This window comes from Nelumbo lutea, chromosome 4 (genome assembly GCF_056320005.1).
Source record: "Nelumbo lutea isolate HS-2025 chromosome 4, American lotus-T2T, whole genome shotgun sequence".
Classification (NCBI taxonomy): domain Eukaryota; kingdom Viridiplantae; phylum Streptophyta; class Magnoliopsida; order Proteales; family Nelumbonaceae; genus Nelumbo; species Nelumbo lutea.
In genome coordinates this window covers 29,549,883-29,621,971 of record NC_142687.1, presented here as the reverse complement: position 1 = coordinate 29,621,971, position 72,089 = coordinate 29,549,883, and the positions used below count along the sequence as shown (strand labels likewise).

Below are 72,089 nucleotides of genomic sequence, written 5' to 3'. Positions count from 1 at the left end.
GAGCGGAAGGAGGTAGGGTACCTTTGGTTTATAAATCATTCAAAAGCAAAAGAAAAGATAATAATAATGATTATAAGAGCTCAATTTATAGGGAAAGAAGAAGCGATAGGAGGAATCGAGGCTGATCTAATCCGATGATCAACAATGGAGGGCATGACTGTGGGCAAGGGGATTTGTCATTGAAGTTGCAGCAGTGGTAACGTCGTTGGAGGAAATAGGGGATGGTGGAAAGAGAGAAAGAAAGAGAGGGAATAATTATGAGAGAGAGGGAGAGAGAATGAAAGAGAGGAAATTGATATGAAAGAGGAGAGACTGATAGAGAGAGAGATTGGAGAGGAGGGAGATCTGTAGTTGTTGTTATACCTCTATTTAGTGTTGTTGTCGAGAAGAAGAAGAAGAAGGGAGAGTTCGTTTTTCACTAGAATGACATTGTCAGATGTCGGTTGCCCTATATACATCATCGATGATCTGATTTGGCTAGAGTTTAGATGAGACGGGGGTTTGGGATTTTCGTTCATTTGGATATGAATTTTTTTTTTTTTTTTTGTCTTTTAGTGACTGGTCCAACCAATGAACGACTGTTAACAGAGGATAACTCCATTGGTTCCCGTTAGATTGTTTGATAAGCCATTATTGGTAACGTGTTCAACACGTATTGGTGGGTTCACACTTTCTGTGAATGTAAACCCACGGGTTTCACAAAATGTGAACTGGAGACCCATTGGAATCTGGATTCAGTGGACCCTTGAGTTTACGGGAAGAGTGCACCCTCCAATAGGAGGCATGCACGTCACCCACTTCAAACTCATCTTAACGTTAACGGGCTTTCAGGCATTAGTCAATTGAATCCGGTTGAACCGGACAAAAACAAGACAAAAAATGCAAAAAAAATCATTCTTTTGAATTATTTGGGATTTGGGAGTTCATTTCCCTCCCATTTTCTCCTCCAAGCCCTAACCCAGAAGCAAACCATCGGCGATTTCATTGTACCGCCGATGCCCGTGAGCGTGAAGTAGACCGGTGGTCATTAGTCATCAGAACGAAGGTCCACCAAGGAAATGGGTACTCTTGCTAATTAGATCCAGTCTCAGAGTTTTGTACTGCATTGGCTGGCTTACCATCATGATCTTGTACAACAGAAACAGCCTCAAGCAAAGTTTCATTTATTCGGGGTTGCCTTCATGAATGCAATATCTGGGTAAACTCTATGAAAGATCATGATTCATGTCTGTTACACTGAGTTATCATCTTTGCCATGGCTTTGTTGTGTGCTGGTGGCAACAGCCACTTGTTCCTTCATGGTTTGATTATCTTCTTCAATGTCTACAGTCCAATACTTACCGGCCGGCGTGGATCACATAAATGAAATTATCTTTTTTATTGGTACTTTTGTGGCATCACTTCTTGGGTTACTTGTAGTACAGAGGGCCATAGTGAAATATGGTAGGGCCTCCATTGTATTCTCAGTCTGTACAGTTATGGCTATAAGTACTGTTCTGATTACTAGCTTTGGAGCCTTTGGATTTCATGGAGTATAAATCCATTGTTTGATTTTGTTGGGGATTTGAATGAAGCTGCCTCCCCCCCCCCCCCTCCCTACTCTCTCTCTTCTCTGTCTCTAGATTCTACTCTTGTTCCTATGCCCTGTTCCTATTTTCTCAATAAGTTATAAATATGTTAGCTCTATGAGGTTTCTTTGTATTTACACTACCATAATGAATTTGTGTGTAAGTTAAATGCCTACAATGCAACTTGTAACGCACTAATGCTTCAAAAAAAAATAATAATAATAATACCCCTTATTTATAAGATTTGGCTAATCATAAAACATATCTTCTCTGTACATATCGGGTATATCAGACTGAATGGTCATGGCCCAATGCCGATATAATCGGCCTCCTACGAAGATTCAAAATCATTTGTGAGGGTGTTACCCATGTTCAAGAAAAAATGCCAATTGATAAAATACAACTGGAAACTTCATTCTGCACTTGCAGACATGGTGTAATGGAAAACCATGGGTTTGACCATGATACCCGAAAAACTTACATCCAATTGATAACTAGTAAAGTAGTATTCATTAAAATGAGAGCATTCAATTGATAACTAGATATGAGTTTCTCCGGAAAATGAGCGCATATCCTGCATGACAGTCCACAAATGATGAGGCAATGATCTGACATGACCAATGGCCAAGTGAAAATCGGGACCAATACAAAGTATTCATTCATCCTGTCATATGCTGCACAACAATGTCTATAGGACCTGTGCAAAAAACGGTTCTACCAAGTTTTGAATGTTAACTGTTAAATTCAACTTGGGCTCAAATTTTACAGGTGGCCTATCCAGAAAACAAGCTTCCATCTGAGCAGTTTTGTCTGCCTCTTGGCGTTCAGACAACACCACGCATGGGACAATAAAATTAACCCAAGGAACAGAATGATTCTGAAGTGAGCAACAATAGCATATGTAGATTAAACATCTAATGAATAACATTGATGTGTCAAACACACACAGACGAGAATCCAAAATAAATTACTTGGATCCGATTTTACAAATGAGCAACAATGCCGGGTTAACAAAATTACAAAATTCCGAATGTTTTTAACCCATCTAATCTTGTTATTTATGATTTCCAACTAAAATGAAGTCAACAAGGAAATTTTCCAAAAAAAAAAGATCAAAGACACTGAACATTTCTTTAGGAACATTAAGGCTAATCTATCACCAAGATCTTCCAGCTTAAGCAACCGGGGGGCAGAGAACATGATCTTGTGAGGCACCAATTGCAGCAGGTGGCATGAATTGCCACATGGCAATTCTAGGGTACCCAATGAATGGCACTAGCTTGTTTCCAGTAGCTTGGCCTTGTTTCCAGTACCCAGTATTTTGAACAGGCCAGCAGACAGAACTCTGCAATTGGAAAAGCAATGGTGTTAAACTTCCATAGAGAATGTGGAGCAACATCTAATGGAACTTCCTCCAAAAACTAAACTTCAGTAATGAAAATAGGTAAGGAAACACAAAATATAGCTCAGACTACTAACCTTCAACTCTTTGCACTTCTGTAAACAAACTAATGCATTGCTTGGTTTAATGTGGTAAAGCATACCTACCAAAATTAAGCACGGCCAAAGCAGTACTGATCTTCATGACAGGGAACTAGCACGTCTTGGGAAACCACCAATTTCTTGTAAGGAGCTAGCTTGAATTTCATAATCAAGAGTCAAGACTCAAGAGACCTGTGGCTTATATCAGTCACAATAGTTTTAGAAAATCATTTAAAAAAATCAAGCAACATGACACTGATGTAACTTCAAGTGCATTCACAGTGGGGGTGGGGGAAGTAATGTCCGTGATGTACCACTTTGGATAGAAGCTCTTCATGGACGTCGGTTGGTGTTGGTCGCCGACGATCTGGTAACAGGGTAGGGTTCGAATGATACGGTGGAGTACCTGTTCCCCTAGTGGACCTTCGTTCTGATGGCTGATGACCGTCGATGTCGGAATAACGAGATGAGAGAATTCGAAGAAGAAGAAGAAGACAAGCATACTTATCACCAATTGATTTCTTGCTACCGGTGTACTTCACACTCACGAACGTCAGCTGTACAGTGAAATCGCCGATAGTTTGATTCTAGGTTAGGGCTAGGCAAAAATGGGAGGGAGTTGAAATGATCTCCCAAATAATTCAAAAGAATTTTTCTATCCGGTTCAATCGGATTCAATTGACTAACGCCCAAAACCTTGTTAACGTTAAGATGAGTTTGAAGTGAGTAACGTGCATGCCTCCTATTGGAGGGTGCACGCTTCCCGTGAACCCAAGGGTCCACTGAATCCGGACTCGACCCATTGCAACTTTGAGCAAATGGCCTTGTAGTTGGATTTAGGTATAGTGGTGGGATGGGATTTACCAAAATTAATTATTCCCAACTATCCTAGGCAATGCCAAGAGCCGGGCCCTGCCCTGACCTCAACCCAACCTTGACCCATGACCAGATCTCCTTCATTTATTTTTCTTGTACTAAGTTAATTAGTAACATTGAAATGGGTATGATAAAGTCAATTAGTCTCATGTCCATGGAGTTCACATCAGCCCCTCACAAGGGGGCACCCCACGATGTTCCACAATACATCTCAGTTAGACATATTCATGGGTCGAGTAGTCTAATGGCCCGGCCTAATCCAATCTAAATGAGGCTTGGACAAGATTTTAGGCCCATGGATTCATGCTCAGGCCTAAAACATTGAGCTTGACCTTTTTCTGGATCGGGCTCGGGCTTTTTTAAAAAAGTCGGGCCCGAGCCTGAGTCCGACTTGATAATGTATTATATAATAAAAATATATTTTATAATATATATATATATATATATATATATATATTGTAATACTTTTTTTTATTATTCTTCATTTTCAAGTAATAGTGAGATCTTTCATTATTTTTTCAAGTTTTAAGGTTTTTTAATATAAATAAAATAGTCTTTAATTGAATAAAAAAGAAAAAAAAACTTTTTTCCAAATTTCTAGTCGGGCTCGGGCTCGAGCTTTGTGCTTTATATGAGGGCCGGGCTCGGGCCTAAACATATTTTGTTAATGTAAATGCAAAGTTTGGCCTGGCCCGACTCGTGAACAAGTCTATCATGTATTAGGAACATCTCTAAATGATAAGTACAAGAAATGATGAGGTATCATCGGGAGATGTTCCCAATACACGACTGGGATGTGATGTGGGACATTGTGGGGCACCCCCGTAGGGGCTGATGTGAACTCCCATGTGTTTTGTTCCATGGACATTTTGTGATAAGCGTTTATCAAAATACTACAATGTCATCGCCAAATCAACATTTTCCTCATCATGTTCATCCGTACGCATTGATATTCAAAAAAAGTGGGTTTTTAATTTATGTGCGCACTAATCGTTAGGGGAAATTTCATTTTAACGCTTCCTCCAATAGTTGAGCATTTATTCACTGTTACGCTGATATGGCGCCTAGTTGCCAATAAACGGTTTATTATGTACTTTTCTTGGTTTTGAAGACAAATCAAGTACAAACGTTTATTTAAACGGAAGCTATACCAAATACATACCTCATCTTTATGAGTCTTTACACATATCTATAATCAAACACTTGCCCAATTTTCTAGTATTTGTTTAGGCTTGGTTTGGAAGGAGTATAAATACAAATATGTAGAATGAAAAATCTTTTATTTTGTATGTATTTGCACAGTACATATTTATATTTGTATCTTTTTCAAACAGAGCCTTAGGCTATGTTTGGTTACAGTGCAATTTTATTTGCACTAGTATAAATGCATGGGAGTGCAAATGAAAAAAAATACAAAGTTTTATTTAATTTCGTTTTGAGTTTTACTTTATTCGGATTCATGTCTTAATTTACTTTATTTGTATGCATCAAACAAAATAAGCTAAATTTTGAAACAAAAATATTGCATCAGTGCAAATTTTGCATCAGTGCAAATTTATTTGCATTGCAATCAAATACATCCTTGATAAAAAACAATTTCTGTACTCAGAATCAAGATTTTGAACTTCATTTTGAAGAGAGTATAGATTTCAACCTTCAAAACAACCAAAACAAGAGTATGGACTCAAGACAAAAAAAGTTATTTGAAAAAAAAAATATAAAATGTCCTCCTACCATGAATTTATATTACATGCAAACTAGCATATGCATTTGACAGTTTGTTTGGCTAAGTGGCCCTTTTAAAATTAATTCAGCCGCAAAAGGATAAGTATATTTTTGTTGATATGTAATTTTATTTTTAAATTTTATTTTGGCATGTAAGTTGCTTCACAATTAAAGAAAATTTCAGTACCCTCCTAAACAGTCAAATCATTCAATAATTTTAGCCATATTTATTTATTTTTTATTTTTTATCAAAATGAATCATTCATTCAATTCAAACGATCGGACCATTTGACCCAATAACCATTGTTCGATTCAATTTTAAAAACCTTGTTATTTACCTTCATCCTATCATACATTGAAAATATCTCTTGTATTTTATATCATCGGTATTATCTATATGTGGCTAAAGGACCATAAAAAGATTTCTCATCATGCGGTGAAAGCATACGGGAACAATTGACCTATCACCGGTGAACATCCACACTGTTCCATACACATGAAGCCCATTAAACCACATTAAACCACCTTTACAGGCTTGAGCTTTATGCATAATCATAGAAGCCACATGGTATCTTAAATATTATTATTAATAATAATATTTAAAAAGGCAAAAGAATGAAAAAGACAAAAGAAAAAAAATCAAGGGATGTGAAAGTCACGAACTTTCCTTTCAACTTTAATTACCATGTTTAATAGTTTGACGCCACCTGCACGCTAAAGATAGTCAAGTCAATTAAATGCTTTCCATGACAAACGACTCTCAATCCTACAGTAGAGTCTTCATATTCTGCACGACTGTTTGACGCAGTAAAAGGGAACTCACTGGACTGATTTCTTCTAGTTTCTAGCTGACCTTGTTTCGATGCCCTTTACCGCGCAAATAAGCACCTTCCACCGTGTCCTTGTGCCCTGACTGCCCTCGGAGTGTCATTACCAGTGTCATAGGTAGGGGTAGCTTGGGCATTCGAGCTCGGTTCACTAAAACTGTGTTAAGTTTGAGTTCGAGCTTAGCTCAGTTTAAAGTTCGGAAGTTTGAGTTCAGTTCAGCTCCAGTTTAACTATAAGCCCCGTCTTTTTTTTCTAAAAAAAAAGTATATATATAAAAATATATTTTTTATATTACATATAAAAATTAAGAATTATAAAAATTATTTATTATTATATATATAAAAAATAAAAATATACACAAATAATGTTTTTATTTTACAAACAAAAAAATAAGAATTATAAAAATTATTTATCATTATACATAAAAAAAGTATTATATATAAAGTATTATTATATAATAAAAATTATTTATTATATATTTATATATTTACAAGCCTATATATTAGGCTCAAGTTCGGCTCGAACGGAGCTCAAATAGCTTATGAGAAGCTTGCCTCATGGTCACCCCTAGTCATAGGTGGGTTATGTATGTATTTCAAGGTTTTTAAAACCAAACTGAACAACAAATCGGTCAGGGGTTCGGTTCCCAGGTCGAACGATTTGATCGTTCAAATCAAAAGGACAACCCATTTTGACAAAAAAAATAAAAAAATAAAAACGACCAAAACCGTTGGACGGTTCAAACGATTCGATCGTTCGAGTCAGCGATTTGTTGACCAAATCAATGGTTTTTGGCAAAATAATGATTCCGGGGTAAAACGGAGCAGTTCTCGAATTTTTTGTTCCGACCGACCGATCCAATCCGGTTTTGGAAACCATGATGTATTCTGTATTAGGGATTGCCAATGGCATTATTATAAATACTTAGTATGCTTTTTCACCATTTTGATGTTTTCTTTTGTCACTCCCCCAAAAGCTTAATTTACTCTTTGAGGGGAGGTAGGTAGTTGAGTGGTGCCAATACCGTGTAAAGGTTAAGCACGAAGTCCCCTCAACACAAACTTGTGTATTTGTGGTTGCTAACATTTAATGCAATACAAGTGCCTTTTGACTTATTTGTGTGTTTTCTTGTTGCCTTTTGTGTATTGTTGCTTGCATTCGTAGGCTTACTCGACCCCATCGAATGTAGCACAAAGTTTCATCGTCTATCCCGTGATAGTTGGTATCAGAGCACTTCAACACATTGTGACCCTTGCGTAATAACACTAGTGGTGGCGCAATGAAGCACAACAAGGAACTCACTGACGAGATATAGAATGCCCTTGCCCATGCCTAGGAAATCGATGAGGCACTAGGTGATGAAGTCATCACAGAGAAAGCCCCAAAGGGCTACACGTCCAAACCAAGCAAGCGTGAAAAGTCAGTCGACAAACTTGCTGCCTTTGGCACGTGCATTCTTCGTTGTGAGGTAACCATTGGGGAGATGTGTAATCGAATAGAAGACATCCACCTCAACGTTAAAATCATCGAGATCTCCATGGTGGAGCTAGAGGCCTGGTTGAACAACATCTTGAGTGAGGTCCAAGGCATCCTAAATGGCACCCTCAAGGAAATCCTTGGCACAACATCCTGACAAGAAGGAAGCTCATCCCAATCCAACATCCAAGACCAGGTTAATGAGATGAGAGCTAAATGGTCAACAATGGAAGGGAGCCATGCCCACACCCACAACTGTTTAAGTACAATTAGAAGATATCAAGAGAGAGTGGGTGGTTATGAAAATAGTCATGGCCGCCCCTATTGACCTCCATGCACAACTGAATGACATGAGAGAAGACATGACACTCCTAAAGAGATTAATGGCCAACACTCCTAGCCCCTCGACGACACTAGCCCCTGCTCGTATAAAGACTCGAGAGCCCACATCTTATGTCGGCTCCTGAGATGCTCGAAAACTTGACAACTTCTTGTGAAAAATGGAGCAATATTGCCTTGCCGTTGACATTGATGATTAGACATGTTCATGGGCCGGGTAGCTCGGCCCAACCTGATCTAAGTCGAGCTTGGACAAGATTTCAAGCCCACGGGCTCAGGCTCGGTCCTACAATATCAAATCCAACTTTTTTTTTGGGCCGAGCTTGGGCTTTCTCAAAAAAAGCCCGACCTGAGCCTGAGCTTGAGCCTAACTTGATAATGTATTATATTAAAAAAATATATTTTATATAATAAAAAAGCATATATATATAATATTTGCTTCTCTTTTTTCAAGTAATAATGAGACTTTTCATCATTTTTTTAGGTTTTGAGGTCTTTTAGTATAAATAAAACAACTTTTAATTGAATTAAAAAGGAAAAATCTTTTTTGTTTCCAAATTTTTAGTCGAGCCCAGGCTTCGAGCTTCATAGTTGGGCCGGGCTCAGGCCTAAACATTTTCTTTTAATGTAAAGGCAAAGCCCAGCCTGGCCCGGCTCGTGAACAGGTCTATTGATGATGATATAACTCAGGTTTGTACTGTAACCATGTATTTGACTGACATTGCTATGATATGGTGGCGTAGGTGATGCTAAGACATTGAATGAGGCACGTGCACCATTGATACATGGGCTGATTTCAAGCAAGAAGTAAAGTGGAAATTCTACCTGGAGAACGTGGAGTACTTAGCCCAGTAAAAGTTGAATGCACTCAAGCATAGGGACTCACTCCACGAATATGTCAAAGAGTTTTCATCCCTCACCCTGGAGATCACAGACATGTCTGACAAAGATCTACTGTTCAATTTCATGGATGGACTGAAGCTATGGACCAAACTGGAGCTTCATCGCCGCAATGTGCAAGACCTTGTTACGACAATGGTAGTAGCAGAGCAACTCACTGAGACGACCTTGTTAAACGAAGAAGCCCCTAATCCAGTTTGCCCACGTGCCTCAAATTTGAGTGGGGGACCAAATCACCCATGCTTTCTGTATGACAACTCCAACTTCAACAAGCTAGAAAAACAAGACCATGGGAAGAAGCCACAAAGAAAACATAATCATCAACACCAACCACTGGACCTCCCACGTTTCTGTTTTATTTGTGGGGAGAAGCATTGGGTTTGGGACTACTCGACAAAAAAGAAGATCAATGCCCTTGTCGCCAAGCTTAGTGATGATGAGCAAAGTGACGAGGAAAAGTTCATGCAGTCTCCAAGAGTAGGCGCCCTACAACTCTTTAATGCCATGGTGAAGAAAGATGCCAATCCCAAAAGGCCTAAGAAAGCCCAAAGGGGGCTAAAGAATGTAGACATTCTCCTCGGTAGGAAGCCAACTCAGGTCCTTGTTGATATAGGGGCCTCCCACAACTTTATTTCGGTCACTGAGGCCAGGTGACTCAACCTGAACATTGCTAAGGAGACAAGGTGGCTCAAGGCCATGAACTTTGGTGCCAAGGCGATTAACAACATGGCCCGTGTGGTTGATCTCTAAGTTAGGCCTTGGACAGGCAAGATTTATTTATCGGTGGTACCCCTGGATGACTTTCAAGTTGTTTTGGGAATGCACTTCTTGACACAGGCAGAAGTAGCACTCATGCCTCACATCAACTCATTGTGCACCTTAGACAATCACTCCCCTTGCATGGTATCGGTCATGACTCCCTCTAGGGTCCACAGAAAGCAAGTTTCAACATTACAACTTTTCCATGATGAGGCTCTCTTTGAAGCCAATAAGGAAGAAGCATTGAAGTTCTCCACACCCTCAGTTGTGGAGCCACTTCTAAAGCCAACAACGATGCCAGTATGAAGCAACAAGCCATCAAACTGTCCTCAACACTCAAGCAGCAATGTTCGTGCCCGCCAACGATCATCAAGTAAAGCAGAAGACCCAAGGCCGTCTCCAACTTCGACCTCACTTACTACCACAACCATAGGGGAGAGTGAGTGCCACCCAAGACATTTAGGGACCGCTTTCGTGCCATTCCTCAGGCCAAAGCATGTAGTAGTCCTGTGAGTAGTCACCCTTGAAGAAAACTTCATGGGAACTAATGCCCTAATAATCAAAAGCATCATTTTGACCATGACATGGCCCAAACCTTCCCTATAACCAAGTTGAACCATCCATTGTGACACCTTGATGCCGCCAGGAAAGGACTTAGCCATAGAATTCCCAAGCCCAATAAGCCACATCAACCATACCACCCATGTACATTCCTAGTCCTTGGACGACAACATGTTCATAGAATAGCTAAAGAATCCTCCTTCTACAATTGCAACTCCAAGGGACCAGCCAAAGCCGATCTCCGAGAACGTAGATCAAATTGAGTGGGGAGACTGTCACAAGTGACTCCTCCACTGCGCCTACAAGCACCTTTGGAGTGTCACCATGTACGTCATGGGTGGGCTATGTATGTATTTTGTATGGGGGGGATGGCCAATGACATTATTGTAAATACTTGGTATAATTTTCACTATTTTGATGTTTCCTTTTATCACTCCTCCAGAAGATTAACTTACTCTTTTAGATGAGGTAGGTACTTGAGTGGTACCAATATCGTGTAAAGGTTGAGACCGGATCTGCTCCTCACACATGCCTCACACGCACATCCTACAACGCATTCAGAACATCTCTCATACATATAAGTTATTATTCATGGGAGATGTTTCTAATGCACGGTGGATGTGCCTGTGAGGTGCCCATATGTGAGGAGTAGATCCCGTTCCACAAAGGTTAAGCACGGGGTCCCCTCGACACAAACTTGTATGCTTATACTTATCAATATTTAATGTAATAAAAAGTGCCTTTTGACTAATTTGTATGTCTTCTTATTGTCTTTTGTGTATTGTTGCTTGCATTCGTAGGCTTAGAGGTTGTTTGTTATCGATGGCGTTTATAAGATAAATGTTTTGTACAATTTTGTCTTGAAAAAGGAGACAAAATCTGCTTTAAACGTTTTGTACGATTTTTTTACACCTCAACGCCAATAGGCGCCGCTAAACGCCATTATGCACCATACAAATAGTGAAAAATCGGTATTGAAAATGAATAATATCAAATTTGGTGTTTTTTTAATAAACGGTTTACACAATTTTTGAGAGCATATAAATGACTCAACCAAATAACTTTTTAGGTGTTCTTCTATTAACCGCATATCCAATGATGAGCTGACACTGTTTCTTCAAAAAGCTACATCAATACCAAATACCATCTTATTCGAACCTATTGAGTGCCGCATTGTCACGGTGGTAGTTCTACAATGGAAGAAACCCGTGCGGCATCCAGGCCAAGGTAGGCCAGGACAAGCCTTTGTGTGCTCGGAGGGTAGGAGTTGCCTGATGAGATCGCTCCACCAAGGTCAGTAGCACTAGATCATGACCTCAAGTTGCATGGCCGAGGCACTCGGTTGGCTCTGGCCGGTCCATGGGAGGCGCCACTTACGTGGTAAAGGGGGAAGGCCATGATGTGAGGCGACTGTGTGCCGAAGAGAGGTGACTGGGCACTGATGTAAAGGGTCTCTTGTATGCCGATGATGATGGGCACCTGTGTGCCATGTTGAGAGGCAAACACTTGGGCGGGAACACACCTATGCGCTAAGGGCAACGGGATAGCTCAATCAGCTTGGGCAAGGGGCTGGCGTGGTGAAGGGTCATGCATAAGCAAGGCCCGCCTGCCAAGCCTTCCTTGAATGTCGGTAGCGCAGTGGCGATCCGTGCACTGTCCCCATGAGCATGTGTGCGCTCATGAGGAACTCAAGTAGCCATGCTAACCATTAACCAGGGCCACCCCGCATGGGATGTTGGTTTAGGAGTGCCAAGGTTAGTTACCCAAGGAGGTCGACCACCCCTCCTCAAAGAGTATGTTAAGCTTTTGGTGGTTTGCCTGAATATAACGTCAATTCTCCCAAAAATCTTACAGGTGAAAATGACGGTGATGTCCCTTAACGTAAGCCTGCCAAGCGTAAGCAAGGCTAAGCCTGTGTCAGACCGTAACAGTCTCCCCCCACTCAACCCATTGTCGTCCTCGATAGTGATCCTTTTGTGAATGGACGTCTGTGTCCCACACCATCCACTTGTCTACCAGTTCCTAGGCTCGCCTAGCCAACCCGAGTCTTGCCTATGTTGGTGTCCATTTATGGGGACGTAACCATTTCACCATGCCGGCCTACCTGGACTTCACCCCCTGTGTTGAGGTTACTCAAACCGCGCAATGGCTATGCCGTTGAATTGTGTGAGAAGGGCCCTCGAAGAAATTGGATGTGTGTGCTTCGCGGAGGTCCACCCCATGTCTCATCTTTATCTCAAGGCTCGACCGTCTTCTTGGTAGCTTTTCGGTGGTGCTACCGAACACATTGATAGGTCTACTCCTGCTGTTGGCGATGTGTCCTGGGTACCCTTTCACCATGCTGGCATGCAGACTTCACCTCGCCGTGTGCGGGTTACTCAAACCTAGTCCATGGCTTATGCTCTCTTGGCCCTCGGAAGTACACTTCACCACGCCGGTTCGGGCTACCTCTTCGCTCTGAGGGGGCCTCAATGTGTTGCTGCCTCAAGGAGATTTGACCACAATGAACGCGAGTGGTGGCAACTTTTACCCTGATGTTGCCGAACATGCACTCGCCTTGTGATGAGCTGTTGCTACTGCGAATGTTCCGACTTATTGTTGAACTGAGCATGTCCTCCTGATACCTTATCGATGCAGGGCCGCCATGCTCCAACGGCTAGTGTACCCACATTCCTATCATTTTAATATGTGGCTTCAACCGATGACCCATGATGCAAAACTGCCACCTTAGTGATATAATCCTTGACCAATCGTCAACACCAACCAATTTTGGACTGTTGTCCATACCTTAGTAGTGCCTTAGATAAACCTACGAAACAATGGCTCATCCGTCATGAAACCAAGATGTAGGCGCATCACCCAACAACTCACTAAAATGAACAGCAACTGATGTCCATGAGGGAGCATGGCACTCCCCCACTCAAACTGCCACAATATGCCTTCCACAAAAAGGCTCACGCATCTGCCCCCGCATGAGCACATCAACCAATGTGTCTGCCCTCACAAGGGTGCTGATTTTGGGGTCATTGGAATGGGGACACGAATGAATGGCCTCTTGGCAGGCCTGATTTGAATTCTAGCTTGAACCCGAGTGGAAATGCCTAGGAACCACACCCCATGATGTGCTGCTTGTCGGGATGACCGCTTCAACTGGCTCTGGGCTAATCTTCTTTGACAACTGCGACAACACTTGCTAGCTCGCTCTAATACCAACTGTCACGGGGGTAGTTCTACAGCGAAAGAAACCCATGTGGCGTCCAGGCCAAGGTAGGCCAGGACAAGCCTTTGTGTGCTCGGAGGCTAGGTGTTGCGTGATGAGATGGCTCCACCAAGGTCAGTAGCATTGGATCATAACCTCAAGTCGCATGGCCGGGGCACTCAGTTGGCTCTGGCCGGTCCATGGGAGGCGCCACTTACGTGCTAAAGGGGGAAGGCCATTATGTGAGGCGACTGTGCGCCAAAGAGAGGTGACTGGGCACCGATGTAAAGGGTCTCTTGTATGTCGATGATGATGGGCACCTGTGTGCCATGTTGAGAGGAAAACGCTTAGGCCAGAACACACCCGAGCACTAAGGGCAACGGGATAGCTCAATCAGCTTGGGCAAGGGACTGGCGTGGTGAAGGGTCATGCATAAGCGAGGCCCGCCTGCCAAGCCTCCCTTGAGTGTCGGTAGCGTAGTGCTGGTCCATGCACTGTCTCCATGAGCATGTGTGCGCCCATGAGGAACCCTGGTAGTCATGCTAGCCATTAACTAGGGCTACCCCGTAAGGGATGTTGGTTTTGGAGTGCCAAGGTTAGGCACCCAAGGAGGTCGACCACCCCTCCTCAAAGAGTACGTTAAGCTTTTGGTGGTCTGCCTGAAGATAATATCAATTCTCCCAAAAATTTTATAGACGAAAATGATGATAATGTCTCTTAACATAAACCTGCCAAGCATAGGCAAGACTAAGTCTGTGTACTGTAACACCACGGTGCCTCCTCAAATAGAATTGTGAGAATGAGTTCAGGCTAATCATCACAAGGACAGTCGGTTTGTGCCAAGAGTTTTTCCACATCCTAAGCTATGTCTGTTTACACTCGAATCGAATCAGATGCGACCAATTTTTCGCTAGCTCTTGTCATATTTAAAAATTAAAATACACCAGACCTTTTGATTTGATTACTCACAACGATACCATTTAAATATGTTTGGGTGGAATATCTATGTGGGCTAGCTGGGCCCAAATCCAATCGCGAGACTAATCCAAGCTAACACGCACAATGGAGGTCGACAACGACTCCAGGACCAAGTATTAGTGCATGCATTATACAGCAAACACTTTGAAGAGTCTTGAGACTCTTGACCAGATACACTGAGAAGGAGCGGTTTTGTGATTCCCATTGGAAAACGAAAAGCCTGTCCAGTCCAGCAGAACACAACAGAGCTTATTTCTCTTAAAATTTGTTCTCTGGTTTTGCCTTCCGACCCAGCAATGTCTCGACTCTCTCTCGTCGTCGTTTCCCTCATCCTTCTCGGCCTCCAAACAAACAGTGATACCGTAAATTCATCGTCGGTGGTTTGCAGATCATTTTACATGTGCGGTAGCGTTAACATCAGCTACCCTTTCTGGTACCAAAATGATAGTCTAAGCATAAGCGACACCGACTACTGTGGATATCCTGGCTTCGGCCTCTCCTGCTCAATTGCCGCCGGTGGAATCTATAAAACCATCCTCCGTCTGCCCAAAGATACCTACCATGTCACCAACATCAATTATGCCCTTCAAACTCTCACCCTGGTCGACGCTGACGTTACGATCAATGAATCATGTCCAAAAGTACGGCACAACATCACCCTCAACACCGTACCTGAATTACACTACTCCAAATATGCTTTAAACCTCTCCTGTTTCTATAATTGCTCTTCGATCCCTTCTGATTTCTATTTATACTATAGTGGTAATAGGCTCTCCTGCCTTGCAAACCATGCGAATCAGCAGTCGTTCGTTTTCCAGGAGGGAAAAGTTCCGAGGGGGTTTGATTGGTACAAGAATTGTGAGGAGCACGTTGTGACCACGGTTACCTCGCCGAATTCGGTTTTGATTAATAGGATTAATCGGTTGCTGCTAGCTGGGTTTGAGTTGTACTGGGGAAGATTAAAAGATTGTTTTGTATGCGAAAACTCTGGTGGGCGTTGTTTATACAAAAAGAAGGAGCTGCTCTGCTTTTGCAAGAATGGAACCCAAAGGACGGAAAGCTGTTCCGGTTACGGTATGTTTAATTCCTCTCTACCCCTTCTTTTTCTTTCTTTGAATTATTGCGAAAATTTCCGTCATAATTCCATGATCAGTGCTGGTTAGAAGTTCAGTCCACTTTGGTTGGCTCCTTCAAATGGTGGATAACGCGCATCAACGTAGGCCATATTTAAGAAAACCTTAAACTTTGATGATAACATGGAATATCCATCATGGAAATTAAAGGAGCATTCCCTCAGAAAAAAGTGAAATTAGGTCCTACCTCTCAAATCTAATAATATTGCTAGTTGCTACTGCTCCTGCTGTTATGTTAATTTATGTGGAGTATTATTATTATTATTATTAATTTATGTGGATGGATTGTTTTTGTTTTGACATGCATTTACTGAATCATTCTTTAAGTTTGAAAATATGTTTGCGTATGTTGATAAATAATCCTAGGTTGCTCTCAAAGAATGAATCATTGACTGAATCATTCTTTAGTGTCCCTGTACTTGTCTACTGTCCGAAGATCAGAAGAAAAGCCTCATGGCTTATTCAGGACGTTTGTGGCTTTCGCAGCGAGCAGGCGACTAATGCGATTGAGCCATGACAATTGTTGTTCTAATTTCTAGAGCAACTTCTTTACTTCTAACTAGCATGAGCCTATTTGTGCTATAACAGTTGGGAGAATAGTTCTTAGCCCTTAAGACAGATGTAATTGATTAATCGCGGTTCAGTTTTATGGTTTTTATTTTACACTCAAAATTAAGAAAAAAAAGGGAGATGAGAGATGAGAGAGACAGAGACAGAGCGTAGGAGGTGGCGGTCCTGGTGGAGTTGAGGCGGCTAAGCTGACTTGGTGCTTGCCGGCGAGGCAGCGACCGGTTTTGCTGTATGGCTGCGTGCTTGTTTCCTTGATGGTTGGCGCGATGGAGATGGAGATGACATGCAAGAGAGAGAGAGAAAGAGGCACAGGAAAGCACCGAAGCAAGAGGAAAATTGGCCACTATGTGAGATTTGAGATGCCATCGGTCGGAGGACGACTGGCGTCGGAGGAAAATTTGGGGATTGGGAAAGACGAAGAGAGTCAAGAGGCAAGAGAAAGTGAGAAAGCCAAGGGTTAGTGACTATTGCCTATTACCTTTACTGGTCCCAGTGTACAGGGGGATGAATCTTGACCATGGATTGATGCCAAATCCACAGGTAGGATGTGGTTTATAGGGGCTACTAGTAGACTATGGGGGGTTGTAATTCAGAATTCTGCATTGGTCTGTAGTGTATTTAACCCTTTGCTTTTTTGGTTAACTAGCGGTGACCCTGCGATGCACGGGATGATGTATTTTTACCTTTTTTATGTGTAGAATAATAGAAAAAATTTCTTTTCTCTTTTAGTTATTAAGCTTCAAAATTTTCTTTTTATATAATTTATATATTATGAGAAGCACATAAATCAATTGATGGTGTAATTATTAAAAGTACTATATTAATTAAAAATGCTATTAATTAATAAATTTAGTATTTTAATAATTACTTTTAATTAATTAATAAAACTGTAATTATTAAAAATACTATATTAATTAAAAGTATAGTTAATATTGTTAATTAATAAAATACTGTAGTTGTTAATGTTGTTTTTTAATAAATTATAACTTACATTATATTAATCAATAAATACATTAATTAATATTATTTTTGAATAAATATTGATAATTATTTAAAAATGCTATTAATTAATAAATACAATTAGACTGTTAATTATTAAAAAGATTTTAATTATTATTAATACTGTAGATTTTAAAATACAATAATTATTGTAATATGTGTGGGTTGGAAGTACTATTTTTAAGCGGTGTCTTTTTTCTGTTTGGAAACGTTGCTGCCAGGTAAGATGTTTCCTGGAGTAACAACAACACTTTCTGTTTGGTACCAATGCTCTATGTTTGTTTTTAGCACTAGTACCCATTATAGGAAGTCCATGTCATTGACACATCACATCATTGTTGGCAGCAACAAGCTGCAATATGAGAAAATGCCAAATTCGGCATTGCTCCAAACCACACTTTCTCGATTGCATAGCTTGGAGCACCGATTTTTATGGAAAACGGTTCCAAACAAATAGACATTTCTTGGAGCACTGTTTTTTTATTTTTTTTTGATGTGGCGTTGATATATCACCATTTTTTGGAGCAAAGACATCAATGCCAAATAGACGCATTATTACTACCCGCCTCTCTCTCTTAAATGTCTTTTTTCTCTATTTAATAGTGTGCAATATATATATATATATATATATATATATATATATATATATATATATATATATATATATATAAGGAAGAAAATTTGGTCAATAGGGTTGTGGTTGTCATTGATCACCAATCCCACTTGTGGTTAATAAAATAGATCACTGATTTTTTTTGGTAATTAAATAGATCATTGATTAACTTAAGAAACACTTTTTCACTTACCCCATACACATGGTTTCCTGAAAAATGAATGGGCCGTAATTAGTTTTTTCATAATTGGATAGATGGTAAAGGCTGTGTTTGATTTAATAGAAAACAAAAGAGAACCAGAAATATGGGGAAAGATTTTAAGAAAATTTGGTTTTCTATCAAAATCAAAATGTTTCTATCTCGATAAAACACAGTTGGTCATGGAAAGTATTACAGTATAAAATTACTATACTGTCACCGTCAGACAAGCTTTAAAGATTTGTTGGCGACTTTCCGGCGTTTTCGTTGCACTGGGCCTGGAGCGCATTTCAATCCCATTCTGTCCTCATGCATGCGACCGTACTGTTTATATGAAATGAACTATCAACCACACACCCTCGCCCTTTTTATTTGCAAATTTGCATGTGTCCCGCTTTACGATCTCAGGTTTTTTTATTACCTTATGTTAGGGGTGACCATGGCCAAGCTGAATCGGGTTTGGCTCAGGTTTTGTACTAATGATAAGGGCTTAAGCTTAGGTTTGGGCCCGGCTTGGCCTGGATTGCAAGTTCAAGCCTAACCTTTATACAGGCCCGGACTGGGCTTACGGGCTTTCAAGCAAGTGATTCATAGGAAAAAGTTGCCTTAATAGCTTTCGGTGTTGTGTTCGGTTGCGCTTCCATTTACTCGAGTAAAGACAGACGGGAGAGAACTAACGTTTTTGGCGTGTGGCCACCCTCCACAGGAAAATTCTTTTTTCCCTAAAGACCCATTATAGTGATGCGAGAACACTGGAAAGTTGCTCAATTACACAACCTAGACATGTGTTAAGCAATTAAACCCATTACAAAGCTTCTAGAGCACTTCAGTCATTTGGAGAACACCGTAAAAGGCTATAGAAAACTTCCGCTTTGGCTAGTAAATTTACATATAGACAGGACAATGGGCATGACATTAGGGTTATAGACCAACGTTATGGAAAATTAAAGACTTGTTGGTGACCGACTTATAGGATCTTCGTTGCCTGGGCCTGGTGTGCATTTCCCAAACCCATTCTACCCTCATGAGTTGCAGCCACTACAGAATGGGATTGGCCACTTCCTTTGATATTCTTTTTTATTTTTATTTTTTTTTATTTTTCCATTATTTGTTTTTCCTTAGTTCCTAGCCGGAAGATGACCTAGACCTTAGTCGTGTAATGAGCTGAACCAAACTGCAAGATAGAGGACCAAAGAATTCGGGGTGGTTAACTCGGCGAGGTCGTTCTAATGCTTAAGTCAGTACTGTATTATGATTGCGAGCTGGACACTTGAGTGTTAGAATGCTAGTGAGCAAATAATTGTGCATACCTGAGTCTTGGGGGTTGAGGCCCTTATATAACTGAGATGCTGTAGGTCTCTCGAAACGTTCCCAGAATCTTTGGCCCGTGAAGTTAGGATTCGTTCTGTTTTGGTAGGAGAGTAACATGTCAATTAATGAGATTTATCGTTTCCCTCTGATTCGGACGGGGAGAAGATAAGGCATATGGTTATGTGATGTGATCTTGGGAGATTTAGAGATAACTGGCGACCTTCTAAGTTCGGTTACATGACATCTTGGCGTGTGTGGGTACCGAGGTGCTCTGGTGCCGAAGTGCTCTGACGTACCACCTAAACTCCTTGTACCACCTAAACTTTGTAATGGTCTCTCAACTAACACGAGAAACTTTGTAATGGTCTTCGACCGATTCACTCTGACGTACCACCTAAACTTCTTGTGTGTGACTCCTTTCCGAGCTGTGGTGAGGCGTACTGTTGGGTCAAGTTTCGGTATTTGTAAGCACGTTTCATTGAAACGTTTGATGTAGCTCCGAATTGACTCACCTTCCCTCTGTACCACGTTCAGAAGGCTCTCTTGTAACTTCGGGCACTTCTTACTAGTGATGAAGTGGGCTGTGAACTTGTCTATGAACTGTCTCCAACTTCTGATGGAGCCTAGCGCGAGGTTACTGTACCAAGCCCGAGCTAACCCTTTGAAGGTGGTGGAAAAAGCCACACACATACACGCTTCATCTGCCCTGACGAGATGCATTTGAGACTGGAACGTATCTACATGATCACTGGGGTCGTAGGATCCATCGTACTTGTCCAACGGAGGTACCTTGAAATCTTTCTGCATTGGGATTGCTAGTAGCTCGGGTGACAGGGGGGATTGCCGGCTCAACAAAGCTGGAGCCACTTGTGTAGCCATTGACTTTACTTCTTTCCTTTCCTTACTTTGTTCCAACGGTTGGTTGTTCTTCGCTGGCAGGCTGTTCCTGACCTAGGAACGGCGAGTCTTGCGACGTTGCTGCTATTGCTTCTTTACTGGCTCAGTATTAGTGTTGCTGACTTCTGCATGGTCAGACACCTCAATTTTGGTCCACTCTCACTCCCCAACACTATCATGAGGTGGATCGGGGCTCCTTCTTGCTGCTTCTTCTTAGTCTCGAGACTGGTGTTGGCTCTTGCGGGGTTTCGAGGGGTCTCGTCTTGAGCCCACACCTTGGGCCCCAAGCTGACGATCATTGCGTCGTGATCCATTGTTCTCCTACTGCGAAAGTTGCTGCTAGTTGTTCCTCTTGGGCTAGCTGACTTCGGGCTTGTCCTTTGGATTCCCCCTTTGAGAAACTGGGGAGTGTGCTGTCCGTTTGTCCTGCCCCAAGGTGGGGTCTGACCTTTGGGAGGGATCGGTACCTGCGAGGTCCCCTCACCCCGATGGGGAGATTGGCGGACATCTTGACGGACCCTGTGCTGATTTTGGCTCTAGTTCTATCTTTGAAACTAACCTGTGTGCTGAGGTGGAATATGCTATTGGCTTGGTTGTAGTGGTGGAAACTACTATTGGTATTGTTGGTAGAAATAATACTATTGGAACTATTAGAATTGGTGGATCTGCTGCATCTAGATCTGCATCATCCTGACGCTCTGAACGATGTCGTCGAACTGAGAATGCCCGACCCCAGGAGGGATCACAGAAGGCTCTAAAAAGGTGGTGTTCATCTAGGGCAATGGGACATTTATCTGTTGGGTTGTCTGAGGCACTGACGGAGAGGGGATCCTTGAAGCAGTCAGGGGAATGGTAAACTGCCCGATAGTCACTGAGGGGCCTTGAGGGAGTGACATTTGATGATCTTGCCCCCTAGTGGCATTCATGTCAATGCCCTTACCGGTGTTGCTGGAAGATACCTTGAAAAAGAGTGTGGCAGTTGATGAAATGTAGTGTTGACTTTTCGATCGATACCCACAGACGACGCCAATTGATAGTGTGTGATATGGAAACTCCTAGCTGGAAGATGACCTGGATCTTAGTCGTGTGGCTAGTTGGACCAACTGCAAGATAGAGGATCAGACAACCCGGGGTGGCTAACCCGGCGAGGTCGCTCCAATGCTTAAGTTAGTACTGTATTATGGTTGCGAGCCGAATACTTGAGTGCTAGAATGCTAGTGAGCAAATAATTGCATGTACCTGAGTCTTGGGGGTTGATGCCCTTATATAGATGAGATGTCGTAGGTCTCTTGAAAGGTTCCCAGAATCTTTGGCCCATGACGTTAGGATCCATTCCGCTTTGGTTGGAGAGTAACGTGTCAATTAATGAGGGTTATCGTTTCCCTCCGGTTCGGACGAGGAGAAGATAAAGTCTACGGTTACGCAACGTGATCCTGGGAGGTTCTGAGATAATTGGTGACCTTCTAAGTTTGGTTATGTAACACCTCGACGTGTGTGGATACCAAGGTGCTCTAGTGCTGAAGTGCTCTGATGCCTAGGGGACCAAGCTCTCGAGGCCCTACGATCTAATACCGATCCACCACACACTGATCTGTCGTTTGACTAGCAGGCCACATCCACATGTCCTTACTCATTAGATCGGGCCAAATCACTTCTCATTAATGCTAAATGCTAATGTTATTTTGCTTGTGGTCTGGCGCTCTGATGGCCCAAGGGTAAGGCTAAGGGCTAAGGCAGCACTATGTTCTCGCTCGCTTTCTATGGGTGGGTCGAGATTGAGCCAATTCCTCTCCTCTAAAAGAAACGGAAGTGAAACACATTAAATAAATGAGCCCCGGAGCTAAGAGTCAAAGATGCTGTTATTTGGTAAAGCGTTCAACTCAGTGATAGAATAGTTGAAATTGGGGGCTAGTGCAGTTGAACATAAATATCATAAGCTTGCTACGTACCAAACACCTTTGTTATATATAAAATATATATTAATTACTAGGCCCATCACCATACATGAACAGGCCTTGATTTTTAACTTAATCGGAGTATGAGCACATTGTGTAGCATAACAGTAATTAGGTTACTCTGTTCGAATGACTCAATCTTCCTCGCACAAAGACCCCGTTGCTGGTGGGATAGTAGGTCCACCGTCCTTTTTCTTCACTTGTTATTTCTCCCATAATTGCGTCTTTTACAAGTTAAAACCCATTTGGACTTCAGTTGGTAGGTAACGTCTCTCTTTTCACTTCCCCTGTTTTCCATTTTAATATTTTCCTTTGTGAACCACTTCCCCTGTTCTACATTTTATTTCTAACTACTTCGGGATCACTGATTTTGTTTCAAATTTTATACTTTTAGAGGTGAACCACCATATATGAAATCTTTGAATAGTGCAGATGTATAGTCTTTGCTTTACTTTGCCAACTTAATTTACTTTTGTCAAAGAATTTCATGTACTGAGAGTGAGAGGTTACCTCAGTGCTCTAGGCTTTCGAGAGATTCCTCTGCCTCACTCCATCTCTTGTTCCCTCTTAAGAGATAGTTTGTTGCTTTAGCCTCACAATCCATACTTGATCTTTCACTCTCAACTTCGCCCAATGCAGCCTCACGTATTCCTCCCATCTTCCCTGCTAGCGCTCTTCCTGTTTACAGCTATCGTCTTCCTCTCCATTGAGGTTCCATCAGCTTTATGCGGTGGTGATCCACAACACTTAAACTGCAATCGCACTTTCGACTGTGGAAACGTCCAAGGAGTCGGCTACCCTTTCTGGGGAAATGGTCGACCCAGTTATTGTGGCCCTCCGGAATTCAGGCTGGTATGCGGAAACAACAACCTAACTTCCATTGAGATCATGTCACAAAGTTACCGCGTTTTGCAGATCGCCCGAGTGGATGTGTTGGACGACGGCATTTGTAAAACGCAACCTGTAAACACCAGCCTCAATTTCACCCCTTTCACTTCTATTCCGAGTGATCTGTACATGAATTTGTTCTACGGGTGCTCGTTAGGGTCAGGGGGGCAGGGGTATCCGTATGATAAAATTCCGGCCAAAGTCAGTTGCCCCTACAATGGAGATCCAACTGAGGTTCTCTATATCATCGATCAGGTTCCAATACACGACGACTACAGTAGTTCTAGTGGAGTATTTGGTTGGAGTTGCAAAGCAGGAGTATCTCTCCCAGTTCCTCCAATACCCATGGAGATGCTTGTAAACAATATAGAGTCGAACCTCAGCCAAGTTATAAGGCAAGGTTTCCAGTTGGGGTGGAATCTAAGCGACGCTTCCTGCACAGAATGTTGGCAATCCGGTGGACAGTGCGGATATAACTCCACTTTGAATCGTGCAACTTGCTTTTGCCGCCATGGATCCTCCGCAAAATCTTGTTCAGGTACCACTTTCCTTCAATCACTTATTGCAGCGGTAGGCATGCTTAATTAATATTTAATTAATTTGATTAAAATTAGGGTCGTTTATAGTTAGAATTGGAATTGGAATCCGAATGGTGTATTTTCATAATCTATTTGGTTCAGATATGAATGGAAATGAAAATTGAAATCAGTAGGAATGAGTTTTCATTCCCAAATCACAATAAAAGGAGAGAAGAAATGACCATTCCCTCATTGTTCAGAATAAAGTAATTGCAGTGACCAATTCCAAACATCCTCGGGGGTTTCAATCTAGCTATTAATTTGTAGAATTGTAGTTGGTAAGACAAGATGACAAGACACGGCTTGGCTTCATCTGGAATCTGAACCGAGGAACGTGTGGATGGCAAATTAGTTATTTGGATGGGTGATATGGATATTAGGAGAAATGTCAATGTTAGTAAGACTTTGTGGTATATATGTTGAGATGTGCATATCAATCCCAAATTTTTCCTCATGCAGTCGTTTTCATGAAGGAAGGACTACTTCAGAGTTCAGTCTTGAGGTATTATGATTATTATCTATTTTCACCCCTCTTCCCACTACATTAGGTTTTGAGATAATTGGTGATCTTCTAAGTTTGGTTATCTGACACCTCGACGTGTGTGGATACCAAGGTGCTCTAATTCCGAGGTGTTGATCAAGCTCTCGAGGTCCTGGAATCTAATATCGATGCACCACACACTGATCTATCATCTGACTTGGCAGGCCACATCCACATATCCTTACTCATTAGTTCGAGCCAAATCACTTCTCATTAATGCTAAATGCTATGAATTGGGTTTCATATCAATTCCAGTGTTTTCTCATCCCTTCTCTGAGTCATTGTCTCATTCACCTTGCAGAACTTCTTTTCTTTGTCACTCTTCATTTCAAATAGAATGCTTAGGCCCAACAGGGATGGAAATCCAGTTTCCAATGTAGGAGCTCGTCTTCAGCCACTCTTATCGAACGTTCAAAGTATACTACCAATATGGGGCGTATCCATGGATATGGATACACCACAGCTAGGTATGCATTCCATTCCACAAGTCGTGCTTCCATATCGGGCTGTATCACGGTGAATACAATTCGCTACACACGATATGGAAGCAGTATTAATGCCTAGTTTGAAGACCTTGTATATTTATTTGTAATTTTTCGATATTTTTAATATTTTTTCTGCAAATTTTTTCTATTATACATCTTTGTAGTTTCTTTTTTTCTTTGCATCTTCTGTGCTTTTTTATATTTCCTACTTTTCCCCTACAATTTCTATTTTTCTTTTTTATATGTTTTCTATAATTTTTAATTATACTTTTCTGCAATTTCGATTATTTTTTTTGTATTTTCTGTATTTTTCTATTTATTTATTTTTTTGGTGTTTTTAATGAAATAAAAGAAGTTAATGGGTTGGGTCAAAGAACCCATTTAATAATTTTCTCTAAATGGATCAGTAATGGGTTGACGGGTTATGTAGGAAGAATCTAATCCAAGTCGATTATCACATTGACGAGGATTGCAACATTTATCTTTCTACGATTCTCACTTTTTCCTCTCTCTTCGTTTTTTCTTTTTCTGGAAAAGTCTTGGAAGGTGCCTGGCTTTCTTTTAAATGTTTCATCGATTAGGATGAAATTAAGCTTAAGCCATTCGTCTCTCCGACTTCTCCCTTCCCCAAAACCAAACACATTCTATCCTCTCTCTCTCCGCTAAATGCAGACTCAACTCTTTCTATCTTCCCAATTCTTCCTGTCTGTCATCACCGTGTTCCTCCTCGTCTTCGAGATCCCAAAGTATTTGTGCAATGTTGAGCATCCAGTGTATTCAAACTGCAATATCACTTTTAGCTGTGGAAAGATCCAAGAAATCGGCTTCCCATTCTGGGGAAATAGTCGACCCAGTTATTGCGGCCTTGTAGGTTTTGAGCTTGTCTGCGGGAGTGGTAGCCTTACTACCATAGTGATTGCTTCACAACGATACCGCGTTTTATACATCAATTCTTCGAACCATAGTCTCAAGGTCGCCTGACTAGATGTTTTGGACTCTATTTGTCAAAACAAATATGACGCAATGTGGAAGCAATAAACTGGGCTGGTTATGTAAGCATCGGGCGTTCGCTAGTTCCTAGTGAAGAACACCGAATTTTTTAGGAGAGAGAAAAGGTGGCGAAAATTGAAGAGAAAATCTGAAGAAATTCTAAAGTATGAAATTGATTAATAATTCTGGGAAATAGCAGTATTTATAATACATTGAGAAATTATAAAAGAATTAGGAAAAGAAATTAGATTTGATCTAAACATCTCAAACTTGTAGATAGGATCGAACTCTTCTTGACTTGATCTCCCCCGTCCGATCTCCCTTGATCTTATCCATGCATGAATCTTGGATTATTTAGAATTCTTGAATTCTTGATGAGTTTTTGATTCTTTGAATTCTTGATGAGTCTTGGATTCTTTGAATTCTTGATGAGTCTTGAATTCTTGAATTCTTGATGAGTCTTGAATTCTTGATGGATCTTGAATTCTTGAATTATCATGGGATAATCTTGAATTCTTGAATTATCTTGGATTCTTGAATTCTTAATGTATCTTGAATTCCTGAATTATCTTGGATTCTTTGAGTTCTTTTCTTATCTTGAATTCTTCCCATGAGTTGTCACCCATATGATGAGATGGGCCTCCATCATTCTCACCCACTTGGAAAAGACTTGACCCCGAGTCGTGGCTAGGATATGCGAGGGTCGTCTCTGGTAGGTAGCGATGAAGGTCAGCAAGTATTAAAGCACTAGGAAATTGTGTAGTAGCTTCCCTTGAGAAATTGTTAACATAAATTCCAGACGCTCTCTTATCACATATACGGTCAGCAGACCAACATGGATGAACTGTTTTGGCCGCTTGCTCAACATCAATTCCCTTCCCCGATTCTATCATCCAATAAAGGGCTTGGTTCTGATACAGCTTTAGACCACACATGAGTGTTTTTGGGGGATCCATTTCCTCTAGATTGTATGCATCTGCAGTACCAACAAGCTTATTTAGAGCTGACTTTGAGATAACTTGTTTATCATTACTTTGCTTAGGATGTTGGCCCCCCTTTCTTCGTTTCAAAAGAGGCGAGAGTGTTGCAGTTTCATCTGAATCACCCTCTAGGCTTAAGGAACATTTTTCGCTTGTCAAGATCCTTCGGATAACTTATACCTTCTGATATGGCTTAATTTTCAGCAATTTGAAAAGAGCTGGAAGAGGACAAAGAGTAGAATCGAAGTATGAAGGAACTTCTAACTTCCATGAAGACTTATCACCCTCAATGAAAATGGAACTGTGAATGTGAAAGCTTACACATAGTACGATTTCTTGCATCAAACTAAGGTCTTCTGGCGTAGCTACACATCGACCACAAACCTTAACCTTTGAAGAATTTACAAGGGGAATTATGATTCTAGTACCAAGAACAAAATCAATGTGATGCTGTATATCTCGCATGGGTGGGAGTTCATGTGGTAACTCATCTGAAACTACATCATGGAACTCATCAAGTAGTCCCTGCACTTCCACTGGAATTTTGTTTTCCTCCAGTGTTTCATTCATATTTTTTCCCTTCAACAAATGTACATCATGGGTATCCTTACATTCTTTCATAAATTCAGCATGATGATGGGTAATAGTAAGAAAATTTCTCTCATTGGCTTTTGGGGCCTTAGGAATATTCTCTTCAGCCATAGGTAACAAAGTGTAACGTATACCCTCTTTTTCAAGTTGGTAGGTATTCATCCTACCCATGTGCCTTGCATCTGTATCAAATTGCCAAGGCCTACCCAACAAAATATGGCAAGCATCAATGTCTACAATGTCACAATATACTTCATCATTGTACTTACCAATAGAAAAGGGTACCTTGCAGCGTTCCTCCACTCGTACGTTGCCTCCTTCCTTAATCCACCCAATTGTATATGGGTTTGGATGTTTTTCAAGAAGTAATTGTAACCTTTGTATGACATCCCTGTAAATAATATTTTCTTGACTGCCACTATCAATAATTAAATCAAATAATTTACCCTTGACAGTACATCTAGTACGAAACAATCTGTGCCTTTGAGAAGTATCTTTATTTTTCTGGGACAACATTAATTTTCTCACAACACAGGTATACTCTTCATGTTCGTATGGACCCTCTTCATCTTCCCCATCAGGTCCACAGTATACTTCATCCTCCAAATCTTCTTCCTCATCCCTTTCTACCATATTAACTGCCTTCCTCTTGGGACAGTCACTGAATCTATGTCCAACCTCATTACATTTAAAGCATTTAATAGGAGCAGGCTTTGCATAGGGATTACTGGGTTTAGGAGGGTTGGAAGGTTTACCACGAGTATGTCCCCCTGTAACAACCTTACTGGCGTTATCCGTACTACGTGCCTTATCTTGGAACATCAATTCTACTTTCAAGGCTAGGTTCTTTGCTTCCTGCACACTAAGAACCATCTGTACACCAATTTTATCTCTGATGGACGGTCTTAAACCGCTTAGATAACGGGCTGCCTGCTGGTTATCACTTTCAGATAATTGATTTCTTTCAGCTAATCTCAAAAATTCATATGTATATTCATTAACACTACGAGAACCCTGCGCACACCTCTGATAAGATTCAAACATATATTGTTCATAATCAGGAGGTAAAAATCTACATCTGATTAATTGTTTCATGTGCCTCCAGGTTCGAACAGGATCCATTCCTTCTCTCATCCGGGTCTCTCTCATCCGTTCCCACCAAATAGATGCGCCTCCCTTTAATCGGAAAGCTACCAGTTTTACCCTTCGTTCCTCTGGTATCTCCATGTAATCAAAGAACCTATCGACTTCTGTGATCTAATCCAGAAGTCCCTCTATACCAAGATCTCCACTAAAAGTAGGAATATCTACCTTGAGTTTAAATTCATCATTATTCATACGAGGATTGAAATTACATTGATTGTGCCAATTTCTACCGTTTCTGTCATTGCTGGGAAGAACTGGAGCACCACCAAATTCGAAATCATCATCATTGTCATCATCAAGGATTGGACGTCGGGACGCAGTAACGACGGGTGGTCTGTCCTGGATGTCTCCTTTGATCTGCTGTGGATTTTCCCGGTTCCATGGGACAGCCTCCCGTAACAAAGTTTGCAGTTGCTCAGTCACCTCTGCCAATTGCCGTTCGATGTTACGTGTGGCTGTACGCTGTTCTTCGATTGCTCTCCAAACAGTTGGAAACCCCTGATCTCCGTCACAGGGTGGGTTGCGACTGCTACCGTCTGGGTTGGACATGACTGGGCGAATTCCCTGCTCTGATACCACTTGACGCAGCGTGGAAGCAATAAATCGGGCTGGCTATGCAAGCACCGGGCGTTCGCTAGTTTCTAGCGAAGAACACCGAATTCTCTAGGAGAGAAAAAATGTGGCGAAAATTGAAGAGGAAATCTGAAGAAATTCTGAAGTATGAAGTTGATTAATAATTTTGGGAAATAGCAGTATTTATAATACATTGAAAAATTATTAAAGAACTAGGAAAAGAAATTAGATTTGATCTAAACATCTCAAACTTGTAAATAGGATCAAACTCTTCTTGACTTGATCTCCCCCGTCCGATCTCCCTTGATCTTATCCATGCACGAATCTTGGATTATCTAAAATTCTTGAATTCTTGATGAGTCTTGGATTCTTTGAATTCTTGATGAGTCTTGAATTCTTGAATTCTTGATGGATCTTGAATTCTTGAATTTTGATAATTCTTGAATTCTTGAATTATCTTGGAATAATCTTGAATTCTTGAATTATCTTGGACTCTTGAATTCTTGATGTATTTTGAATTCCTGAATTATCTTGGATTCTTTGAGTTCTCTGGCTTATCTTGAACTCTTCCCATGAGCTGTCACCCATATGATGAGATGGGCGTCCATCAAAATATGTTAACAGCAGCCTCGATTTCTCCCCCTTTGTTTATGAACCTGATGATCCTTATCTTGTTTTGTTCTATGGTTGCCACGCCCACGGCCACCCACCACCAGTTTCATCTGCAACGTTGGCCCAAATTAATTGCTCGGATACTTTTAATTCTCATGAGGCACTTCTTTATTATGGTATTGCATCAGCGACCCAATTACACAATCAGGTTGGGTACCCGGGTATGCCGTGCGAAATAAGAGTGATAGTCCCAGTTCCTCCAACAGCTAACCAGACGTTGGTCAAGAATTTCTCGCTACTCGGCGATGTTATTAGCCAAGGGTTCTGGTTGCGGTGGAATGATGGTGAGTATCTAAACTACCAACCCTGCAAGGAATGTTGGAAGTCCGGCGGACAGGTGCAGTGTCCACGTTTCACCTGCTGAAGATCTGAACCAAAAGGAAACAGAAAAGATTATACCTGATCCGGAGAAACAATATCTCCCAAAGTTGGTATTCACGCCCAAAGAAGAAACCAAGATCCGCTCCTGCTGAAGATGACACAGCTGTGGATGGAACGGAACCAGTAGGGTGCATCCTACACACTGGATTCTTCACAAGAACCCTCTGAAAACCTTGAACACCGAATCCTTTTGTCTTTCTTGCAAGACTGTTGTCAAGAACCAATTTCTTGACTTCCTGTTGCTGCAAAGATCCAATCTTCCAATAGGGAGTGGCGGCGGCTGAAGGAGGAGAAGTCCAGGGACAAAGAGGGTAAAACTGCCTCTTCTCTCTAGAGTCTGTGAGAGATCAAATCTCAATTCGCAGGAGGTGTCTCTTGCTTATTCAAACCCCCAGTTCGAAATCTGATATTTATGCTAGGGTTTTCTCCTCTTTCTTTTTGATTAAGAAACCTCCCAACATTTTGGGAGTTATCCCAATCCAAATCAGTATTTGGATAGGGGTTAATCTTAATCCTATTTCTAGATTAAGTTAGTTAACTCCTGATCTTATCAGGAGGTTACTAGATTCAAATCTAATTTGAATTTGGTCTCTTAGAGTGGATAAGGTTAAAGACCCAATCCTTTTACTAACATTAATCTCAAATTCGCCCCATGAACAGATGATCATATCAGCCCAGTTCGAAATGGGTTTTTGGGCCATTAAGTGTTTAGTGTTTAACTAGTTTCCAATCTGCTGCCCAGTTGGGCTTCTTTGTATGGCGTGGGACCCAAGCATTGATCTACACACCAATCACATGGGTTTGGCCCAGCCTTTATTACAAGGCCCAGCCGAATTCACTGAAAGACTCAGTGACCCCCTTGAGCCCATCACATGGACCCTATGGGCCCAACACTTACATTAAGTGGTCCTTGGGCCAAACCATCTTATAAAAACCCAGGGACTGTGGGCAGGTGCAAGATTAGCCCATCAGGTATTATCCTAAATGATCTTACACTTAACTTCTCAGCCCTTAATGATCAAGCACTGCCCGACAAGAGAAGGCCTCTCCCTCGGCTGCAAGGAATAGTGCCGCACTCTCCACTCACATGGATCACGAGAATTAAAACATTTTGCAAATCTTTTGAAATCGTACATATACATATATATATTAATTTTGCAAAACAAAATTCCAACGATTGAAATCAACTGCCGGCAGTTTGGTTTCCATCAGAGAGAGTGCATTCCTGATCATTACCATTGTCCGACCAAGGGGTTGATCTTGTCACTATGACCACTCACTCCGATGAATTCTCATACTACCCCAACATGTCCAGGTTTTGACCCCCACTAAGGATCTCGCTGATTGACACATCAAAGACAACCCGATCCGACACCTAGTGATGTGTCATAATCGAGTCTAGGGGTCAGGTGTAACTTTCCAGTTTTGCCCATCTGTCTCCAAGGTCTAGGGCAATACTGGAAATCTGGTCCGGTTCAAGGGTTCAAACAATCCCATACTGCATGCGCCTTGGGTCTTACCCTGATGGCCGAAACAAGCCATCCCAACACTTGCTGGCACATCAGTATCAGCCTTGGCAAGATAAATCTCCCCAGACTTATCCAATGGTTATGAACATTTAAAAGTAACACAAGTTTCTATAAGTGTCTAGTTTTAGGGTATTACACAGAATTATACCAAACAACATGAATCAAACATGCACTTTAATTTATTTCCACTAAATAATAAAAGTACATCAAATCCGATTGAAGCTAAGGGCATACAAGACTTCTAACAGCTCCCACTTGCACTTAGGTCCAATATGGTACAAGCCGGAGTCCCATACTTTCCACGTGTTTCTCAAACACTTTCTGTGTCAGTGGCTTAGTCAATGGGTCTACCACATTATCCGTTGATGCTACCTTCTGAATTAGGACGTCCCCTCTACCAATGATCTCCCGTAGTACTTGGTACTTCCTCTCGATGTGCTTTGACTTCGAGTGGGCCCGAGGCTCTTTATCCTGGGTGATCACTCCATTGTTGTCACACAACAACGGGATGGGTGATGTTGGACGGAATCACTCCCAATTCGTGTATGAATTTCTTCATCCATACGGCTTCCTTGGTAGCTTCACTTGCGGCAATGTACTCGGCCTTGGTTGTGGAGTCTGCAGTGGACCCCTGTTTGCGGCTTCTCCAGCAAACAGCACATGGTCCTATCGTGAAAACATACCCAGATGTAGACTTTCTATCATCTGGATCTGACTGAAAATCGGTATCGGTATACCCCAGAACTTTCAGTGAACTACCATCGAATACCAGACGAAACTCTTTTGTCCTTCGAAGGTATTTAAAAATGTTCTTCACAACAGTCCAATGCTCCTGCCCTGGGTTAGCCTGAAATCTGCTTACCACACTCACCGCCTAAGCTATGTCCGGGCGAGTGCATAGCATGGCATACATGATGCTCCCTACGACTGAGGCATAGGGAACATCTCTCATGCCCTCAATCTCCTCAGAAGTCTTGGGAGACATCTTTTTGGAGAGAGTTACTCCATGTCTGAAAGGAACATTTCCTTTTTGGAGTTTTCCATGCTGTACCTTTTGACAATTTTGTCAATGTAAGCAGCCTGTGATAATCCAATTATCCGCTTCGATCTATCTCTATAGAGTCGAAGACCCAGTATATATGAAGCTTCTCCAAGATCTTTCATGGAGAACTGCTGTGACAGCCATACCTTGACCGAAGTCAACATTCCTTCATCATTCCCAATGAGTACAATACTAAAAAGGTAATCTTATCCCCACTGGACTTCCTGTAAACACAGGGCTCATCCGGAGTCTGCTCAAAGTCAAACGTTTTGACGGCAGAATCAAAATGGATGTTCCAACTCCTAGAAGCCTGCTTAAGTCCATATATGGATCTATTGAGTTTACATACCATGTGTTCCTGACCAGCAGCAATGAAGCCTTGCGGCTGCTGCATGTAGATATCTTCACTAAAATCTCCATTCAGGAACACGGTTTTGACATCCATTTTCCAAATCTCGTAGTTATGGTATGCTGCTACAGCTATCAGGATCCTAATGGATTTAAGCATGGCCACGGGCAAAAAGGTTTCCTCATAATCGATGCCTTCTTTCTGAGTATACCCTTTCGCCACCAAGCGAGCTTTGTAGGTCTCAATCCTACCATCGGGGCCCTTCTTCCTCTTGTAGATCCATTTGCAACCAATTGCTTTTACCCCGGAGGGCAGATCTACTAGAGTCCAGACTCCATTGGTCTCCATCGAGTCCATCTCAGCTCTCATGGCCTCTACCCACTTCTGGGAATCTATGTCTAACATAGCTTCCACGTAAGTCACGGGATCCTCTTCACTAGTCAAGGCTTCCACCAGGTAGGTATCCTGGTCATAACCATATTGGACTGGTGGTATGGATACCCGGGTGGACCTTCTAGGTTGGTCACTACCTGGAACTTGTGGGACATCTCCCACTGCTCCTGAGCTCTCCTCATCAAGAACTATTTCCTGACGGTGAGTGTCCATGATGTATTCGGATTCTAAGAATTGGGCGTTTCGACTGCAGAACACTTTCTGCTCACTTGGGTCATAGAATAGATAACCCACTGAATCCTTTAGGTAGCCTATAAATAGGCAACGGTTGGTTTTGGATTCCAACTTGTCCGCACTTGTTCTTTTAACGTGTGCAAGACAACCACAAATCTTCAAGTGTCTTACACTTGGCATTTTTGGAATTGATTTGGTTGGAACCTGATTCAGCACGTAGATAGCAGTCTCTAATGCATATCCCCAAAAGGATGTAGGTAATTCTAACCGTACGAGAAGTGACCGGACCATGTCCAACAAAGTCCTATTCCTCCTCTCTGAAACACCGTTGAGTTGAGGTGTAGCAGGAGGAGCTAGCTGTGACACTATCCCATTGTCCTTTAAGTAGTCCCTGAATTCGTCAGAGAGATACTCGCCACCTCGATCTGATCGAACAGCCTTAACTTCTCTCCCTAATTGTTTCTCGACTTCTTGTCTGAGCTCTTTGAACTTTTCAAAGGATTCAGACTTGTGTCTCATTAGGTACACGTAACCATATCGTGAAAAATCATCTGTAAAGGTGATGAAGTACACGTGTTGATTCCGTGTCCTAACACTTAGGGGACCACATACATCAGTATGTATTAGGTCAAGTGTGCCTCCAGATCTTTCAGGCTTACCGTCAAATGGCCGCTTAGTCATCTTGCCTTGAAGGCAAGACTCACAAGTGAGAAGATTTTCTATGGTTACAAAATCCAAAGGACCATCATTTACCAGTCTTGTGATTCGATCAACACCGATATGGCCAAGTCGGTAATGCCAGAGGTACGTGGGATTAACTGTATCACGATTCCTTTTCTTGGGATTTTCAACCGACATAGTTTCGGTTAGGTTAGTTTCTAGAGAAGGATGTAGAACATAGAGACCATTCTCCAGTTCCCCACATGCGATGAATTTGTTATTCCATTTAATAGTAATCATATTACTAAAATAAACAGTATATCCATCAGTACACAGTTTAGAAACAGAAATTAAATTTCTTCTCAAGTTCTGTACATAAAGACAACCTTTAAGTACAAGGACTCATTCTCTAAAAACTAATTCTACGGTTCCTATCGCCGCAGCTGCAACACTTGCAGTCGTTCCCAAGAATAGTGTCACTTCGCCATCACTCAATCTTCTACTAACTTTGAACCCCTGCAGTGAGTTACACGCATGAGTTGAAGCCTCGGAGTCAACACACAAGGACACAGAAGTAACTAACATATTAGTTTCTATGACACAAGTTTCTGTGTTACCTTTCTTAGATTCCAGGTAGGTAGGACAGTTCCTCTTCCAGTGGCCGGTCTGTTTGTAGAAGTGACAGACATCAAATGCCTTGTTCTTCTTCTGCTTCTTGGGTTTGGCAGCTTTCTTCAGGGGCTTCTTTGCCTTTCTCTTTTTCTTGCCCGATTTGTTAGTTTCAGCAAGCATAACCACAGGCTCATCATTCTTTAAAAGATCTCCGGCCCTCTGCAACATATTGCTGAGTTCCTGGACGCTGACATTCAGCTTATTCATATTATAGTTCATAGTGAACGCATTGAAGGAAGAGGGAAAAGAATTCAGGATGGCATCCACTTGCGTGCCAAAATCTAGCCCGGATCCAAGAGCTTCGAGTTCATTAATGTATCCCATCATCCGAAGACAATGGTCATGAACTTTCTGCCCCTTGGACATCTGCGTGGTCATGAACAATTTCAGGACCTTCTGTCAAGTAGAACGGTTATGCTCTTCATACATTGTTCTTAGACTATCCAATATGTCCTTGGCTAGTTCGATCTGATCGAACTGCCTCTGTATTGAGTTGTCTAATGAGGCAATGACAAAGCAGCGGACTAGGGTGTTCTTATCCTCCTAATCTTGGTAGTCCCTCCTACGGGCCTCAGAAGCCCTATCACCCGGACGTTCATCTAACTTTTCAGAAGTTAGGACCAGCATAAGATTTCTGTACCAGTCGGCATAGTTTGGGCCCTTAAGCTTGTTATCGTCTAGAAGCTTTGCAAATTGACCATTTGCCATTTTTTGATAAAACAGCAAAAACGTTAGTCCACAACCTTAGTTTGATTCATGTTACCTACATAGATATGGCTTTTAATCTATGTTCCATTCCCATTTATTCACCTCTAAGATTTTCCCTCCTTTCTCAGTGACGGATACGACAGAATGTCTCTGGAAATGTGGGAAATCACATAGGGTGCGTGAAGCCTACTGTTTCAGTTGTATAACCCCATCACCTTTCTGTGACGGATCATATCCACTCATCAGATGAGTTTCCCATTGGCCTCTGTCAGACAAGGTTCAGAGCCGTTTTCAGGTAAACCTTTCTGTCCAGTGAGTGCACACCCATCATATTCAGGTTACGCCAAGGTACCATGAGAGAGTTCCCATTTTCTGGTGAAGCCCTCCCACATCAGTCTATGACGCCCCTATCATCTAATGAAACACTCTAACAGATCCAACAGCAAATGGATAGCCCAATTTTATGGTGCGTTTCCTCATTACTGATGGACCCATCATTGTGCTAATGACGGAAGGCCTTTAGAGAGTCCATCAAATGGATCTCCCTATCACATGCACTCATATTTGCTTGGAGGGAACAAAATTACGCCCTAGTTTTAATTTAGGTCAAACCAAAGTGGCTCCCACTGACTTTCATAAAGTCAGATTTCTGGTGGGCCTCAATCGGCTAGGGGTTTCGTACGCATCCCTTTTCAGGGTTGTGGGGCCCACCAAGTAGAGAGGGTTCATCCAATGACCTTAAGGGACACCATGGTGCGCAAGAGCAACTAACGAGTCAACATGGGCCAAGTGCTTATGGCCCATGGTCACAGCACATCAAACATCCAAACATCAAATGTAAAGGAGGAATTGATCCAATCAATTAACTACTGTAAAGCCCATCGAATAGTCAATTTAAAAAACTTAAAGCATTAACAATTAATGTCTACTAGGTGTATGGGCTGAATAGCAGTTAGCAGTTCGGCCCATACAACTTTTCTCACAATAATGGGCTTTTGCAGTTATAACCCTTTAAAATTGGGTTTTACAAGTGGGCCGAATTAATCCCTGTAATTGGACACCAGATTTGGAATAACCAGTGTGAGAAATATGGACTGAAAAACAGCCCCCTTTCGAATCTCAGATTCGGTCCAAACAGTTTTGGTCAAATGTAGTCCGAAATGGTCCAAAACTGATTTTCAATTCAAGAATTAATTCATGAGAGATCTGAAATTAATAATTTTGATTTTAGACAATCATAAATCAAATATGGACTGTTCGTACCACCTACAAAACAGAGGTTAATCACAAAAGTTATAGTTTCATAAACTGTAAATCGCAGTAGGCGATTTCACCATCTGCAAATCTCCAGTGCCGCCATCTTCTTCCTTCTTCTTTAATCAAGAAAATAAATAAAACAAAAATCCTATTTCTATTAATTAATTACATTCTTGATCAAATCCTATACATTCAGTCTAGAAAAACAAAAAAATATTTACAGACCGAATTGAATAAAATAAATGAAAATGGGTGCGCAGACCATCTGCACCCAAACTGCACTGCGATCTCCAGGTTCGAACTGTCCATTAAATCAAAAATAAATAAAGAACAAATCTAAATAAATTTTTGGATTTAAAAAAATTAATTTCAGATCAAATGCCCTTAACAAGAAACCATTTCTTGAAAAAAAAAAAGAAAGCAATCTGCGTAGATCTTGGCAGAACATTTTCTGTCCATCTACGTAGGGTCAAATCTGATTTTCTTTTGGTTCAAGATTCGAACCTGTGGCTCTGATACTACTGAAATAATAGTAGGATCCATCTAATGGACGCCATGAAGGGTGCGGAATGGGTGGGCAAATTTCAAAAATTTTCCTACCTTCTTCCAACTGGGAATCATATTCCCTAAATTTAGAATACATTATTCAAGGATTCTACTTGAACCATAATCAGACCAAATCTGAACCAAAAGGAAACAGGAAGGATTATACCTGATCCAGAGAAACAACATCTCCCAAAGTTGGTGTTCACGCCCAAAGAAGAAACCAAGATCCGCTCCTGCTGAAGATGACACAGTTGTGGATGGAACAGAACCAGCAGGGTGCGTCCTACACACTGGATTCTTCACAAGAACCCTCTGGAAACCTTGAAAACCGAATCCTTTTGTCTTTCTTGCAAGATTGTTGTCAAAACCAATTTCTTGACTTCTTGTTGCTGCAAAGATCCAATCTTCCAACAGGGAGTGGCGGCGGCTGAAGGCGGAGAAGTCCAGGGACAAAGAGGGTAAAACTGTCTCTTCTCTCTAGAGTCTGTGAGAGATCAAATCTCAATTCGCAGGAGGTGTCTCTTGCTTACTCAAACCCCCAGTTCGAAATCTGATATTTCCGCTAGGGTTTTCTCCTCTTTCTTCTTGATTAAGAAACCTCCCAACATTTTGGGAGTTATCCCAATCCAAATCAGTATTTGGATAGGGGTTAATCTTAATCCTATTTCTAAATTAAGTTAGTTAACTCCTGATCTTATCAGGAGGTTACCAGATTCAAATCTAATTTGAATTTGGTCTCTTAGAGTGGATAAGGTTAAAGACACAATCCTTTTACTAACATTAATCTCAGATTCGCCCCATGAACAGGTGATCATATCAGCCCAGTTCGAAATGGGTTTTTGGCCCATTAAGTGTTCAATGTTTAACCAGTTTCCAATCTGCTGCCCAGTTGGGCTTCTTTGTATGGTGTGGGACCCAAGCATTGATCTACACACTAGCCACATGGGTTCGGCCCAGCCTTTATTACAAGGCCCAGCCGAATTCACTGAAAGACTCAATGACCCCCTTGAGCCCATTACATGGACCCTATGGGCCCAACACTTACATTAAGTGGTCCTTGGGCCAAACCATCTTATAAAAACCCAGGGACTGTGGGCAAGTGCAAGATTACCCCATCAGGTATTATCCTAAATGATCTTACACTTAACCTCTCAGCCCTTAATGATCAAGCACTGCCCGACAAGAGAAGACCTCTCCCTCGGTTGCAAGGAACAGTGCCGCACTCTCCACTCACATGGATCACGAGAATTAAAACATTTTGCAAATCTTTTGAAACCGTACATAGACATATATATATTAATTTTGCAAAACAAAATTCCAACGATTGAAATCAACTGCCGGCAGTTTGGTTTCCATCAGAGAGTGCATTTCTGATCATTACCATTGTCCGACAAAGGGGTTGATCTTGTCACTATGAACACTCACTCAGATGAATTCTCATACTGCCCCAACATGTCCAGGTTTTGACCCCCACTAAGGATCTCACTGATTGACACATCAAAGACAACCCGATCCGACACCTAGTGATGTGTCATAATCGAGTCTAGGGGTCAGGTGTAACTTTCCAGTTTTGCCCATCTGTCTCTAAGGTCTAGGGCAATACTGGAAATCTGGTCCGGTTCAAGGGTTCAAGCAATCTCATACTGCATGTGCCTCGGGTCTTACCCTGATGGCCGAAACAAGCCATTCCAACACTTGGTGGCACATCAGTATCAACCTTGGCAAGATAAATCTCCCCAGACTTATCCAATGGTTGTGAACATTTAAAAGTAACACAAGTTTCTATAAGTGTCTAGTTTTAGGGTATTACACAGAATTATACCAAATAACATGAATCAAACATGCATTTTAATTTATTTCTACTAAATAATAAAAGTACATCAAATCCGATTGAAGCTAAGGACATACAAGACTGTGTAACAACGTATTCCTCCGATCTTCCCTGCTAGCGCTCTTCCTGTTTACAGCTATCGTCTTCCTCTCCATTGAGGTTCCATCAGCTTTATGCGGTGATGATCCACAATACTTAAACTGCAATCGCACTTTCGACTGTGGAAACATCCAAGGAGTCGGCTACCCTTTCTGGGGAAATGGTCGACCCAGTTATTGTGGCCCTCCAGAATTCAGGCTGGTATGCGGAAACAACAACCTAACTTCCATTGAGATCATGTCACAAAGTTACCGCGTTTTGCAGATCGATACCAGGAATCGAATTCTAAAGGTCGCCCGAGTGGATGTGTTGGACGACGGCATTTTTAAAACGCAACCTGTAAACACCAGCCTCAATTTCACCCCTTTCACTTCAATTCCGAGTGATCTGTACATGAATTTGTTCTACGGGTGCTCGTTAGGGTCAGGGGGCAGCATGGAGAACTCCAAGAAAGGAAACGTTCCTTTCAGGCACGGAGTCACTCTCTCCAAGAAGATGTCTCCCAAGACTTCTGAGGAGATTGAGAGCATGAGAGACGTTCCCTATGCCTCAGCCGTAGGGAGCATCATGTATGCCATGCTGTGCACTCGCCCTGACATTGCTCAGGCGGTGAGTGTGGTAAGCAGATTCCAGGCAAACCCAGGGCAGGAGCATTGGACTGCTGTGAAGAACATACTCAAATACCTTCGAAGGACAAAAGAGTTTTGTCTGGTATTCGATGGGAGTTCACTGCAAGTTCTAGGGTATACCGATGCCGATTTCCAGTCGGATTTAGATGATAGAAAGTCTACATCTGGGTATGTTTTCACGATAGGATCGTGTGTTGTTTGCTGGAAAAGCAGCAAACAGGGGTCCACTGCAAACTCCACAACCGAGGCCGAGTACATTGCCGCAAGTGAAGCTGCCAAGGAAGCCGTGTGGATGAAGAAGTTCATACACGAATTGGGAGCGATTCCATCCAGCACATCTCCCATCCCGTTATTGTGTGACAACAATGGAGCGATTGCCCAGGCTAAAGAGCCTCGGGCTCACTCGAAGTCGAAGCACATCGAGAGAAAGTACCATGTACTGCGGGAGATCGTTGGTAGAGGGGATGTCCTGATTCAGAAGGTAGCATCAGCGGATAATGTGGCAGACCCATTGACTAAGCCACTGACACAGAAGGTGTTTGAGAAACACGTGGAAAGTATGGGACTTCGGCTTGTACCAGATTGGACCTAAGTGCAAGTGGGAGCTGTTAGACAGTTTTGTATGCCCTTAGCTTCAATCTGATTTGATGTACTTTTGTTATTTAGTGGAAATAAATAAAGTGCATGTTTGATTCATGTTGTTTGGTTTAATTCTGTGTAAAACCCTAAAACTGGATATTTATAGAGACTCATGTTAGTTTTAAATGTTCACAGCCGTTGGATAAGTCTGGGGAGATTTATCCTGCCAAGGCTGATACTGGTGTGCCACCAAGTGTTGGGATGGCCTGTCTCAGCCATCAAGGTAAGACCCGAGGCACATGCAGTATGGGATTACTTGAATCCTTGAACCGGACCAGATTTCCAGTATTGCCCTGGACCTTGGAGATAGATGGGCAAAACTGGAAAGTTACACCTGACCCCTAGACTCGATTATGACATTTCACTAGGTGTTGGATCAGGCTGCCTTTGATATGCCAATCAGTGAGATCCTTAGCGGTGATCAAAACCTGGGCATGTTGGGGCAGTTTGAGAATTCATCTGAGTGGGTGATCATAGTGACAGAATCAGCCACTTTGTCGGACAAAGGGTAATGATCGGGAATGCACTCTCTCTGATGGAAACCAAACTGCCGGCAGTTGATTTCAATCGTTGGAATTTTGTTTTGCAAAATTAATATATTTATATATATATATGTTCGGTTTCGAATTGTTTGCAAATGGTTTTAATTCCCGGGATCCATGTGAGAGGAGAGTGCGGCACTGTTCCTTGCAGCCGAGGGAGAGGTTCTCTCTTGTCGGGCAGTGCTTGATCATTAAGGGCTGAGAGGTTAAGTGTAAGACCATTGAGGATAATACCTAATGGGCTAATCTTGCACCTGCCCACAGTCCCTGGGTTTTTATAAGATGGATTGGCTCAGGGACCACTTAATGTAAGTGTTGGGCCCATAGGGTCCATATGATGGACTCAAGGGGTTCATTGAGTTTTTCAGTGAATTCGGCTGGGCCGAACCCATGTGGCTGGTGTGTAGATCAATGCTTGGGTCCCATGCCATACAAAGAAGCCCAACTGGGCAGCAGATTGGAAAGTAATTAGACATTGAACACTTAATGGGCCAAAAGCCCATTTCGAGGTGGGCTGATATGATCACCCATCCGTGGGGCGAATTTGAGATTAAAGTTAGTAAAAGGATTGGGCCTTTAGCCTTATCCACTCTTAGAGACCAAATTCAAATTAGATTTGAATCTGGTAACCTCCTGATAAGATCAGGAGTAAGCTAACTCTATCTGCAGAAAGGATTAAGATTATCCCCTATCCAAATACTGATTTGGATTGGGATAACTCCTAAAAAGGAGGTTTCTTAATCAAGAAGAAAGGAGGAGATTTCGAACCACCTTGTAGAGGTATAGAATACCTCCTGCGAATTCAGATCTGATCTGATTCATACTCTCCAGAAAAACAGAAAAAGCAGTTCAGCCTTTTTCGTTTTTGGAGATCTCCTCCTGCCGCCGCCATCTGCCATTGCAAGATTAGATCTTTGCAGAAAAGAAAGTCAAGAAATATGTTCTTGACATCAGTCTTGCAAGAAAGACTGAGAAGGATTCAGTATTTAGTACTTCCAGAGGACTCTTGTGAAGGATCCAGTGTGTAGGACGCACCCTGCTGGTTCTGTTCCATTCACAGCTGTGTCATCTTCAGCAGGAACGGATCTTGGAGCATTCTTTGGGCGTGAACACCAACTTTGGGAGATACTGCTTCTCCGGATCAGGTATATTCCTCCCATTTATCTTTTGGTACAGATCTGGTTTGATTATGGTTCAAGTAGGATCCTTGAATATTGTATTCTAAATTTAGGGAATATGATTCCCAGTTGAGAGAAGGTAGGAAATTTTTGAAATTCGCCCACCCATTCCGCAACCTTTATGGCGTCCATTAGATGGATCCTACCCTTCTTTCACTTTCTTCACCCCTCTTGGCTTTGGGGGTCGGAGTTCTTATATACTGGTGTCCTCGCAGGTTAGGTGGGTGAAAAGCCTTCAAATAGTAAGACTTGTCATATCCCGTCAGAACTGGGGTACGGTGGTGAACTCCTCGAGGATGTCACGCTGGCACTTGTGTCAAGCGGCTAGGTCAGCGCCTGGGCCAGGTTGTCAGGTCGGCGCTTGTGTCAGTTGGTCGGTCGGTGTCTGGGCCAGGTTGTCAGGCAGGAGATCTTCCTACGATATGCCAAACTAATCTTCTGTACCGAGCTACCCTACAAGTGGTGAAATGCCCGGGGGAACTATGCCGAGCTCCTTGGGCTATGCTGAGCTGCTTGTAGGGAGCTTTGCCGAGCTGCCTGGCTCCTTGGTGGCGAGCTCCTTGGAGAGCTGCCTAGCTCCTTTGCGAGCTCTTTGGTGAGCTACTGAGCTCCTTGGCGAGCTCCTTGGTGAGCTACCATGCTCGCGAGGATGCCGTTATGGTTCATCGGTGGGCATCTTATGGGTTGCCAGGTCGGATCATGCCCCGGGCTGATCCAAGTCGGCCAGGTCACGCCAGGCAGCACGCAGGTCGCGTGCAGGCCGCGCGCCAGGCTGTGTGCAGGCCACGCGCCAGGCTGCATGCAGGCCGCGCGCCAGTCCGCGCTAGGCCAGCCAGGTGTTGGTAAGTTGTTGACTGGGTGTCACCTAGTTGTCACGAGGTGCCACGTGTTGCAATTTCATTGGAGGGCCAAATCTGCCCTCATCATTTCCCCCACTCCCGAGCTGAGAGTAACTCAATGAAGGGAGTAGATTTCTTTTGGCCTGTAAGTCGATGAGCTATTAAGTGCTGATCCAATTCCTTAGGCTTTGGGAGCTGTCTGTATGTGGCGAGCTGCCAGTAAGGCGAGGGGGTCTCTGCCGGTCCAGTAGTGTAGCCCTTAGGCTCTGGGGCAACATATAGTTCACTTTTGTTGATTTTGCTCCTACTGAGGAAGCGATTGGATATTTAGCAATGTGGCCTATAGGCTTTGGGAGTGACTCGCAGTCTACTCTTTTTTTACTTTTGCCCGTGCTAGAGAGGGGACCGGGTCTTAAGCAGTAATGTGGCCCGTAGGCTTTGGGAGTGACTCGTAGTCTATTCTTTTTTGACTTTGCCTGTGCCGGAGAGGCGATCGGGTCTTAAGCAGTAATGTGGCCCGTAGGCTTTGGGAGTGACTCGTAGTCTACTCTTTTTTGACTTTGCCCGTATCGGACAGGCGACCGGGTCTTAAGCAGTAATGTGGCCCATAGGATTTGCCTGTGAGATGCAGAGCTATGATTGTGCTGCATCAGCTTCGTAATGCCGGTCACCCACTCCTACAAGAAGCTACTAGGAGCTCGACCTTCGGGGGCAGCACTACTAGCTTTAGGCCGCCATCTCACACGGGAGCCTTGGAAGGCTCGACCGGTAAGGGCGCCTATGTAGTCTATTGGCCGCCAACTCCCGCGGAAGCCACGAAGAGCTCATCTTTGTAGGGGGACCTTGCGGAGAGGACTGATGAGGCTTTATCTGAATTGAAAGTAAGGTTGGTAGAGCTACTTAGTCTGTTAGCTCCCTGCATAGTCTTTGAGTTCATAGAAAATGTAAACTATAAAGCGATAGCTTCAATTTCTAAAAAGTGAGGACTTAGCTTTGGTAAGATGAGAACTCAGCTTTTGTAGGATGAGAACTTAGCTTTTTGTAGCGTGTTCCCACAAACGACGCCAATTGATGTAACCATTTTTTGTTACATACCATTTTTTTGTGATGTAGAAAATTTTTTGGCTAAGTACCTCGTTATTTGACCCGGTGGTCACGTGCTTTGGTGATGAGCTACTTGGTGACGAACTCCCTGGTGGAGAATTGCCTAGTGGCGAGCTCCTTGGTGGAGAGCTACTTGGTGACGAACTGCTTGGTTGCGAACTCCCTGCTGGAGAACCGCCTGGTGGCGAACTGCTTGGTGGCAAACTACCTGGTGGCGAACAACCTGGTGGCGAACTACTTGGTGACGAGCTGCCTGGTGGAAAGCTGCCTAGTGGTGAACTGCCTGGTGGCGAGCTCCCTAGTGGCGAACTCCTCGGGGGAGAACTGCCTGGTGGACTTGTCATTTGACCTGCTCCTAGGCGGCCTGCAACTCAGAGGATGATGGAGCTCCCTGGTGCAGTGCAACCTGACTGCCCTCTGCATGAGGTGATCTCCTCTCCTTTGTAGGCGACGGGAGCTGAGGGACCTGCAAGAACTGAATCAGAGGACCCGGGGTTATTTTCCCGGTGGGGACTCTCCAATGCCTAAGTTAGTATTCTGATTACAGAGAGCTGGGAGAGAAATGAAAAAGCTAGAGAACAGGGATTACCATCCTTTCTACCCCCCTCTTAGCTTTGGGGGTCGGAGTCCCTATATAGTGGTGCCCTCGCGGGTTAGGTGGGTGAAAAACCTTCAAACGGGTTACCAAGCCTTCTCCTTGACCATCAGCTTCCTCCCAATTAAAATGATTCCAGTCTTACCTTTTCCTCTGACTTGTGCGTACATAACTACTTCCAATGAATTCAACTCGTCCCCATTTGTTCTTTCCTTTTAATAATGTTCTTAATTTCTTCTAACTCGTATATTATATTTCTCCTGCTGCAACCTCCTCCTCCTCGGACCTTCTCCGAAATGCATCCCCACCTTCACCTCCTCCCGTCTCAACTCTTCTGCTTCTTCCTCATCTTTATCTTTACCCATGTCCAAAGACTTTGTGCCAGCAGGGTGACGAGAGGTATACAGACTGCAGTAACCGAGCATTCGATTGCGGCGAGATCACTGGAATTGACTGCTACCCTTTATGGGGGAAAAACCGACCATCTTATTGTGGCCTCCCGGAGTTTGAGCTCACTTGCCAAGATGATGTCCCGGTCCTAACAATTGGGTCGCAGAAATACCGTGTATTGAAGATCAAACAAAACCCCCACCAGATTCTAAAAATAGCAAGGCTGGACTTCTGGGATAATAGCTGTCAGGATAGACTCGATAACAGGACTACCCTTGATTACAATCACTTCGACTATGCTCACACTGATGTAAACCTGACGCTATACTATGATTGTCCATCATACAGATGGATACCTCCGGAGCCCATTCCTAAATTTAATTGCTCCATTCATGGTATATCTGGCGACGTTTACCCTTGGATGGAATCCACCCCGAGCACACCCAGTCAAATCCAATTATCTACGTTGTGCACTAGCGTCCTGATACCGGTTCTCCCGATAAGCTACGCCTCTACAACAGTAGTCATTGCCAATGAATCAATTTTGCAGACGACTCTGAGAAATGGTTTCGAGGTGGATTATACCGGTGGAAACGAGAACGACCGCCTGTGCACGCAGTGTATCGGTTCCGGTAGGAGATGTGGGTATTTGAACGGATTTACTTGCTTTTGCCCTGACCGCCCTTACCCAAATCCAAGTAAGGCCTGTTCTCCTCCTCCTCCTCCTCCTCCTCCTCCTCTACCACCTCCTAGCAAAGGTACGCTTCTTTTTTCGAACGCCAGAGTTACCTTTCATTTCTTTGATCGCTAGCTAGTCTCCCGTTAATCATTAATTCTTGTGAGTGAATAAAAGGATAGAGAACTTGTTAACACAGTTTTTCACATAATAATTCTTTTGCATAATCAATGCCTATTGTTCTCTCTCCATCTTCGTCAAGTCATTAATTTGCAGAGGGTTGGTTAATTAGTAAGCAAATAAATATCTACTAGAATCATATTGAGCTGTTCTATATATCTTGAAAACCCAACTGCAGTCTGCAGCATAAGATCCAAAATATAGTTTTTAGTGACCGGTAGTAGCTAGTACAACTACACCCATGTCATCTCTTTCAACTCATTCTACGTTCAGTCTATTCTAGAATTTAAGCAAACCCATAAGTTCCATTCTATATTCTAATAGATGAAACAGATCATTTACAGAAATTTATAACCTCAATACCAGACCAACCTAAGCACTAATTAGGTGCTGTGGCCTGTGGGGGTTGACGATTCTCTTCTTCCAAAACAGCATGTGGAGCTGCGCTAGTACAACTACACCCATGTCATCTCTTTCAACTCATTCTACGTTCAGTCTATTCTAGAACTTCAGCAAACCCATAAGTTCCATTCTATATTCTAATAGATGAAACAGATCATTTACAGAATTTTATAACCTGGCAATACCAGACCAACCTAAGCACTAATTAGGCGCTCTGGCCTGTGGGGGTTGACGATTCTCTTCTTCCAAAACAGCATGTGGAGCTGCGCTTGCACATGTTATTTGTTTAATTGAATGCAAATTCAAACGCAATCCAATTAAAAGGTGACCATAGTTGGATCGAATATGGATCCGTCCCTACCTGATTCCATATGATCATACTTTGACAATATTTAAATATTTACCTTAAATTTGTATCTATTTATTAATCTAGTTGGTTTAAATGTTCTGTATTTTCTAAAGCATCATAGATTCAAGTCTCATAGATATTATTTTCAATTTATTTATGATATACAATATTAAAGTCGTTTATATAACGAAATATGTATTTTGATTATTTTTAGTTTCATTTATTAATGTTATTAGTTTGATTTGAACCAAATCCAAAACCAATGGATAAGTCTCGATCCAAATACCACAGCACACACATAATACCACGATACCAAACACCCACTTAATAATGTTGACAGGTTAATTTGGTGAATTGCCAAAAGAGAGGATTTGGGTGTTGGAGGTTTTAAGTTTCATGTGAAATCATGTCTGTTTTCCTCACAACCTTTATCCGTGGCAAGGTACGGGTCCAACTTAGATTGGGTTGGATGGAGCATTTCTTAATTTCTGGCCAACCGTGAGCCCATCTAGTTGAAATTATCAATCTGCACCCTTTAAAGGACCACTCTTCAGACTTCCACTTATTTGAGGAAACTATGACTATTATACTGTTGTTATCAATGTGATCTAGTTTTTATTAGATCGTTTCTTGTTATCTGTAACTCATTAATTCTGTGTATATGTTGATCTCTAATTTTTGTAGCTTTTGAGGATCTCAAGAGCTTTGTAATATTTGATTTTGTGTTTTAGGGGTGTTCACGGGGGGTAAATTACAGATTGAAATAAATCATTTTAGTATAGAAATCAAACCAGATTAAACCGCTTTTGGTTTGGTTTATACAATTTGGGCTATTCTATTAGGCTTAGTCTAATTAAAAAGCTCAAATTAATTGCATTGTTTCATAAATAACAATTATAATTCAAATATCAAATTGAAATGTTAACACTACCTATTACTATCTTATAAATTGCATTCATAATTTCTAGAAGATAGACAGCTCCTTGAACATTATATTACAAGTTAAAATTTGAAACAAACAACAACAATGTATGAAATACTTAAATAGTTAAGAGTTATGGAATATGTTTTAATGTTAATTACATGTGTGTGTTGGTTTACAAATATGTCTTATATTATATATATATATATATATATATATATATATATATATATATTCGTAAATATATTATTAATAATGTGATTTACAGTGTGGTCTGTTTTTAAGGCCCGACTAGACCAAACTGCCCATTTCAGTTTGGTTTGGTGTGGTTTGATAGTTTGAACCATATAATGAACACCCCTAGTTACTGAATGTGATTTTTCTGGCAGAGGAGTACTGAATGCAATTTAAAAGGTGCATGACTCCTGCATGTAATTTTATTAAAAGGGTAAATCTCTTAATTTTTTTAGTTGTCCTAGCCCCTAAATTAAGCCTTAGGCTTTGCACATCACAAGGCTAAAAGCTTAAGGGCGTAGGCCTCTAACAACTCAAGGCCTAAGCCTTGGTAATGGAGAGAGGCTATCGAGGCTAAGCCTTTTCAGTCAGTGCCTCAATAACCTTTTAAAACAATGGTTAATGTCCTAAATATAAGACTTAATGAAAAGAAAGTGAATAAGAAGAAATGTAGTAGTTCAAATTACATTTTATACCTTCATAATTGAAGATAAACCAAATTCAAGGATAGAATTCAATGAATGTTAATGAGAATGATGCAAACATAAACTACCTATGTACCCAACCCTCTATCTATTGTATCAGTCTTGATGTCTTAACAAAAAGAGAATCAGATCTCTCATGGTGGCCTTCCACATTTACACATTTGAAGTCAAACTCAAGCTTTTGAACTTTGGCTTGCATCTCTCTCCCTCTCTCATGGGTAGGAAATATGGGAAAACAAAAATATAATTTAGCTTTTCAAGACAAGCTATGTCTCTCTTGGGTAGAAAAAATAAATGTTGTTGGTAGTAGGTGTGGAGCCAGTGGGACTCTGGGGAGCCATGCCCCTCCCCCCCCCCCCTATGGCCTCGAATTCCCCATTTTTATATGTATATTTCCCCCCTCCCCAATTCCCCATCTAATAGTTGGCCCCCCAATGGCCATCAATATTTACTCTTCCCCCTGCCCCCTAACCCATTTTAGGTTTTAGCCCCCTCATAAAAAACTCTCGGCTACACCCTTGATTGGTAATTCGATTGTTTGAAACTCAAACTTCTAAACTTTTCGTGGGTCCACACCCATTGCTTTTGTTAAAGCTCTATTTATTTTCACTTACATGGGTAAATGAGTTTATCCGGGCAAGTGTTTACTAGTTAAAACTTGCCCAAGTAAATTCAATTCAAGTGTTCTTGTGCAATATAAGTTACTTGGATAAAAAAAGAGGTGTGGGAGAAAGCGTTATTGGCACATGATAAATTGTTTACCATCCTCCAAGAAACATCTCTTCTTGTGAGACCTAATATAGCGGCAGAACGTGGGGATCGTGGTCAATTACCTTGTGATGAACTTACCACCCCGCTAAATATTGGCAAACGGACATGACCTAGATTTTGTTGTTACTTCCTTTCGTAGATTTAATTAAATTGGTGTTCCCTACCGTGTCATCTCATGGATGACCTGTCTTGGTTCACACCACAAGATTGCTGGCGTTTGGTTTTTTGCGGACGGGATTAGTCCCCAATATATAGTGGACCAACTTCGTTCAAAACGTAAAATCTCGTCTACTCATTCAACTTGTGACTGAGTTTGGTCCCCTGTGTTTTGACAAATTGTCTCTTCAACTCATTGATAAGATACATCACACACTCCTCTTTACCCTACAATGGTAATGTTGAAGCTCTTCTCCACCACCGAAATCTCTTTTCCACCAATTAGTATGGGATCCAATACACCAATATTTTGATGTTATGTTTGTCTTACAATAGTGTCTTTGTTATTTTTTTTGTTGGTTTGCATAAATAATTTGATGTTATGTTTGTCTTGCAATAATTTGTTATTTCATTTTCTTAAATATTATTTTTTGAATATTTTTATCAACAAAATAATAATTTTATTTTGTTAATTATTTTATTAGCATTTTTGTTAAAATTATTATTTATTGGTTGATATTCAATTGCTAGATGCCTTTTGTTTCAATTTATTTAATCATATAAATTGCAAAAATCAGACATTTATGATCAACTGTATAGATTACTACATAAATACATAGGGGTGTCAATGGTATTCGAAAGTCTAATTTCAAATTTGAGACTCAACATAATAGAATCGAATTCGGATAATTCGACTATTTAATCAATTGAATTCGGATATGACCTAATTCGATTCGATAAATATCCAAATTTGGTTGATTATTTAATTCTTATATAAAATATTTAAATGTTTTATATAATTTATATATATATATAACAATTAAGTTATATAAATAATTTATATATTTATATATTTATATAAATAAAATATTTATTTTATATATTTACTAATTACTTAAAATATTAACTGGTTGAATTCAAAACGAATTGATTCGGATATTGTCTTATTCCATTCCTTAATTGGATTTTCATGAATTCATTGATCTGAAAAGGTATCGTAATATGAATATGATATTTATTTGGGAATTTGTAAAACAATGAAAGATAAAATAGACAGTTCAATCTTTTTCATCAAACAATCGTATTTATTTGGAAATTTGAGAAACAATGAAAGATAAAGTAGACATTCAGTATTTTTCGTCAATGTTTGACGAAGATGCAATTGCCAAAAAACCTAGAGATTATTCGAGAGGTTGTGCAAACGGTTACTTTTAGTCTATTATTTTTAAAGGGTAAGGGAAGGAGTTTCTATTTTCCTGACATTCGGTTCAACAAACCATTAATAATATAGGGCTCATTTGGTAAGTCTTTTTTAGAAGATTTTTTAGTTCTGATAGTCAATAAACGCATTGAACTTTTGGCATAAGATCTGGGCAGACCATTTGGCAAAGGTACCTCTTTCCGTGCGAGATTAAAACTGGGAAGACACGGGAAGCTTCAATATGGCCAGCTTGGCATTGTTTTGAGTTTCCGTTGTCTCGTCTGCCATGGCCGTACGCAGAGCTCTGCTTCTGATTTCTCACTTCTCAGAGATGACTATCCACTACTGTTGTTGGTTTTTGATAAGGAAGTGAGGGAGCGATACTATGTAACTACACCGGTTTCAATCAACCTAATAACCAACCAGTTGGTTATTTCCTGCTATGTATTGTAATATTTTATTTATATATATAAAAACTAAGAAAAGTAAAACGAACACAATAAATAAGACGAAGGAAAATAAACAAAATATTTTTGTAGAAGCATGTGAAGCTTGCTAATACTGTTGAATGCACTTGCAGAGAAGATAGCTCTCCCCTCAGGTATTTTCTTCATCTTCAATAATCGTACAACGACACTAATTTCTCTGTATCTTCCTCCAAGCCAGTAACATCATCTTCTACATCGTGCGAATAGGTCCGTCTCAATAGATTTTGCATATCAATTGAAGAGCTCATCACTGTGCTTGTTTCGCCGATATCTTTGATGCCATAAGTTTCACGATTACGAGAAATTTCACCAATCTTCTTCTTTATTTTTTTTATCTGCTTTCTTAACTTGTATAGATCTTTCCCCTTGTTGACCATGCCAAAGCAATTCTGGGTGAAGCTCTGTCGTCTCCTTCTCCCCTTGCACGTAGGTATCAATAACATTCTGCACCTCATAAGCAACACCCTCGATTTCCCGAACCCAGTTGCAGATTCTTTCGCCTTTTTGCTGCCTCGTTTCTGCATCTTTTAAGAAGCATTGCATCCATTCCAGTTAAGATTGCAACCCTTTGACTTCATCTCTCACGTCAAAGAAGAAAAATGCTTCTTGAACAAGCAATTCACCAAATTTTTCTATGCTAAGGGAATAAGGTCGGCCATCCGGTGCTACTTCTCTCGTCACCTCTTGATAAGAGATTGTCAAAAACTTCTGAAACACCTTCAAAGCTAGTGGACTCAGACTGAACTAGACTGATCGACTCTTTCTGCTCTGCATTCTTTCATCGAACTAGTGACTAATCAACTCACCAATGGACTTATAAAAAAAAAAAAAAAGAACTCAACTCACCAATGTACTACTAGCCAACCTGTAGGGATCTATTATCCCAAAAGTTATTTAATCCATAAAAAATAAAGTTAACAGAGGATGATGGACATTTGTTGCGAGGATGGACAGACAGGGACGAGTGGCCTGATTTGAGTGGATTAGTAGAGAGGAGAGGAGGAAAAGGTTAGCAGTAAATCAGAACTGACTCATCTCCCACATGCACACCATCCTTTTGAATGTGTCCTAAACATCAACTTTTCTGTGAATATTTATATTTAAGAAAAGTCATTATGCAGACCATGCATTATAAGCATAAATTGATCCGTTGGACCATTTTGCAACAACGAGTTGATTAATATTAAAAAGGTTGTCTTCTCTTTTTTTTTTTTTATAACTAACAAAAACGAATGGGAAAGGTGCGTTATGTGATCATTTTAGCAATTTGTTATTTAGATTAATGTAGTTGGTAATGATTTTTGAATTTTCTGACTTTTTTTTTTGGTGTTGTGCAGCAGGTGGTTCAAAATTGAAGGTTGCCATAGGTAATGCTTTTTGCAAGTTATTTAGTTCTAATTGCCATAGGTAATGAGTATTAAAATAAACCATTTTTTAAGTTAATTCTATCCATGCATGGTTCAAAGTATTGATACCTAATATAAGTAAAAATTGCGTATCAATCGTGAGATACACAATTTTTTTTTTTCAATCTTATATTTCAATGATAAAAAATGTTAGGAAGAGTTATAATGTTTTAAGATTTTGAAACCCTATAAATTAAGGTTCAAAATATCGATATATATTAGGCCATATCAGTTGATATGTATTATATTTGGGGCTTCCCAATACGCCCCTACAGGGTGTTTCAAGGTCTCAAAACAACTATCATACACCTTGATATATATCGAATGTATTGATATTTTGAACCTTTATCATTTCAGTGGCCCTGCAAACCAATACACGAATAGGGTAAGGAACGCTTCAATACTTTGAATCATAGTAAGGAACGCATCAATAAATTCTCTTTATAGCATCTTCTTCCCTACCATATTTTAACACCTCAGCTTTTGGCTACAGTTGCATCATTTTCCGGAACTTTCACTCTTGTGGCAATACTATCAATGTTATATTGTATAAGAAGGAACTCATCCACAAATGAAGCAATGATCTTTTGGAGGAAGACAAAGAATGACCAGAAGGTGGAAGAGTTATTAAAGGATTTTGGTTCTTTAGCTCCAACAAGATATAAGTATTCAGATGTCAAGAAAATGACCAACTGCTTCAAAGATAAAATTGGACAAGGAGGTTATGGTGGTGTGTTCAAAGGAAAGCTAATTGATGGACGTCTAGTCGCTGTGAAGGTCTTATGCGAATTCAAAGATACTGGAGAAGAATTCATTAATGAAGTTGCAAGCATTAGTAGGACATCTCATGTTAATATTGTCACCCTTCTCGGATACTGTATAGAAGGACCGAAAAGAGCACTCATCTATGAATTCATGCAGAACGGATCACTTGAAAAGTTCATATATGGTGAGACAGTTGTAGTTGAGACTCATCCTCATCTAGGGATGTATAGACGATACCAAATTGCAGTTGGCATTGCTCAGGGGCTGGAGTATTTACACCGTGGTTGTAAAACACGAATTGTGCATTTTGACATAAAGCCACATAACATTCTTTTAGACCAAGATTTTTGTCCAAAAATCTCAGACTTCGGGCTTGCAAAGCTATGTCTTAGAAAGGAGAGTATTATATCAATGGTAGGTGCCAGAGGGACCGTTGGATACATTGCACCAGAAGTTTTCTCTAGAAATTTTGGGGGAGTTTCACACAAATCAGATGTCTATAGCTATGGAATGATAGTTCTAGAAATGGTTGGGGGAAGAAAAAATATTGATGCAGGAGTTGATCGTACAAGTGAAATATATTTTCCACACTGGATCTATAAGCAGGTTGTATTGGAAAAGGATTTAGGGCTTTGTGGGGTTATGAATATAGGAGAAGAGGAAGCAAAAATTGCTAGGAAATTGATTTTAGTGGGGTTGTGGTGCATACAGACAGATCCTGCCAATCGGCCACCTATGAATAAGGTGGTAGAGATGCTGGAAGGAAGCGTAGAATCCTTGCAAATTCCACCCAAGCCATTCATATATTCTCCACCAAGGTCTCCAGCAGGTTCTTCCACCACATAAAAATGGAGGTCATATGGAGACAGGAGATTTGTCCTTTCTATGGAGGAAAAGCGTCGTGAGATCATTTTCCTTTTATTCAGCAACGGTATAGAACAAAATTACTCGGTTTGGGAAAAAGAAACACTGATTATGTTAATACTAACTGTTTAAAAAGAGTTCATATCTCTGCCCCACAATGCCCTACAGTGTCGTGTATTAAAAATAATTACATCATCAAAATTGATATTATCATCAGGAGATGTTTTCAGTACACGGCAGGGATGTGCTGTTAGACGTTGTAGGGTGGAGATGTGGTGTCGGTTAAAAAGCTGTATATCCAACCCATTAACAGCAAGTTGGCATTGCAGTTGTCCCTCCCCCATCATACATTGTAAGCACTATTGTGAGAGAATAGGTACGTGTCTTTTGAATTTGATATTGAAGCCCATTTTTATCCTAAAACTTAATTACTGTCCTTAATAGATAGCAGGTCAATCGGTTTCACTCAGTAGAAAGCCTATGCACAATTAAGATCCATTTACTCTTTGCAAATCGAAGTCAAGCTATTGGACATGCATCTAGCCATGCATCCAGGCGTCATCTGTTTGCACGTGGTTATCTTCTGTTCTAATAAGTAGACTAATCACTAATGAAAAGATTTTTATTAGACCAGGATTTTCTAATTAGTACACAAATTAAAGCTCCCACCCAAAAAGGAAAGGAAGAAAGAAATAGTCACTTTTGAGAGTCTGACCAATCAAAACCACCCAGTGGATTTTGATGAATTCTGTGATTTGTTAGTGTACAACTTCTGGTGTCCGGACTCCTTTCAATTAGGCAAACCAGCATTTCTGAGACCTGAAAGGTTAATTACGCGCCTTCTTGTTGCAGAAGATGTGGACAAACAAATATGAAAAATCCGTGACAACCTTTTCTCAAAGAGAGGATGATGCATATATACCTGTTGATGCTCAGATTGGTCGATAACAATAAACTAATTTTGCCCCTAGACTCCGAAGGTTGGCTGAAGGCTTCGAGGATTCGAAGAGTTTGCTGCTGAGGTCAAGGTATGCAGGCTAAGGTGGAGAGAGCTCCAAATACTGTAGAAGCCAAAGGCAGATGGCCGAGGTACTGCAAGGCAAAATGCATCAGAAGCCCCGGGTGAGAACTTGAGGCAGAGTCTCCAACTGTCAAGTTAGTACGGGGTATGAAGAGGGGAACTAAAACATAACTTCTGAGACCAATTCCAGATCTAGATGTCGACGGTATTAGAATCCTCCCCTTACTTAGAGGGGGGCACCCATATTTATACTTGAGCTTCCTAGAGGTAGGTGGAGATGAGCGCCTGAGATGGGTGTTGTACGAGGGCAGTCAAAGAGCTCTACAGGGACGCATGGGCACTCTGCGATTGACTCCGTACGAGGGGAGCAGAGTAACCCCTGCTATAGCAGATCTCATTCCCAGATCTGGCACTTGTGGGTTGGGCCTCACGGCCTCAAATGGGCTGGGTTGGGTCACCCCACATCACTTGCCCCCCACTCCTGAGGCCGAGAGAAAAATTCGGCTTTGGCTGATGGGAGTAGTAATGGTGACCGTCAATGGGCCCGGTAGTCGAGGTATATCTTGTGGTGGCGTCCTCTTTCTCGTCTTTGCCTAGTTTGTCTTAATAAGTTCGGACGAGGCTGCGAGTGGTCTATGGCACTACTACTTCGGACAAGTGACTCGGGAGGCACACTCAGTGTGGATGCTCTAGTGCCGCCATTTGGGTTGAGGACCTATGGAGCCAAAAGTTGTTTAGGCCGGGGGCCTGTGAAGCCAAAGGCTGTTTAGGACGGGGGCCTATGAAAACAAAGGTTGTTTAGGTCGGGGGCTTGTGAAGCCAAAGGTTGTTTAGGCCGGGGGCCTGGTAAGCCAAAGGCTGTTTAGGACAAGGGCCCGTAAAGCTGAAGACTGTTTAGGCCAAGGGCCTATGGGGCTCGAGGATCCGTGTGCGGGACGGTCTTTTGGTTGAACTAGTGTGCATGCTCACGAGAACGAGTCACTCAGATCGGTAGGTCGTTGTGCGCGGATGTGCTGGTTTGCCTTGAGCGCCATTTCGTCTTCCTAGTGTGAGCGCTCAGGAATGCGACACGGTTGGTACGCAAATGCAAAGGTACTTCTCATCCGTTAGATTTGAGATGATCCAAGACATTATTAGCGTGTCGCTTCGCCTTCTGAGGCTAAGCGTCACACGACATACCATGATTGGGTTGTGGAGGCGGTGGCTTCCCATCCATTAGATCTAGAGAAATCTGGGCCATTCGTTCCTCCTTAAATAGGGGCTTTGATAGTAGAATTCTTGTCATTTTGCTTCCAAGTGCTTTCGCCTTCGAGTGAACTCAGCTCCCAGATTCTCCAATCTTCAACACTCTACCTTCACTTCTTTTCCTTCCACTCCCATTTTAGGTAATTTCCAAGGATGTCTTTCTCATATTCTAGACCTGAGTGCTTTCGAACCCCTTCTCCCCTTTCCCCTTTAAGCCCTTCTGCTTCCATTCCCCTTCAATGCAAGGTGGAGGTGCTCTGGGAGAGGGTAACCTCCAGGGGAGCCGAAGGCATCCTCCAAGGCAATGACCCTCCCTATGAGAGCGCCGCATCTGCGACGCCAAGGGAGGCCGAGGGGTCCCCCTAGGCTGAGGGGGAGCAGGACCCGGACCTCGTCCCTAGGATGAGCGTTGAGAGTGTTGTCGAGGTGGCGGCCAAGACTGATCCTTCTCACCTAGAGTTTGAAGGTTCTTTGGACTAGGGTCAGGTCAAGGCCCTGATGAGGTAGTACTTCATCCCTTCATCCTATGGAGTGAGGGCACTCTAGGCAGGAGATCGGACGTGGACTCCCAAGGAGGGGGAGATCTACGTTTATCAACACTACCTCCAATTCAGTCTTCAGTTCCCCCTTCATTCGTTGATCTCTAACCCACTAAGGGTGTATGGGATTACCCCTAATCAACTGGCACCCAATGCAATAGGAACCATTGTGGCGATGCTGGTGGCGGCCTGGCTCCAAGTGTGGAGTTGACATCAAAGCTCTTTCGAGCGGTCTTTGCATTGAGGAAGCACACTTCCGAAGTCGGTGTCTTCTACTTCCAACCCCACAAGTCTAAGCTCGTAGATAACCCCTCTTCCGTGCACAACTGGAAAAGTAAATACTTCTTTTTGTCTTGTCCCAAGGGCTGGTCCTTCAAGTTAGGGTGGGAAGAAGCCAACTTGTCTACGGAGAAAAGTGTCCCCTTGCTTACGAGTGAGAAGAGCAATAATCTCACGCGACTGCTCAACCTAGGGAAAGTTTGAGCCCAACCCCTGGTGAAAGAGGAGGTCCCACTGGTTTTCATGGGGCTTAGCCCTGCCCCCCTCAATAGGATAGGCCACGCAATCCCTTTCCACATTTTCCTCGTCTTCATCTTTGTGTAGTGGTACTAACTGTTGTTTTGTTTGTAGAGGTGTTGATGGATGCTCAGAAGGCCATACTTGACTGTGCCTACGTGATACAGAAGGAGCGAGCGAAGGCTGGTGGACAGACGCCTTAGAGGCCCACCGGGGGCACGCCAACCCAGAAGGAGAAGGCATCAGGAGTTCTGCCAGTAGGGGTCAACAACAGTAGAAGGTGGCCCACTCCGGGAGTTTTACTAGTGACACCATGAGGAGGCTTCACAAGGAGCGAATGGGGTCATTTTCTACTCCCACGCTGTTGGAGGAGCTTGCCCAGTGGTCTGACCAAATCTTTCGCCCTAAGTAGGAGATCCGCAAGGGGGACTCTATCCGCAATGCGGGAGTTGGCCTGGCGTTGGTGAGTGGGGATCTCCTGGCATGGAACCTATTCCAAATGATAGGGATGGCCCCAAATAGGTTGTACGAGCAAGGGCTGCAAAGCCTGGCCGAGGTAACAGCTTGCTCCCCTTTCCTTTCCTTCTTTTCTTTGTTTATCTGCTGGGTGCTAACTGTTTTCTCATTGCAGGTCCATCTTCACTTTGTTGGGCAAGGGGATCAGCTTAAATTGACCCTATCCAATATGGACAAGTTGGAGGCTGAGAAAGACAAGCTTCAGCAATTCGCCACCACCGCCGTAGACAAGAGCCGCAAGTTCCAGCAATACTTCAGCGACGAACAAAAGCTTTGCATGGAAGCCGAAGAGAAGCTGAAGAAGACATAGGACCTCATCTCCCAAGAGCAGATGGAGAGGGCTCATGCAGAGAGCCTCATTTCTGAGGCTGAATGGCATCTCCAGTAGGTCGAGGTAGATGTCGTTGAGGCGAATAAGCGGGTGGCCGAGGAGAAGAGGGCCGAGGAGGCAGCTAAGAGTGATGTAGAGGCTGAACAGAAGGCAACCAAGGCTAAGAAGAGGGCCCATGTGGTAGAGAAACAAGCCGATGAGTTAGCCAATCTCGCTTCCAAGGATTACTTGGACAGGATCGAGGACACCAAGAAGGCACTTGCGACGATGCTTCCAAACTTTGATGCTGAATCTTTGAAGGTGATCCCTAACTCTCACGAAGAGGCTGTTGATTCTGCACTTCCTCCTTTGGCTGGTGGCGAGGCTTAGGCCAGGCTTTTTCTCTCCTTTTTTTTTTTACAATGTACATATGTTTGGCTCAAGGGGTCGTGAGACAATTTTGTACATAATGAAGATCAGTGGCAGTTTTTGTCTTTGCCTCAAATGTTGTGCTTTGCTGTGTTGTTTTTCCTTGTATTTTTTGCACTATTTTTTCCTTTATGCTTTCCTTGCCGAAGGGTCTTTGCCCCTCCAAGAGAAAAATCACAGTGTCAGACAAGTATAGTTCTCTTCAGTTTACTTTGCGCATCAGGAGCATGGTGAAGGCGTGGCTAAGGCGAGGCCTCTGTGGTTGGGTCAGGGCTTGCCTGGCCTACCACCCTTCTTAAGCATTCACTTAGGCAAGGCCAAAGAGGCCTATAATGGGGGGAGGCTGAAGCAAAACATGAGGCTCGCATAGCTCTCCTCCCTTTGAGTAGATAGCAAGATGACCTGTCAACGTGAGAGTGGGGCCGAGGCTCGTCTGTCTCCCAATCTTCTAAGTATTGGTTTCGGTGAGGCCGAAGTGGCCTGTCGAACTAGAGGTGGCCGAGACAGAACTAAGGTCCAGCTGGCTTTATGGGGCCTAGGTAGAGCCGAGGCTCACCTGTCTCCCGTATCCCCGTGCATTAGCATCGGTGAGGCCGAGATGGCCTGCCCTATTGGGGGTGGTTGAGAAAGAGCTAAGGCCCGTCTAGCTCCGTGGGGCCTAGGTAGAACTAAGGCTCACTTGGCTCCTGTATCTTTGTGTATATGTTTTGACGAGGTCAAGCACAATGCTCCGAGGGGGCTGGCTTCCTTTACTGGTAGTGCTAAGTGTGAAAGTTTAGGAGGCTAACCACAGTTGAGGTGGGGCGCTGAGGCACATGAGGCCCTCGGCCATCCTGGTATATTCTAACGCATTAAGTCACAGGTAGGGGGGTACAGTCCTCGGAGGAGGCCGTGCACCCCTGCCAGTCGTGAGGCTGAAGAGGAACTTAGTAGGTACGCGTACTAAGCATTGAGCTAAAGAGGAACTTTGCTTCATTCATCCAATAGTTTCAAAAAGATGTTATAATCACTTGTAGTACATCCGAAGGTTCTCCGAATTCCATGTCCGAGGTATAGGTCTTCCATCTAGGTGTTCCAGGTGAAAAGTACAAGGGCCGATGACTCGCTTGATTTTGTAGGGGCCTTCCCAGTTGGGGCCCAACTTCCCTACTCCAGGTTCAGGGGCCATGACTTTTTTGAGGGCAAGGTCTCCCTCTTAATAGTGTCTTTCTTTTACCCTGGAATCGCTGCTGGTAAGCGGATACCCTTATCCGTGCTTGCTCTCGGGCTTCTTCCAGCAAGTCTAAGTTTGCTCTGAGAGATTCATCATTCTCGACCTCATTGTACACCTCAACTAGGAGTGTCGGATGGCTGATCTCTGTTGGGGTTACTGCTTCTGTGTTGTAGGTTAAGCCGAAGGGAGTTTCTCTCGTGGTTGTCCGAGGCATACTTCGATAAGCCCAGAGTACACTATTCAGTTCTTCAGCCCATAGGCCTTTAACTCGGTCCAGTCTGGTCTTCAACCCATCCAGTATTGTCCTAATGGTGACCTCAGCTAGACTATTGGTTTGAGGATAGCTTCCCAAGGTGTACTGTTGCCTGATACCAAAGGAGGCGCACCACTCCCAAAACTTGGTATCATCAAATTGCTTTTCATTGTCAATAACCAGCATGTAGGGTAGGCCGAAGTGGCAAATAATGTTTTTCCAAAAGAAATTTTGGATGGCTCACGTTGTGATGGTGGCCAAAGGCTCGGCTTATACCCCCCTGTGGCTGGAGGAAAGGAGCCAAGGAGGTCCACTACACCCTGACTCTGACATGGATCACACTTTTGCACCAATCTAGTTGCGTCCCTGTGGAGGGTAGGCTAGAAATAGCCCTGTCTTAGAGCTTTTTAGGCTAGGGCTCTACCGCCGAGGTGGTTACCGTAGATGCCTTCATGAATTTCTTGTAGCACATAGTTTCGCTCCTCCAGACGAAGGCATCAGAGGTAAGGCAAGGTGAAGGATTTTCGGTACAGCTTCCCTTTTAGCACGGTGTAGTGGCCTGCCTGTCGTCTAAGTCATTTTGCCTCATTTTTGTCTTTGAGCAACCGTCCAATTGATAGGAAGTTGACGATGGGATTCATCCATGAAGGTTCGGCCTCTATGGGGAGTACATAGACTTTTTCAATTGAAGGCCGAAGTAGCTTCTCGACATGCACGGCCCAGTCGGGAATTCCACTCAAGGTACTTGCCAACTTGGAGAGGGCATCGACTCATGCGTTCTCGACTCGCCAGACCCGTTGCAAGGAGAAGCGTTGGAAGTGGCGGGCTAAATCTTGGACTTTGGTGAGGTACTTGGACATGCTTTGTTCTCTAGCCTCGTAATTGTCATTCACTTGGTTCACCACCAGTTGAGAGTCACTAAAGGCTTCGACGTGTAAGGAGCCAAGGTCCCTAGCAAGCTAGAGACCAACGAGGAGGGCCTCATACTCAGCTTCGTTGTTTGATGCTTGGAAGTCGAATCTTAGTTTGTATTCCAAGACAACATCATCTGGGGTGAGGAGGATGAGGCCCACTCCGCTTCCCTTAGCACTGGAGGAGCCATCGACAATGAGCTTCCATTGAGATTGAGCCTCGTCATCCACACAATCCCCCTTGGGTTCCTCCGGGGCTTGGCGAAGGGCTCGACTAAAGGTGCATTCTACTATGAAATCTGCCAAGGCTTGTGCCTTGATCGCGGGTCTCGACTGGTACTAGATGTCAAACTTAGACAGCTCGAAGGCCCACATTGTCGGGCCTTCCGAGACCTCAGGTTTGGCAAGGATAGCCTTGAGGGATTGGTTCGTCAGGACCACTACAGTGTGGGCTTGGAAGTATGACCGAAGGACCTTACCCTTCTCTACCTCAGGGTACATGGTTTCAGCGTCGCAGAGGACCTTGGTGGCATAGTAAACTGGCTTCTGCACGCTATCATCCTTGATGAGGACTAAACTAATTACTTCATCCCCGATCGAAAGGTACAGGTACAGAGTTTCCCCTTCAGTTGGCCCGGTAAGGAGGGAAGGCAATGTAAAGTACACCTTGAGCTCATCAAAGGTGCACTGGCATTTCTCCGTCCATTGGAACTCTTTCAACTTCTTGAAGGCATGAAAGAAGGGTAGGCAACGGTCGACTGACTTTGACATAAAGCGATTGAGAGCTGCTATATGGCCAGTGAGTGTTGTGATGCCAAAGGCACACTTGCTGGGGTTGAGCTTCATGTTGTACTTCTGCAAGGTGTCGAAGGTCTCAGATAGGTCCGAGACGGGGATCTCGTCCTTCAGGCTCTTCAATACCATGTCTTCCACATAGGCTTCAACGTTCCTCCCCATCTATTCTTTGAACACCTTGTTGACAAGGCGATGGTAGGTGGCCCCAGCATTCTTAAGGCCGAAGGGCATCACACGGTAGCAGTATGTGCCATGTTCAGTGATGAACGAGGTCTTCTCTTCATCATCTAGGTGCATCTTTATCTTATTGTATCCAGAGAAGGCATCCTTGAAGATAAGTAGCTCATACCCTGTAGTGGCGTCAACGAGGTGGTCTATCCTTGGCAAAGGAAAGCTGTCCTTGGGGCAGGCTCGGTTAAGGTTTATGAAATCAATATAGATCCACCATTTCCCATTATCTTTCTTTACCATAACCACATTTAACAACCAGTTAGGGTAGTGTACCTCTCAAATGAAGCCGGAGTCGAGTAACTTTTCAACTTCCTCCTCTATGGCCTTCCAACGCTTCAGTGCAAAGTTCCTCTTCTTCTGCCGAACTAGCCTAGAGCTTGGGTCCACACTCAGCCTATGTGTAATGACCGAGGGGTCAATTTTGGGCATGTTAATGGTGGACCAAGCAAAGACGTCAACATTGAGTCTAAGGAAACTTACCATTTCAGCTAGGCTCTCAGGGATAAGGTTGGACCCGATGCGGACTGCCTTGTCGGGCTCATCCTCGTCTAGGGGGACCAAGACGAGGTCCTCGACTCACAGGCTCCTCCCTAAGGTCGAGACCCTCTAGTGGTAGAGGTTCTTTATTCTTGCCCTCCAGCGTTGCCCAAAGTGCGTGAAGAGTTGGTTCTCCATGATGGGTGGCATGCTGATCCCCACGAACAACTCCAATGTTGTGCTTGGTGGGAAAATTCAAGGCGAGGTTGTAGGGGGAGATGGCTGCCCAAAGTGCGTGAAGAGTTGGTTCCCCATGATGGCATTGTAGGGTGAGTCAATTTTCATGACTAGGAACTTTTTCATCCTTGCCACCTGTTGGGGCTCTGCCCCTACAGTGACTGGTAGGGAAATCTTGCCCTTTGGTTTAACGATGCTACTAGAGAAGCAGACTAGTGGGGCGTCTACTGGTTGGTGGCACTCTAGAGCTATCTTCGTTTTTTCAAAAACTTCGTAGAAAAGGATGTCGGTTGAGAAGCCACTGTAAACAAGGATCCTCTTGACTACAAAGTTTGCAATGATGGTCGAAACCACAAATGCGTCGTCATTGGGGACTGCCACCCCTTTCAAGTCCTCATCCATAAAGGAGAGGGGTTCTTTCTTCTGCTTCTTGGGGGTCAGCCCCTAGATGTTCAGCTACCTGGCATAGGCTTTGCGAGCCAAGGCCGAGGCTCCACCCGAGGCCGTACCTCCCACTATGACATCAATGACGCCTATTGCTTGTTGGTGGTGGTGTTGCTGCTGCTAAGAGGATGAGGCGCCAGCCTTGCCTCCAACGTGCTGCTTGAGGTGACCCCGATGAATGAGGGACTCTATCTCGTTTCTTAAATCAAAACAATCATCGGTGTCGTGGCCAGTACCTAGGTGGAATTTGTAGTATTTTTTTGGGTTCCCCCTATGGGCGTTCTTCTTCAACTTTTCAAGCCACTTCATAAATTTCTCCTACCCAGTCTGCATAAGAATTTGTGTGCGGGTGGAATTGAGTGGCATGCACTAATTGTAAACCAAGGCCAAAGCCGGTGGCTTCCTCTTGTTGTTGCTATTACTACGGCCCTCGTCTCCGTTTTTCCTCTTCTTCTTGAGGGTTCCATCCTGGTGCTTTGCGCCTCTCTCATGGGTGTCTATAGCCGAAGCCTCTTCGACGACAATGTACTTCTGAGCCCTTTCTTGGAACTCCAGCTTCATCTTCGGCTAGCTTTTGGCAACGAAGCATTTGAGAGCCGAGCTGGGGAGGAGCCCGCTAATAGCGGCATGCATAGAGACCAGGGGGATGAGGTCACGGACTTCAAGTTCTTCTTTTTTGAAGTGGTCGATGTATGACCGCAAACTCTCTCCTCACTTCTACTTGACAGCCATCAGCAAGACAATGCTTTTCTGGGGGCGCCAGCTGCTAATGAGGCGAGCAAGGAACATGATGGAAAACTGCTCCCACGAGTTGATAGATCGAGGTGGGAGGCTTGAGAACCACCGTTGAGCAGCTCCCTTGAAGGTTGCCTAGAAAGTCTGACATGTCAAGGCATCAGAATATCCATACAGGATCAGGAGCGCCCTAAAGCTCTCCAGGTGGTTGTCCAAGTCAGTGTTCTCGCCATACATCTCCAAGGTGGGAGCTTTGAAGTTTGGGGGTAGATGCTCGGCGATGATGTCAGGGAAGAAGGCACCCGTTCTCCTTGGGCAACTGCTTTGTCCGGCCGAGGTGTCAGTTCAGCCTTCCTTAACCTGTCGGAGCTTAGCTTTGACAACATTGAGCCCGGCTCAGAGTTCGACGAACATGGGATCAAACATGCCCTTCGTGCCATCACAGTCTTCACGAACATGATGGTGCTCAGCACGGACTCCGGAGTGCTTAGAGTTGAGGCCACATGGTTCACGTTAGCACCATGGTCGTTCAAGACGTCTCGGAGGTCCAAGACATGAGGGGAAGAGGCTCGATGCCAGCCCTTGGCCTTGGAATGGGCATTGGGGTGATAGTGGCATCCACCTTCGTCCCTCGAATTGGTCCTTTGGAATCGGTGATGCTGCTCGAAGAGCTGGCAGCTATCCTTTAACCATTTCGGTTCTTCCTCCCTTCAGCTGGGAGGTCTGGAGGTCCAGCGGGTCGGTTGGATGACTACTACCGGACTCTAAGGGATCGGTCCGCTGCGCATGGCCGACACTGGGGACTGATTGGCTGGTGGACCCATGCCAGCCCGGCTATGTGGACTCCCCAACGGGGTTCCTGCCTGGGGGGTAGTTCTGCTCGACTCACTGTGCCAAGTACTCCAGGTGGTCGAGCACCACCTGGAATTGTTCATTGGTGACAAGATTTTGTGTATTTCTTGTTCTTCATACCATGTTGGTTGGTCGGAGCTTGGGGACTTGTTAGCTTCTTAAAGTTCTTTTAGGGAACATCCTAGTGATGCTTCCCACAGACGGCGCCAATTGTTGATGCTCGAAATGGCTGAGGACAACAAAGTAATTTCATCCCTAGACTCTGAATGCTGGCCAAAGGTTGGCCAAAGGCTTTGAAGTTTCAAAGAGCTTGCTGCTAAGGCCGAGGTATGCAGGCCGAGACGAAGAGGGCTCCGAATACTGTAAAAGCTGAAGGCAGGTGGCCGAGGTGCTACAAGGCAAAATGTGTCAGAGACCAATTCCAGATCCAGATGTCGATTGTATTAGATTCCTCCCCTTACCTAGAGCGGGGCACCCCTATTTATATTTGAACTACCTGGAGGTAAGTGGAGATGAACGCCTAAGATGGGTGTCGTACAAGGGCAGTCAGAGAACTCTATGGGGATGCGTGGGTGCTCCACAATTGACTCTGTACGAGAGGAGCAAAGTAACTCTTGTTGTAGCAGGTCTCATTCTGGGATCTAGCGCTCGTGGGCTGGGTTGGGTCACCCCACATCAATACCCTAGCTAAAGGTTATGGAGTAGTGGTAAGAAGACCAACATTCTTATAGGTGATCGATCCCTTATGTCATTCTAACTTCTAAGGTGAAGAGATGGATAATTGGATGGTTCTCCTTTTCTCAATTATATAGAGCAGGCAAACCAATTACAATTTCGATTTAGGCTCAGTTTGGAAAGAGTACAAATACTTACAAAATACAAGGTTTTAAACTCTACATTTTTGTATTTGTACTCCTTCCAAACTGAGCCTAACAAACTATGCATTGGAAAACACTGTTGTGGTCATTCTAACAACAGTTTACAATATTGAAGCTTTTTGTAGTCATTATAACACTGCACAGTTTGCTGTTAATCCTCATTTTTATATACTAGTAATTTGAAAAACATAGTAGAGTAACATAGATAAAATCAGTAAAAGTTCTCATGAAAGTGCTGCATTTAGGAAGTAAACACTATGCAATTAACAAGGAACTAGTACAAAAAGGGTTGAGACTTGAGACAAAAGGCTTACTGCTACAAAACAGTAGGATATTAGCCACCATACTTGAAGCTTTAATTTTTAATCCTCCCAAAAGGAAAAGTTGGAAAACAGGAAAACAAAACCAGGCAACAAACATTTACATGAGCATTCATCTGTTGTGTTTGATGAGATGAGTGGTAAACAGAACACTACTGAAACACCAAAAAGACAAATGAATTCCTCCGGAGCAAATCACTTCATCTTGCGCCATAGCCACGACATTTCACCAAGGGGCGGCGACTTACTGAGAGGATACGATGCATTTAGCAAAAGAACTACATGGTATTAACAGATTTACACTACTGACTACTCCTACTGCAATCCATTTAACTTGAAATTGGCATTGGTTCTCTATAAACGAGTTCAAATATGCTGGATTTTATGACCAACCATGATCATATGCGATATGTGAATTAGTTGGTAGTTTGTCCAGCTCTGCAAATCCACCATCGAAAAATTCATTTTGTTGGATAGATGTTGTGAGGTCTTGATGCTGAGTGGAATACGCCTCCATATAACCTGTAGAGAGTAGTTAAAACAAGTTAGAGTCGGTACCCAAATGATGGGTCGTCCTCGTCAATCCTCAATAACTAGACCCTGATGAACCAGAGGTAATAAAAGTCAACTGGTTCATTTAGGCATGCAAATATGGAATCTTAAGGCTCAGTTTGGAAGGTTTTGCACTGCACATATTTGTATTTGTACTCCTTCCAAACTGAACCTAAATAGGCAAATTAACAAGCCAAAAAAACCATTTGTGTACCTGGAGTGGCCACTAGAACATTCTCAGATAGATTATGCCCATCTAGCTCTTCCAGCGAACCCCATTGATTGTATGCATCTTTAATCAATTGATCTACTTGCGCCTGAATATTTTCGTTTGAAAGACCAAATTAGTATGATCACCATGTCTAATGGAATGTAGCTAGAGTGCGGTGCATCTGAAACAACTGAAAGCGAAGCAAATATACCTTCTGAGAAGTGGTTAAGTTGGAGATTTGGTAGTTCTGGCCTTGAGGCATGATAGCTACAACTTGACATATAGAATTCAAATATATGGTGAAGCCTCGTCCAAAGCACCTATATAGCTTGTTATCCACTGGGCACATCTTGGCATGCTTGATCGTCGCTTCCCACATCTTGTCCGACATCCCCACGCCCAATACCTGCGCCACCCAACATATATATAACAATTCAGCTTCTAAGAAATTGCCTTTAGTTATTGACATTAGTTAGATCAGTAGTGACAATTAATATATATATAGCAGCATTATTAAAGGTTAAATCTGTAAAGAGTACCAACAGATATTGGTTAATTACCCTTCTTAGCTTCGCGTAGTCAACAACCCAGAGCTTCAAGAAGTCCTGAACTGTGTTAATGGCCTCCGAGGCTAGCTTCTTATGGAAGGCTCCTTCTTTTCCTATCTTCTCCAGACGCCATACTTCGTCGTCTAACATTGGTGGGTAATGCTTTTTATATACTGTATAGCAAAGAATTTAACATAAAAATATTTAATCTACAAATTATTTTGAAATTGATCCAAAAGAATAGCAGATGATTTGGCGTATAATTAATGGCAGGATAAGTGGCCTCCGGCTCATATTTTAATTTTTAAGAGATAGCTAGCTCAGTCTCAGACCGTTATTCTTTCCATAGGCTAAGACCATCGTTTCGGCCATTCAGGTTCGTTTATTTTTGAATATAACCATCCCTGTCCCAGGATCTATGGCCATCATTCACCATGCTAAATTGCTAATGAATCGATTGATTGACTCTAGAGACTCCCAAAAGATAGAAACGGTAATCAAAAGTTGTATAATGGAATCTTTCGCTTTATGTTGACCGGAGTCAAGCTTTAATATTTGATTATTTCCAACTCCAAGGGTTTGTCTAGGCCACGGCCCACGAGCCGAAAAAGGCAAAAGGACGCGTAATTGTGGTGTCGGGCCCACGAGCCCATGTGTTGCACACTGAAAGTATCGTGACACAACATCTTGTGGGTTCCATCCAAGACCAAGAGAGCCTCTCTCCCAGGATAGAAAAAAATGGTTTCACAACCATAACCTTTTTGGCTTCTTTTGGAGGAGGGAGCTGTGATAGGACCTTTCTTCCACCGTTCATACAACAATAATATATAATATTTGGTCTGTGCTTTGATCCCCGGGTCCCACACAACAATATGTCCGACTGTCCTGATCATTTCATTATCGATATAGAATAAGATGCAACACATGGGGGCCCATACGAATTAGGGTCATGTGGCCCAGATTCAAGTTTTACCTCTTTTCAGAAATTTAAAAGAAAAAGGAAAGAAAAGAAAAAAGGGCTTTACCTAACGAGATTTTTCTAATAACTTTTTTTTTTTCTTTTTTATAGGCCAAAAAAAATCAGGTTCGACCAGCCAAGCAGCTGAACCTGATTTATTCATAGATATATCAAAGACAAGCCTAAATAATTAACAAGTATGGCCATATGGGTTGAACAGGGTAATCCGGTCTTTGTCAATGTCAATTGTCATCTGCTTTAAAGGGTGGGAACTAGAATTTGTTAAGATGTCTGGAACCAATCCTAGCATACTCTAGTCTAAAAAACAAGCCATATTCATTGTAAGAGAGTTATGACTGATGAGTAGAACAAACTTACATTCTCCTCGGTGATCTTTAACAATGAAGGGCTCGGTCTTGGCTTCACGTATCCTAGCACCCTGATAACTTCCCGGAGCCACCCTTGCACCCAATCGGAAATGCCGACTGCGAATCCAACTCGAGTTATCAGTAAACGATAATTCCCCGATGGAAGCACACCCATCCCTCAAGGTTACGGCCACATCTCCGGTGAGCAATGGCCTTTTCCCTGCTCTTTCTCGCACAATTTTGTTATTGAATTCTTCACTGCTCCAATCCTCTCGTTCATCAGAAAGGAAGTCTCCGTCAAGAACAACGATCTCTATTTTGATCGGCTGCGGGAGGAAAGTCCCAAACTGCTGACCGCCTTCAGTGTTCATGAGAAAGACCTGAAGTGGTTTGTTGTCTACATCTTCAAGTTTGCTCCCTGTGAACACTGGGAGTGAGAGCTTATTGCTGAAACTCAGTATGTAGCTTGAAGGTTCAAGTGCTCGGAGTTGCAATGAAGGAGACCTAAAGATATTAAAAACGAAGTTGTTATGCATTTGTGAGTTTATTGAAAAATAAATGAATAGTAGCATATATTAATATCAATATATATATTACCTTTGCAGCTGCAAGCGTGCACTGCGTCTTAGCCCATGTTCTACCTCTTCTTTCACCTAAACAAATAGAGAATGTTATTTTAAAAACACTTGCGATATAAAACTAAAAAGCATAATTCTAATTGCATAACTAGCTCTCTTTGTTTACAATCATCTTGTTTTTCTTTTATTTTCAAACAGGATATATAGATTATTTCCATTTTAGTTGTTGAAAACAGGTGGGCTATCTAGTATTAATCCGATCCAAGCATTGATTATATATTAATAAAGAATAAATGTACTAATCAAATGCAAGATCCTAAATATATAACAAAGTTAGGTTATGACATTTAATGTTAATTTTTTAACTAAAATAAAATAAGACTTTGCATGGACTTGGTCTTCCAAAGACAGCAAGTAGTAGATATCGATGCAGAAAAACAACAAACGAGCAAATTATAGAACATTGAAGGATGTAACTTTGGTTTGGTGAAACTATATTATATGGGTGAGAAGTGTTAATAATTAAGATGTGGAGGAGATGTGGAATCTTTGATTTTTAAAGTGTCTCTTCAAACTCGAAAATTAAAAGATTGTAAAAGCCAAGAGAGAGGAAAACCCATGTCAGTAAAAGAGTTTATTGAATTCAGAATAAGAATGTTTTATGGGAGTTTATTCTTCAACATACCACTCTTCTAATCAATGGCTCCAAGGCTGAACAGAAGTTTTGTAAGGATTTCACCATCACAGCTTCAGAAATTACACTGCCAAGAGAGAGGAAAACCCAAGTCAAAACAATAGTAAATTCATCTAAATCATTCATAACATCTCATCTTTAGGCTTTTTTTTTCTTTCTTTTTCTCTCTTAAGAAGCAAGTGAATTAAGCATATAGCATTTCAAAATAAGTTGCACTGAAGTGCATAAGAACAGACTATACGAAAAAAAAAATCAAATAACAGATTGGAGTTTGGAAAAAACACAGATGTAAACGGAAAGTGTCGAAATAACAGATTTTGAATTCAAATTAGACAAGACACAAGAGCTGAATTTTTCAAGAAAAAAATAAGTAAAAATACTGCTCAGAGAGAGAGATGGAGAAATCGAAAACTATTATGTGGAAGAAGGATAGAGCATGGAAAAACCGGCTTCTTTTACACAGAACACGAGAAGAAGTAAAAGAAAACAAGAAATATTGGATAAAATTGAATACTGACGCAGCAAAAGAAGGTCTGGTTTTCATCTTTTTGCCCTCCGGCTCAGCTGGGTCCCGACCGGAATCATCAAGAAACCTTTTGGCTGCCATTCTTTCAAATAAGAACTGCGTCTGCGTGGAAAACAACAAAGAGATGGATGGAGAAGGGGTGTGTCGAGAAAAGCTTAGAAGAGAGCTGTTATCAGAGGTAACAACCGTCTCGGCGCTCCCTCTGCTGAAATATAGGGCGGGAGAACCCATAGACCGTAGGAGGATATTAAAATAGAACAAAAATTAAAAGAAATTACCTAGAAGTGAAGACGAAATAACTGGGAAGCATAGACAACGTGGAAGCGCATTACATCATAGGTGTTCACGTCATTCCACCGGTAAGTCAAACCAATCTATCTCACTCTCTGGCTTTTGGTTTTGGCTCTGCTTGTAGTGGATGGAGCCCATTAAGAATTGGGCTCGGCCTTTTTACATGCTTTGTTTTATTTTTCATTTTTGATGGTTCACCAAACATAATAAGCAATTAATATAGATTCTTTAGTTCTCGAAAGTTAAACTATCAACTGGTTAACCATAACTCATAAGTGAATTGAGATCGAATCCCGCCTTCATCAATGGTTGGAGGTGTTTTGGGTTTGGGACGGGTATGTTCATGTTGTTAATTATAGTATAATGGGCTTTACTGTCTAAATACAAATTAAAGGCCCAATGACTATTTTGGAGTATAAGAAGTTTAGACAATCCTTAGGCTGTGTTTGGTTTGAGGGCTATACCTTTACCTTCGCCTACCCTTTCTCTTTGTATAAGTTTTCCTATTTTTTCCTTCAAATCAAACAACCTTATTGTCATCTGGGCTCCTCCAATCCTCCTGAACATGTGGAGTCGTTCTCTCTCTCTCTCTCTCTCAAAATCTTGAGCATGAACCAGTTTCCAGGATATCAGCACCCTGACCCACGAGCACTTTCCCGCCAAGTCACAACGGTCTAGTTTTGTTTCAGGCTTTCAGGCGCCACACCTACCATAACGAATAAACGACTAAAAATCAACTACAAAAAACAAAAGAAAAATTATGAACCACACAAAGTTTTCTCACTTTTAGTACACAGTGATCCAAATGATTGACTCTCATCTTCACTAATTAATTACTAATGCCGATACTTGATTTGGCCTCACGTCAAGTCAAGACGATCATCACAAAATTTTAGTTCATAATCGATCTACCAAATGCGATAATGAAAAACAGAAAAATCGATCAGATAGCAATACTAGCTGAGGGCGTAACCACTCGGAAGGTGATGTGAGAGGTTCACGCGGCACCAAATTTATCTTATAGCTGCTGTTACTACGCCTGCTGCTGCTGCTGTCCTTTTGAAAGTTGATTAGTAAACTTGCGTGTTGATGCTCTGTTTGACTCGTCCATTA

The 72,089-nt window shown here is 42.4% G+C and overlaps 2 protein-coding genes and 1 pseudogene across 6 annotated transcripts; 2 read left to right on the top strand and 1 right to left on the bottom strand.

The window, feature by feature from the left end:
• The first annotated feature begins 14,825 nt into the window (after positions 1-14,825).
• LOC148854898 (LEAF RUST 10 DISEASE-RESISTANCE LOCUS RECEPTOR-LIKE PROTEIN KINASE-like 2.4) lies at positions 14,826-54,728 on the top strand. Of its 4 annotated transcripts, none has more exons than XM_088941817.1 (3): positions 14,826-15,765; positions 52,634-52,660; positions 53,193-54,728. In XM_088941817.1, the coding sequence occupies exons 1-3, from the start codon at positions 14,988-14,990 to the stop codon at positions 54,308-54,310; spliced, it is 1,923 nt and encodes a 640-aa protein (XP_088797943.1). In that variant the 5' UTR covers positions 14,826-14,987; the 3' UTR covers positions 54,311-54,728. The 4 variants fall into 4 exon arrangements, with proteins under 4 accessions (XP_088797943.1, XP_088797942.1, XP_088797941.1 ...); XM_088941816.1 differs by having other exon boundaries at positions 52,631-52,660; XM_088941815.1 differs by lacking the exon at positions 14,826-15,765 and adding an exon at positions 22,700-23,794.
• LOC148854899 (LEAF RUST 10 DISEASE-RESISTANCE LOCUS RECEPTOR-LIKE PROTEIN KINASE-like 2.4) lies at positions 45,336-47,767 on the top strand (annotated as a pseudogene).
• Positions 54,729-66,134: 11,406 nt separating the features above from the next.
• On the bottom strand, positions 66,135-70,894 carry LOC148854897 (calmodulin-binding protein 60 B-like). 2 transcript variants are annotated; one of them, XM_088983048.1, is made up of 9 exons: positions 70,678-70,894; positions 70,151-70,226; positions 69,485-69,540; positions 68,898-69,391; positions 67,574-67,734; positions 67,225-67,419; positions 67,017-67,119; positions 66,644-66,772; positions 66,135-66,497 (listed from the first exon to the last, which is right to left on the bottom strand). In XM_088983048.1, exons 1-9 carry the CDS (start codon positions 70,764-70,766, stop codon positions 66,451-66,453), a joined length of 1,350 nt encoding a protein of 449 aa, XP_088839174.1. In that variant the 5' UTR covers positions 70,767-70,894; the 3' UTR covers positions 66,135-66,450. The 2 variants fall into 2 exon arrangements, with proteins under 2 accessions (XP_088839174.1, XP_088839173.1); XM_088983047.1 differs by having other exon boundaries at positions 66,407-66,772; positions 70,678-70,891.
• Between the last annotated feature and the right edge of the window lie 1,195 nt (positions 70,895-72,089).

Excerpts from the sequence above, each read along its gene's own strand:
- LOC148854898 (XM_088941814.1), top strand. The coding sequence starts at position 23,002 with ATGCAGCCTCACGTATTCCTCCCATCTTCCCTGCTAGCGCTCTTCCTG. Across the intron at positions 23,795-52,630 it reads CTCCGCAAAATCTTGTTCAG|CAGGTGGTTCAAAATTGAAG; the intron begins GTACCACTTTCC and ends GGTGTTGTGCAG. Across the intron at positions 52,661-53,192 it reads AAAATTGAAGGTTGCCATAG|TTGCATCATTTTCCGGAACT; the intron begins GTAATGCTTTTT and ends TTTTGGCTACAG.
- LOC148854897 (XM_088983048.1), bottom strand. The coding sequence starts at position 70,766 with ATGGCAGCCAAAAGGTTTCTTGATGATTCCGGTCGGGACCCAGCTGAG. Across the intron at positions 70,227-70,677 it reads ACCAGACCTTCTTTTGCTGC|TGTAATTTCTGAAGCTGTGA; the intron begins GTCAGTATTCAA and ends CTCTCTTGGCAG. Across the intron at positions 66,498-66,643 it reads ACATATCGCATATGATCATG|TAAGTCGCCGCCCCTTGGTG; the intron begins GTTGGTCATAAA and ends GTATCCTCTCAG.